At 45.7% G+C, this 72,089-nt stretch overlaps 3 protein-coding genes, 1 long non-coding RNA gene and 1 pseudogene across 8 annotated transcripts; 4 read left to right on the forward strand and 1 right to left on the reverse strand.

The window, feature by feature from the left end:
• The first annotated feature begins 18,748 nt into the window (after nt 1-18,748).
• On the forward strand, nt 18,749-21,112 carry LOC120685848. 5 transcript variants are annotated; one of them, XR_005679796.1, is made up of 6 exons: nt 18,913-19,225; nt 19,648-19,679; nt 19,781-19,919; nt 20,031-20,110; nt 20,491-20,653; nt 20,856-21,112. XR_005679796.1 is itself a non-coding variant. In XM_039967960.1 (4 exons), the coding sequence occupies exons 1-3, from the start codon at nt 18,868-18,870 to the stop codon at nt 19,802-19,804; spliced, it is 414 nt and encodes a 137-aa protein (XP_039823894.1). In that variant the 5' UTR covers nt 18,749-18,867; the 3' UTR covers nt 19,805-20,653; nt 20,856-21,112. The 5 variants fall into 5 exon arrangements, 2 of the variants coding, with proteins under 2 accessions (XP_039823894.1, XP_039823895.1); XR_005679795.1 differs by having other exon boundaries at nt 18,926-18,985; nt 19,206-19,225; nt 20,031-20,653; XR_005679794.1 differs by having other exon boundaries at nt 20,031-20,653.
• A 4,858-nt stretch (nt 21,113-25,970) lies between these two features.
• Nucleotides 25,971-26,525, forward strand: LOC120684858 (dirigent protein 22-like). Its single transcript, XM_039966722.1, has one exon. It carries the CDS (start codon nt 25,971-25,973, stop codon nt 26,511-26,513), a length of 543 nt encoding a protein of 180 aa, XP_039822656.1. The 3' UTR covers nt 26,514-26,525.
• Nucleotides 26,526-26,841: 316 nt separating this feature from the next.
• On the forward strand, nt 26,842-28,238 carry LOC120685849. The gene is made up of 2 exons (XR_005679797.1): nt 26,842-27,601; nt 28,003-28,238. It is a non-coding gene; the product is annotated as an uncharacterized LOC120685849 (long non-coding RNA).
• A 5,691-nt stretch (nt 28,239-33,929) lies between these two features.
• Nucleotides 33,930-34,376, forward strand: LOC120684859 (dirigent protein 21-like). The gene has a single exon (XM_039966723.1). The coding sequence runs from the start codon at nt 33,930-33,932 to the stop codon at nt 34,374-34,376; it is 447 nt and encodes a 148-aa protein (XP_039822657.1).
• Nucleotides 34,377-36,164: 1,788 nt separating this feature from the next.
• Nucleotides 36,165-38,506, reverse strand: LOC120685850 (annotated as a pseudogene).
• Nucleotides 38,507-72,089: the final 33,583 nt, after the last annotated feature.

Raw genomic sequence — 72,089 nt, forward strand, 5'->3', positions numbered from 1 at the left:
TTTAGAATTGCTCGGGCTAATTTAATTGAAAGAGCCAAAGAAGATAAGCAGGATAAAACTAATGCTAGTTCTGATACTGGTCTCCCCTATGAGGAGATAAAGTTTATTACCTGGAATTCTGATTCTTCAGATGAAGGGTTTAAAGTGGTGTCATCCAGAAAGTATAAAAGAAAGCAGAAAAGAAACAGCTCCTGTAAGAAAACTGGATGTGTAGAACCCCAACCTATTGATGGGGTAGCTGTATCTAAGGGAGATGTAACCAAGATTAGCTCTGGTTATAATCTCAGGGGAAGAAGGGATCTGAAAAAAAAACATCATGATTGGACTGATTTGGAATTGTAGAGGTGTGTCCAAAAAAGGCATGAGTAGGTGGATGATGGAGTTATTGAGGGATTATCAGGTTGATTTTGCTAGGTTCCGAGAAACCATAAAAAAAGTATGATGACACTTTTTTTAGGAAAATTGACCCAGGTAATCTCTTTTCTTGGCACTGGTTGCCTGCTACTAGACATTTAGGCGGTGTGCTTTGTGGGGTGAGACTAGAAAGATTTGATGTCATATCCTTCTCAGCTGGTCATTTCTCTCTTTCTGCTCATGTTTTGGATAAAAAAGAGAATAAAGAACTGATGCTAGTGACTGTCTATGGACCAGCTCAAGAGGATAAGAAAGATCAATTCCTGACTGAATTAGCTCAAATATGCAGCAACAAAAAGTTTCCTATGCTTCTTGGTGGTGATTTTAATATATTAAGATTCAGCTCTGAAAAAAATAAGTCTTTCCACAACAATAAACATTCTGACATTTTTAACTCTATCATTAACTCTTTTGAGCTGAGAGATCTTGATATTAGTGGAGGTAGGTTTACTTGGAGTAATAATCAAGAGAATCCTACTTTGGAGAAGCTGGACAGAATCTTGATTAATGAGGATTGGGAATCTAATTTTCCCCTACCACTTTAAGGAAAATACCAAGATTCATGTCAGATCACAATCCTCTGTTGTTGTGTTCTGGACAAGAACCTGAAAAGAAAAACCATCCATTTTGCTTTGAAATAGTTTGGCTGAGGCATGAGGAGTTCTTACCAAAGGTAGCTGAAATTTGGGGTGAAGAGGTGAGAGCCAAAGATGCTGCTGAAGTATGGATTATTAAGTTAAAAAGAGTGAAAAAATTTCTTAAAGGTTGGGGTATCAACCTAAAAGGACATGCTAAAAAAACAAGAGAATGCTGCAAGAGGAATTGTTGAATCTGGAATTAAAAGAAGAGAAGGGCCTACTTCCATCTCACTTAATGGAAAGGAAAACCTTTATCCAAACTGAGTTATTGAGATTGGTGGCTGAGGAAGAATTATACTGGCACAAGAGATCCATTTCGATATGGCTGTTGGAGGGGGACAATAACACAAGTTTTTTTCACAGAGTTGCAAAATGGTAAAAAAAAAGGAAAAATATGATCTTCAGTCTGGAAGGAGATAATGGTATTATCAAGGAACAAGACCAGTTACTTGACCATGCTACACAGTATTATAAATCCCTTTTTGGTCCTGTTGGAGACTCAAGAGTAGAATTGGATCCTGAGTGCTGGGGAATACATGAAAAGATCTCGGTGGCAGATAATAACCATTGAACTGCCCCTTTTACTGAAGAAGAGGTCAAAAGGGCCATATTTGACATGGAAAAAATACAGCACCAGGTCCTGACCATATACCTATTGAGTTTTATCAGCACTGTTGGGAGATAATCAAGGGTGAGATTATGGATATGTTTGCAGAATTTTATGATGGAAAATTGGACTTAAAAAGACTCAATTATGGAACTATCACCTTACTGCAGAAAACAAAAGAAGCCAACAAGATATAGCAATATAGACCTATTTGCCTCCTCAATGTGATCTACAAAATCTTCACAAAAGTCTTGATGATGAGATTAGAAACAATCATGAGGAAGATCATAAATAAGTCACAAAATGCCTTTATTAAGGGAAGGAATATCATGGATGGAATTATGTGTCTTCATGAGATATTGCATGACACCAAGTTAAGAAAAGAAAATGGGGTGGTGCTTAAATTGGATTTTGAGAAAGCCTACGATAAAATAAGTTGGAAGTTTCTTAAAAGGTGCTTTGAACAAAGAGGCTTTGATAAGAGGTGGTGTGACTGGATTTGGGCGGTGATGACTAGTGGGACCTTGAATGTTAAAGTAAATAACTCTTTGGGACCTTACTTCATGTGTGGGAAAGGGGTAAGACAGGGAGATCCACTCTCCCCCCTTCTGTTCAATATGACAGCTGATGTTCTGGCAAAAATGATAACTATAGCTCAGGAAAACAACCTCATAACTGGATTGGTAGTAGACTATGTTGAGCATGGAGTGGCTGTGCTGCAGTACGCCGATGACACAATCTTATGCCTTAAAGATGAAGTGGAAGTGGCCAGAAACACGAAATTGCTGCTATATCTTTTTGAGGAAATGTCTGGTCTTAAAATTAATTTCGACAAAAGTGAAGTAGTTATGGTGAAAGATGATGATCAAAAAAACCTATTCTATGGTGAAATGTTCAATTGTGCAACTGGAAAATGGCCACTGAAGTACCTAGGTGTTCGAGTCTCAGGGAATAAATTACATGTCGCAGATTGGAGAAAGTTGGATGAAAAACTAATGAAAAGATTGGATGGATGGAAAGGAAATACTTTATCTATAGGGGTAGACTCACATTAATAAACTCTTGTCTCAGTAGTATCCCTATTTACTGCATGTCTATGTATCTTTTACCAAAGACTGTGATCAAGAGCATGGATAAGATAAGAAAAAGATTTTTTTGGCAAGGTGGTGGGACAAAAAAGAAATATTATTTGGTAAAATGGAGTAAGATCTGTGTACCCAAGAATATGGGGGGCCTGGGAATAAAAGATCTAAGGAAGTTGAATATTAGTCTGCTAGCTAAATGGTGGTGGAAGTTAGAAAATGGTGAGGAGCTCTGGCAGGATATTGTCATGGCAAAATATGTGAAAAAACAATGTTTGCACAATCTGAAAAAGAAACCTAGTAATTCTCAAGGTGAAAGAGTTCTATCTGAAGGGTCGAATTATGATTGTGGGAAATGGCCAATCCACAGACTTCTGGCAAGATGCTTGGTGTGGCACCATGCCTCTGAAAGAAAAGTTTCCTGATCTCTTTGCTATTTGCAATACTAATGTGGTTTCAGTGGAAGGGATGGCTCGAAATGGGTGGAGATTGACGTTCAGAAGATGGTTAGATGTGGCAAAACAAATTCAATACAGACAATTGCGAGACATGATAACTCCCTTGGCTTTGTCTAATGAAAAAGACATACCTAAATGGTGCTGGGATGGGAGAGGAATTTTTTTTGTAAAATCTCTGTATGCTCACCTATGTGAATCAAGTCCCAGAATTTCTCATACCAATCTTTAGAGGGCTAAACTACCTCTGAAAATAAAAATCTTTATGTGGCTGGTTGAAAAGAACTCAATCCTAACCAGGGATAATCTGACCCGAAGAGGTTGGCATGGGGATAAGAGATGCAATTTCTGTCTTGAAAATGAATCAGTTAATCATTTGTTTTTCGATTGTTCCATGGCAAGATATGTTTGGAGTTTAGTTGCATATGTGGTGGGCACGAACTGTAGGCCGTGCTCATTCGATCAGTTTTGGTTATGGGCAAAGCAGTTCTTTCCTCTAAGTGAAAAATTTCTATATGTCGGGCTTGCAGCGATTTGCTGGGCGATTTGGAGAATGAGAAACAAAATTCATTTTGACAAAAAGGTTGTAAGATGTTCTACTGAGATCATATGCTTAGCTTCTTCTTTTATGTCTTTTTGGGCAGAATTGTAGTCGGAAGAAGACAAGTCGCAGTTGGAAGCTGGCGCTGAATATCTCAAGAAGGCTGCTCTATCATTTCACCCGCAAGAAGTTCAAGCAGAGGATGTCGGGGTGGTTCTACTCAACTGATGGAGACGTAGTCGTTGGTTCTGTTTAAATGTCTAGCTTGTGGGGTGGAGTTTTTTTGCTTTTGAGTCTTTGGTGGTGCAGTGAATTGTTAAAAACAGAGGCTGGGCTCTGTTGCCGGTTAAGTGCTGTATTGTGTTGTCGAGCAGCTTTTACTTGTGTTTGGTCACCAGGCTTTTGTGGTGTAGTTCTGCTAGGTTGTTTGTGGCTACTCAACTGAAAACTCTGTAATTTCGTTACTTTCAGGCAAGCCTGATATCGTGTCGGCTGAGGATAGGATTATGTGGACAGGCTATTGGAAAAGTCCTGGATGAGGTTCGAGACCCCAAGAGGACCCACTTCCGTCCCCACTACGATCATTGTGGGCAGGGATAATGGGATAGTTTACGCAAATGTCATATCCTCGCGAGGTGTCGTGTGATTATTTCTTGGAGCTGATGCTCTCTTAAATAGAATCTTATTCCAGGTCATTTGGTATCCTACGTATTCAGCTTGTCTGCTTTCGATTTAATTTGACTTATTCCGATTCTCTCTCACAGAAGATTATTGAAACAACCAAAATCAGTCAGCTTTTATACTACTACAAAAAAATATAAACTGAGGCATTTTGAAAAACTCTTTGAGATGGGCATAAAAAATTACCGCCTCTGTTAATGCCCAATATTAACAGACACGGTTAAAATATATTAACCGAAGCGATAAAAAAACCGTCTCACAAAATATCTTAACCGAGGCGGTCACGATTAAGACGACCACCTTGGTTAATAGTCCTATTTTTTGAGACGGTTATTTGTAACTAGCCCGCCTCAATTAAAAAGCCAAGCTCAGGAAACCCAACATTTCTACTTCCAACGCCTACACGTTGAGTCTCAGTTACTCGAGAAAGACTTATTCATAGCGGAGATAGTCAACCTCCACCAGCAAGCAGCACCGGAGTGAATCTTTTCGGTTTGAATTGAGTGCTAAACACCCTTATAGTAACTCCTGTTATATCCGATCCAGGGTATTTCTCCAAGAACTGGGCCAATATCTGCAATATTTCCTTATAAACAATCGCCTTTAGTAATAGTAAGGGCGTTTCCTCCCCATAAGGGTCATATGTTAATTTAACAGCGTTCGATAGTGCTGTAGTGACCGGACTCCCGTCAATGATGCAATCAACAATAGGGGTAAATTTCGTGAAGCCAGTTATTACTGGATATACTCTCTGTATCAACAGATCCATATAGGCCAGAGCTAACAAAAGGTCGTTACCAACAGGGGGAAATCCCGTAGTAAGCCTCAGGCAATGGCCTTTGATTCCCCGCCCTAAGTAGAGTACAAATGTCCGCTATTTCTTAGGATGTGAACCGTGCCCTCAGCTTGATCCAAGAGCTGATATCTGTATTTCATATAGAGCTTCAAATATATATACTGGGACTTAGGGTTTCATTCCCTCCCTCCCCTCCCCTCAGCACACTCCCTGCCCCCCTCGTGACCCTCCCCATCTCCTCCTCTCTCTCTCCCATGGCGTGGTGCAAGGCGGCCATGGCCGGTGGCGGTCGCGGGCGGGCGGGCGGCGGCGAGTCGCGGGATCTGGTAGCCGTGGGTGGTCGGCGGGCGTAGGCGCGGACGCGGCCGCGGTGGCTGCAGCTACGGGCAGGCGGCGTCGGCCTGCGGAATCCGGAGGCGGCGGGCGGTCGGCGAGTGGGCGGCCGCGCTGCGGACACGGCGGGCTCGGCGGGTCCGATGGTTTTTATTTTGTTTTTTCTATTCTATTAATAGAGGCCGGCAGGCAATCACCTCTAACAATGCGTCATTTTCAGTGATGTTTTCTCATTGGCGGTTGGCTCTGCCCGTCTCTGAAAATCAATTTCAACCACCTAAAATCAGCTGATCATACTTACTTAGCCTATTCAAAAGAAGACCACTTTATAACTCCCTCCATTTTCCGAATTATAGATAATGTTAGCCCCATGCTGATGATTCAATAATTTTATGTCTCCCTTCACACGCTGCCCTTGATTGCGGTTACCAACTGAATCTCATTCATTTATATATGCATCAGTAGACTGGAATGATCGATAATACTAATAAGAAACGAGGAAAATAAGCGATAGGAAGAGATGAGGATGACTGCCACTGCCAGCGGTTCTGCAGCGTCCGAGACCGCCCACTTTTCTCCTAAGCAGGATGCAGGAGGGAAGCCATGGCGTCGGCACTTTGTGATGACGGTGAAGCCCGTTCGGATGTGCCTGGGCTGGCTGGATTGGCTGGGCTGCTCAGCCCAGCCGAACGGCTGCTCAGGTACAGCCGAACGAGCCACAGCCAGCCAGCAGAGGAGAACCAGCCAACCAGTCGTCGTAACCAGCAGCTACATTCATTCCCAGCATCCAGCCAGCTCCCAGCCAACGATCCGAACAAGGCCATATCGTATTTTAAAATGTTCATAGCTTCAGAAGGAGCCGGCGGAGCGAGCAAAGGAACAGCATCGTGACTTCTGGAACTTGCCAAGGCATTACTACTCGTCAGTCCTGGATGAGGGAGGAAAGCCTTGTATACGTCCAGTTATGTTGTAGCCTTTTAGTGAAACCAGAAGGCCATGAAATGAATATACGTGGTGGCTATGCAAACCCATCCAAGATTCATGTGGTTTTCTGCAACACAAAAAACAAAACACATGTGGTTCGTAGACATTTGCTCATAAAGAAAATATATAAAATGACATGTTAGCGTTTAAGGGGACGCTTGTGGGCACTGTAAAAGTAGCACTTTGTGCAAAACTGAGATAATTAGATACATTATGTAGTATTTCAAAAAAAATATGAAATGGAATATTTTTTTAATAACATTATTTTAAAAAAATGCAGAAATAGGCTGTAAAAAAGAAAATCACAAATCTAAGTACCCTTTTGGACATTGAGCAGCTGACAAAAGCCTTCTCCAAAGGCCTACGAGGCCCTATCGTTTTTTTTTCAAATAAAAAGCAGGAGCACTGCCACATCATATAAGAAGAAGAAGCATTCGTACATAATATGCCGAAGCGAACACCACCATCACACAGACAACGCATGCAAATAACGCACCCAATAAAACACTACACCACCACAAACTGGGAGAGAAAGCGAAAGAAGCCGCCGCAAACTGTGCCGTCATCGCCAACGCCGTGCCACGCCAAGAACCGCAGCCCGCTGCAAGCCCGAACGGCTACCCAAACTCCTCCACCATGGGACTATAACCCTCAAGCCGCACAAACACGATCGTCGATCCCTCTGCTCCAGTGGTGCGTCAGCAAAATACTCTCGTCGCAGCACCAATGAACACCACTGATCCTGGCCACTCTGCGTGGAGGCCTCACCTCTCCCACGCCTCACACTCCTCTGCCAAGGACTTAGATATCTAAAGCCGCAAAGAGAGCACCACCTCCGCCCAGCCATCACCAACCTCACCACTGCACCTTGCCCACCAGCTCAAGTCCTCCAGCACCCATGGGCCCTCTGCACCTTCCTGCCAACACAGATCGTGCGCACCACCTGCAGCACACAGGCAAAACCACCAACCAAACCGCCACCACCACTACCACGAGCCGTTCCAGGTCTCCAGATGCGGAGCCTCCAACGAGGGCACAATGAAGTAGATCAAGTTAGTAATCTTACAGGATAGCTTAGTAATTAAGAAATCTTTCTGGAGTTAAACTTTCTACCCTCGTACCTCTTCTCCTTGGCGGGTGAAGCGTCCCCTCATAAGAGAAGACTTAAAAGTGATACAATATCAGTCCCAGGAGGCTGATAACACTTTTATTACATCAAATGGTACATCACCGTACAACTCTACACGGAAGTGGGCAGTAAAGCGCCACTATCGCGAGGATAACAACTAACACCCACACAACGATATTAACTATGAAGAGGGGGTCATCAGAGTCTTGCGCCATACGGAACTTCCTGCGGGTGACCCTATCCATAGGCAAGGTTGGGTGCAGGACGGAACCTCTACTCAACGTCTTCGGGAACGAAGTCTGGGTCTTCCTCTGTAAAAATTAAGAATGGGGTGAGTACAACGTACTCAGCAAGTCCAACCACACCCACAGAGGGGTTTAAACAGAATATAATGCACAGGATAAATTAAGGATAAGGCTAGGGTTTAATTTGCGGAAAGCTGATTTTTATGCAAGGGTTCATTTGAAAGAAAGGATTTTCAAAGCAAGTTTTTCGAGTAGCACAGGATCCAAGTTTTAAGTTGCCACCGGACTCATCCGCCGTAGCACACGGCACAACTGCTGGACACTTTCCCAAAACAACTCACGCCAACCCATCCAATCCCAGAAGAAATACTAGTTATGTGACCACACCGTAACTCGCCCAGTACGGTGGGCACGGCTATTCGAATAAATTTTAACTCTGCAGAGGTGTGCAACTTTACCCACAAGCGGGGTACTGCAACTTGATCACCTTAGTGTCGGCGCAGATCCCAACAAAGCCATTACCCACCTTAGCTTGACCTGACTAGCCATCACGGGATCCACCAAGGGGTCATTGACCTATCACAGAGGTTTTAACCGGGGCATAAGTCACACAGGGCTATTCCCTTCTCCTTGATCACCCGTTGCTCTCAGCTCTCCTGATGGCTATCAGACTAACTAGTGGGGTTTATGCTAAGCCGTTGCCCATTCAACGGTCGAGTGGTTTGCACGACAGTGGAGTTAGGTGAGATGACACACCAACTTGGTCCTTAATTGTGACAAGATGGATATCTCCCTTCCTTGCTCAACCACACAGGCACGAGCACACCATTTGGCAAATCACACAGAAGTGCCATCCATCATGTCTAAACTTATCTTTCGAAAATTCCACATTTTTTCCTTCCCACACACTCATGCATTTTCCTTTTATAAAACAAGTTGTATTGTGTTTAAGATCCCAAGCATTCTAGCAGCGATTAACGTCCAAACAAATCACATTCAGACATTAATCTAGGTGGTCAAGGAATGGTTATAACAAATCAAAGGGTGGCTATCCAACCATGTTTTCAGTAGGTAAAACATATGCAGTTTTTTAAAACAGGCCAATAGGTTATGTTCATAAAAAAAACTGGGACAAAACATGCATCAAAGGCCGGGATTGAACTTGACGTCTTCAAAGCCTTCCGGGAAGTCCTGATCGAGGTACTGTCCTTCGGGTTCGGGGTCGTGGAACTGGTCCTCGTTCGCTTGTTCGCAGTACTGCTCGTCGACGGGCTCTCCCTCGTTCACACCGTGATCTACGACGCATACAAACCAACACACAATCAAGAAAAAAAGAAATAAAAGCTTTATCGTTGAGCTCGAATCAGAAACAATTAAGATATGGAGATAGGAGTAATGTTTTTGGGAGATTTCTTAATGGCACAGCCAAAACTATGTTAGAAATGGCACGGTAAAGTTTCGGGTCGATCGGAGATCGTTTGGCGCATGAAATGATAGGTGAGGGGGCGGTGCAATGCTAGTGGCGCCTGGCCGGTGGCCCTGGGCCATGGTGGCGGCCACGAAGTAGGGGAAAATCTTACAGGGCCCGAGAGGGTTTGTTTCCCCCACTCGATTCGAGCGGAGATAGCCTATGGTGGCGTGGCCATGGTGGTCGGCAGAGATGGCCGGAGATGGACGCGAAGGCGGTGTTGTCGGCTCGGGGAAGGGACTCGAGGTGGGCGAAGGGGTCGTGGGTGTTGAGGAGGCTCTATCTTTGCCCTCACCTTGGGCGGAGACGACTTGGGAAGCCGGCTCGACGGAGGCGGGCGGCGGCCGGCCCTGGAGCTTGGAGTGGCGGTGCTACGTGGCTTGGGCGAAGGCTAGAGGCGGCGGTGGAGGTTGTGAGGATGCTGGGCCACGAGGTGGCCTATTTGTAGGCGCGGCGAGGTGGTGGAGGGGAGGGGCCGCGTTGGCGGCGGTCCGGCGAGCTCGGCGGGGCTCCTTAATGGCGTTTAGCCGCTACCGCGGTGTCGTGGAGCGGCAACACGGGCGGCGAGGCGGCCACAGGACGACGGAACTTCTCGGGCAGGCACGAGCGGCGCGACGAGCACCCGAGGTGCACAGGGATGCGCGTGGGCGGGGAGCAGAGCGCGCGCGGCGAGTCTCCCAGGCACGCAGAGCGCGTGCGCGCGTGCGCGCGTGGAGCAGGCACTGTGCGTGTTGTGCGGCTCGGCTGATGGTGTGGCGAGGCGGCCAGGCGACGAGACGAGTCGGCGAGCGGCGCATCAGAATGGTGCGCGTGGACGCGCGCGCGTGGAGCGTGTGACGCGCGCGGGCGATGCGTGAGCAGCTGGCCGGGCGTGGCGTCGTGCGCGGCTCGCTGCGCCGGGGCGCGGCGAGCGCGAGTACGCGCGGCAGTGCTCGCGCAGTGGGGCAGGGGAGGCAGCGGCGGTGCTTGGCGCGGCGGGGTGCGCGGGCCAGGGAGGGGGGCGTGCACGTGCGCGTGGGCGGCGCCGAGGCTGGTGCACGCGCGGGCGTGGCCGGGGTGGCGCGGCGAGCAGGCTGCCCTACAGCGCGCGGGGAAGGAGAGAGGGAAGGAAGGAGAGAGGGAGGGAGAAAAAGAAAAGAAAAAGGAAAAAGGTAAAAGAAAAGGGGAGGGACAAAGAAAAAGAGGAAAAGAGAGAGAGAAAAGAGAGATCGCTCGGCGGATTCCGTGGCGGTGACCGCGGCCGGTCGCCCACGCGCGCCAATCGGGCGTGGCGCACGGGACAAGGAGGAACAGCGAGACGGGATAGCGGCTGGATATCAGGACCAGGTTTTCGGGAGATCGGGCGGGGAATGATTTTGAATGGACTGAGCTCAACGATTGAAAAGAGATTTTGAAATTATTTAGCGCGTGATTTGATTTGGTAAATTTTCGGGATGTTACAGCGGGTCTGGCTGAATCGTTCTAGACCACTGATCGAAACTTATCGTTCCTTGGATTCGATATCTCAGGTATACTCCCTAGTGAAAGCTACAATCGGTCTCTGTACGCTTGCAGAGTAATTCGTTTAGACTAAATAGTGCCAATACTTGCGATTGGCAAAAACCATCGAGGAGCCGTGCTGCCACTAAACCATGGTTCTTGCACACCTTAGAAGAGTGAAACAGAGGGCTCGTGAACCGAAACGGCACTTGCGAAGCCGATCACGGCCGAGCTGCAGACGACCGACAAACAAGCAGCGAGCTCCTCAGCCCGGCGCGTGCGCCAATCAGGCCATCCATACCATACTCACTGCAAATCAAGCAAAGCACCAACATGATGAGTAACAACAGGTGACAAGCAATCTCGAGCGGCAGCAGGGTAGCATCCGCGCGCCTCACGCACTCTCTAGCACAAAGCGTCGAACACCACGCTCGCGTGCGGAGTGCCCGACCCTTGGCGTGGGAACTCTCTCGGCGGGTGGATGTAGAAAAAATGGCCTCTCATGCCATATTTTAATATAATGTTTTGGCGATTGATGACACACACAACACTTGGACTAATATATGTGTTAAGATGATCATTATCAGGCTTATAGGTCCAAGGGATGAAAAGATACAAAACCCCGAAGAAATCAGGTCGAAAAGACCAAGACAGAGGTAATTTGCTCTCACCGGTTAAACCGACGTGAGGCAAATTACATACACCAGTGCAATGAGTTCAGAGAAGACTCAGTCAGTAGAGTGCACCGGATGAACCGACGATGGGAAAAATGATGGCATTGGTGCAATGGACCCAGAAGCTGAGGCTAGGGTTTAGCGTCAGTTGAACCGACAAATGCCTGAAGACAAGCGTCGGTGCAGTTGTCCAGAGACTCCGTTTTTGGGGGTTTTCTGAGCTTACATACACCGGTTAAACCGACGATGAATTCAAGAGCGTCGGTGCAATTGATCAAGTAGCCGTTGGAGCAGTAACGGCTAGTTGCTGGGAAAATGCACTCACTGGTTAAACCGGCGATGACGATTTTCCTGAGCGTCGGATTAACCGGTGCTAAGGAAATCTGTCAGCTTTTCTTAACGGCTAGTTTTGGAGGGTTGGGCAATATATATATCCCACCCCACGCCTCATTTGGTGGATGCTGGAGTTACTGAAGAGATAGAAAAGTCCACTACACTTGAAGAACACATCCAACCACCATAGAACTTCATTGTACATCATATAAGCTTAAGCACTCTTGCGAGAGTAGGCTTAGTGCTTGTAAAATGGATTAGTTCTTGTGAGACCTCCCTTGAGAGAAATCTTGTTGAGGCAAGCAATCGTTGTAATCGTCGTGTGACCCTCCGACTTGGTGTGGAGCGGCAACGACACTTTGTGCGGGGAAGGAGACCCCTCTTGGTGAGAAGCTCCGATAGTGAAGACGGTGCCGTTGGTGACGCTTTGAGAGAGACGGTGGCGGTGGCCTTATCTTGGTGACTTGGCACCACTTAGCCTTTGCTTGCCGAAAGCCTTGGTGGCGAACGCAAGACGGTCATCTAGCGAATAGACTCGGCATCACACTTGTTCTTGTTGGACAAGTGGCCGTGGACGTAGGGAGGGACTTGGTGTCCTAACCGAACCACGTTAAATCGTGTGTCTTGGTGTCTTCATAGGAGTTTGCATATTCTCTCCCTTACCTCTTTACTTACCATATTACGTTTCCGCATTTACTCTATCTTGCGTGCCTTTACTTTCCTAATTAGTTTGATTAGGATTAGCTATAGGTTGCAAGTCTTTTGGGGTAAGTAGAGAGTAGCATAGATAAACCTTAGTCATAACTAGCATGTGTAGGACGTGTTAGGTTTATCTTATGCAAGTAGTTTGAGCCCTAGGTTAGAAAGCGATTAGCGACCCTATTCACCCCCTCCCCCTCTAGGGTCGGACACCCCGGTGATCCTTACAATTAGTATCAGAGCTTGGTCTCACACCTCTTATGAGGATTAGCCAATTCTATTGGTAAATTTGTGAGAAAGCTCTTAGGAGACCCGTCGACTTCACCATCTAGTTTGTATCATGTCCGGGGAAGGGATGAGTACTGATAGGGCTCCATTTTTTATGGCACGGGTTTTCCTCGATGGAAAGTGCTTATGCAAGCACATCTCCAAGCCCGTGGGCTTGATGTTTGGCGTGTCACCGAATTAGGCAAGAAAAATGAGACTAAGGCCGAGAGACAATATCATGCCATTGCTAAATCAATTCTATTGTCCTCGTTATGTGATAGTGTTTTTAATCGTGTTTTTGCTAATGAAAATGCTCATAAGCTATGGAAGCAAATTGTCGAGAATCATGAGGGCACAAAGGATGTTGCCAATCAAAAATATTATATTCTCGGCGAGGAGCTTAGTAACTTTAAGCAACTTCCCAATGAAAATACTCATGACATGTATTCACGATTAAATACACTTGTCAATGAAATCAATGCCTTAGGTCTCAATCAACTTAAAGATAAAGAAATCAACCACAAGATTCTCTGAAGCCTTCGCAAGCCTGACTACGACATCATCAACACACTCTTGCAAAAGGAAGACTTGGTCAAGCTTACACCCAACCAAGTCATCAATCAAATCATTGCTCATGAGTATAGTATGGGAATGACAAAGAAGGAGCAAGAGTCCACCACTTCTTCAAGCCGCAAAAGTCTTGCCGCCAAGCATTCATGCAAATATCAACCAAGGCGACAAGACTCATCAAGCTCAAGTGAAGAAGAAGAAGAGGATGAGAGTGATGACGAATCAAGTTCAAGCGATAAAGAATATCCAAGAGCCGTGCTATACCATCACCGCAAGATTGCCGAGCATGTACATGAGCTCTATGAGCTTGGGTACAAAACTCTCATTAGAGGGAGTGCGGTTGGGATGGAGAAGATGGCGAAGAAAAAGAACAAATCAAGATCTCAAGCTCTCTCCGCCATCTACAAGCCCAAGAAAAGTGGTGAAAGCTCAAGTCACAAGAAAAATTCCAAGAGCTCCACCACCCATCGCCCTCGGAGATCATCACCACCTCCCATGTGTCTCATGGTACAAGATAATAACGATGTAAGTGATGACTCCTCCTCCAATGATGAATCCGATGTTGAAACTGCTGAAATTAGTGAGATGATGACACTTCTCCATAATCAACAAGAACATCTCACTAAACAAAATAAAGAAATCAAAGCTCTCAAGGCTAAAGAAAAACTTCATGCCTCATTTGTCTCAAGATATGAGAACTTGCTAAACAAATACAATTTATTAGATAATGAGCATGAAGAGCTTAAAATGGAATATAAGAGTCTTGAATCTAAAAGTGAATCATCATCGGATAAATCATTCCCTTGCAATATTCCTTGTGATATTCCCATTGTCAAGGTAGATGCGTCTACCTCTTATGATCTAACCCCTTGCAATGAGGATGTGGTTGTAGAAACATGTGATGATCTCATTGCCAAGAAGAATGATGAGCTCAAGCAAGAGGTAGAAAGGCTATATACGGACTTGAGGCGGCTCAAAGGAAAGTACACTCAAAAGCAAGCCCAACCTTCTCAAGATAACACCTCTGCGGGCGTGAAGAAGCTTGAGAAGGGAGAAACTGTGACTTGCTTCAAGTGTTGCAAAGAAGGCCACAAGTCCTACCAATGCAAGGAGAAAGAGGGCAAAGCAAAGGGCAAAGAAAATGGCAAGCCCAAGAACTTGAACAAGAGCAAGAAGGGACACAAGAAGGCTAAGGAGATCAAAAAAATACATCTCCAAACTTGAAGGCGTCATACATGTACACCAAGCCCACCCACAAGAACAAGCAAAAGAGCAACCACTACAAACTTGAAAAGAAGAAGAATGGCAAGGTGGTTGCTCATGCCATGGGGTGGAGACATCAAGGATGGATCCGGTCTATTTGGGTGCCTAAGGAAGTAATCAATACCATGGATGGCTCCCAAAGGATTTGGGTTCCAAAGACTTAGAAGATGAGAGCGGTAATAGGGGAATTTGGAGGCTTGGCAAGGTTTGGTATACATCATGCAAAGTTGAATTAAAGCCAAGTTATGGATTAAAGATTAGTGACCCAAATTCCCCTCCCCTACATATGAGGTAATGAGCAAGGTAAAATGATGATCTCAATTCATTTGATATCCTTCATGCATCATTATAGCTCAATGCCTCTCTAGGATTGCATGATCTTATCTTTACTATTGGTATCTTTCATTTGATATGATTTCCTAGAAATTTCACATGGTAGGTTATTCATGCCTTATTCATATCTTGTTGTAACCTACATGAGCTTAATTGATTCTCTCACATGGCATATGTCTTTCTTAGCATATCTTGCAATTTGATATCTCTCATATTCGTGGTAAAAATTCTTTTGATATCAATTGCTTACTTATGGTGCCATGATTAGCAAGTTATAAAGTTAAATCCCCACTATGTGTAATACAAGTGCATACATTTATGAGTGATTCAAACACTAATGCACACATTTAGGGGGAGCTAACTCTATAACTTACGTTTGTGTGACTAATATGCTTTACAAGTGCTATTTGTTGTAGTCACCTAGAGCTATCTTCATGAGTTCAAATTTCTTTTGAACACTACCCCTACAAGTCACAATTGGCATCACAATTGGTGTTAAGATGAGAAGTGCCACAAACTTTGAAAAAGGGGGAGTTTGTTCAAACAAAGGGAGATATGCCAAATTTATTGGGTATAACACTCTATCACTAGTAAATTCCTTTTGCTACTAATGCTCCTTGCTGTTAGTGGTTATGAAGCTTTTAGGTATTTGATGACAAAAGAGGAGAAATGTACCCTAAAAGCAAGCAAATAGTTTGGAGTAAATGATGCCATTAGCAAGGGGGAGGAATGGAAAATGCAATGCAAAAGGATGCATGGTGATAGGGGGAGGTACTCAGTCAATATGGGGGAGAAGTGCAATTTGATGATCCCATGGACTAAGGTACAAAAATTTTCATTGCTCATATGGTTCAAACCACACAATTATTTTACATTGGCCACAAGCCATTGTTTCACAATTGCTATCAAACCGAAAGCATTTTCGTCCTATGGACTAATCAAATGCCGGTGGCTTTTAAAATGAGCATTGAAATGTCATCCGAGTAAGCTAAGCAGTTTCTAACTTTTCAATTTGGTACCAATTTCTTATTCTTGCAATTCATCTTACTTGTTTTGGTTGTGTTGTCCTCAATCACCAAAAAGGGGGAGATTGTAGCAAAAATGGACTCTCATGCCATATTTCAATATAATGTTTTGGCGATTGATGACACACACAACACTTGGACTAATATATGTGTTAAGATGATCATTATCAGGCTTATAGGTCCAAGGGATGAAAAGATACAAAACCCCGAAGAAATCAGGTCGAAAGGACCAAGACTGAGGTAATTTGCTCTCACCGGTTAAACCGACGTAAGGCAAATTACATACACCGGTGCAATGAGTTCAGAGAAGACTCAGTCAGCAGAGTGCACCGGATGAACCGACGATGGGAAAAATGATGGTGTCGGTGCAATGGACCCAGAAGCTGAGGCTAGGGTTTAGCGTCGGTTAAACCGACGATGCCTGAAGACATGCGTCGGTGCAGTTGTCCAGAGACTCCATTTTTGGGGGTTTTCTGAGCTTACATACACCGGTTAAACCGACGATTCAAGAGCGTCGGTGCAATTGATCAAGTAGCTGTTGGAGCAGTAATGGCTAGTTGCTGGGAAAATGCACTCACCGGTTAAACCGGCGATGACGATTTTCCTGAGCGTCGGATTAACCGGTGCTTAGGAAATCTGTCAGCTTTTCTTAATGGCTAGTTTTGGAGGGTTGGGCTATATATATCCCACCCCACGCCTCATTTGGTGGGTGCTGGAGTTGCTGAAGAGATAGAGAAGTCCCCTACACTTGAAGAACACCTCCAACCACCATAGAGCTTCATTGTACATCATATAAGCTTAAGCACTCTTGTGAGAGTAGGCTTAGTACTTGTAATAGGGATTAGTTCTTGTGAGAGCTCCCTTGAGAGAAGTCTTGCTGCGGCAAGCAATCGTTGTAATCGTCGTGTGACCCTCCGACTTGGTGTGGAGCGGCAACGACACTTTGTGCGGGGAAGGAGACCCCTCTTGGTGAGAAGCTCCGATAGTGAAGACGGTGCCGTTGGTGACTCTTTGAGAGAGACGGTGGTGGTGACCTTATCTTGGTGACTTGGCGCCACTTAGCCTTTGCTTGCCGAAAGCCTTGGTGGCGAACGCAAGACGGTGATCTAGCGAAGAGACTCGGCATTACACTTGTTCTTGTTGGACAAGTGGCCGTGGACGTAGGGAGGGACTTGGTGTCCTAACCGAAACATGTTAAATCGTGTGTCTTGGTGTCTTTACGGGAGTTTGCATATTCTCTCCCATACCTCTTTACTTATCATATTACGTTTCCGCATTTACTTTATCTTGCGTGCCTTTACTTTCCTAGTTAGTTTAATTAGGATTGGCTATAGGTTGCAAGTCTTTTGGGGTAAGTAGAGAGTAGCATAGATAAACCTTAGTCATAACTAGCATGTGTAGGATGTGTTAGGTTTATCTTATGCAAGTAGTTTGAGCCCTATGTTAGAAAGCGATTAGCGACCCTATTCACCCCCTCCCCCTCTAGAATCGGACACCCCGATGATCCTTACAGTGGACACTCCAGCTAAAAGAGATGATTCAGAGGGGGAGGGGGACGAAAAACAGATCGCGCGCGAGCTTACCTTGTGCCAGGGGCAGGGTTTTTTTCCCAACCGGACACCCCAAACCGGAGCACTCCGGTTCCGGTAAACCGGACCTGTTTCACCGGAAATCGGTAGAAACTGGTCAAATCCCAGTGCAAATTCAAATCGTCCGGCGCATTTGGGAACCGACCGGTTTAACCGGTATACCGGCCGGTTTGGCCGGTATACCGGTCGGTTTGACTGGTAACCGGTCAAATTCAATTTTTCTTCTTTTTTGGTTAAATTCAAAAGCCCGCAAAGTATACTAAATAAATATTTATATAACATATTTTAGTCTAAATGAACCCTCCAACTCTCTTTTGTACTACTTTTACATTGTATTTGTATATTTTTGTATGCATGTTTTTTTTGTTTAACTTTAAATCCCCGCAAACTATACTAAATGAACGAATTTTTGAGAAAATTTGACACCATTAGATTTGTCGCATCTTGAAGTATTTTTAGGAATTTTTTTAAAAAAATTTCATTTTTTGAATTTAAATTTAAATTTTGAATTTGGGCCGGTTTGGTACTGGCCCAAACCGGAACCGGGCCGGACCAGTTTGACCGGTATCCGGTCAAACCGGACCGGTTCCCACCGGTTATGTGAACCCTGGCCAGGGGAGGGACGAACGTGCGCTGCTGCCGCTCCCGCCCGTGGGAATCCCCGCGGCTGGTGGACCCTGTGCGATGAGTACACGAGCGACCCCAAGGGGGAGCCAGGGTCAACCTGGTAGTGGTCTGGGCTGAGCCCGGTTTTAGTGGTCTGGTTTTACTATTTAGGTTCAATTAGTTTGGTGTCAAGTGGGTCAACACATCTAGTGGGCTGGTCTGGTTTGATTTTTTCTTTTCACTAGTTTGGGCTCAATTGCTTTGGTTTGTTTCGGTGGAAACCTCGTCCGCTACTCCCATCACTTCTCCACCGCCGCCGGGGCCGCCCCTCCCGTCACTGCTCCCCCGGCGTCGGGGCCGCCGTCGTCGCCGCCGGGGGCTCGTGCGCGCCGCGTCCTTCCGCTCCGGCTGGTGGACAGGATCCTCGTCCTTATCACGCGGCTCTTCCTCGGCAACCTGGACAAGCTCGGCGTCCAGGTGACTCGCTGGAGCTCAAGAACACCAAGGGAAGGACCAGGGGCGGACCTGGTATTGATGCCCCTGTATTCCCAGGAATACCCTGCTGCCCGAAAAACAAATTAAATATATGTATATATGTATAGGTAATATGGTATGTATACTCAGTATGCTTGAACCAAAATACTTCATTTAGGCCAATGCAGCTGGCTATTTTTTTGGAGAATACCCTACTTAGAAATTCTAGATCCGCCACTAGGAAGGACGCCGGTGCTCGACATCGGCGCGTTCCACTGGATCCGCTCCGGCGACATCGAGGTGCGTCGGGGCCGCCGCCGTCGCCGCCGGGGGCTCGTGCGCGCCGCGTCTTTCCGCTCCGGCTGGTGGACAGGATCCTCGTCCTCATCACGCGGCTCTTCCTCGGCAACCTGGACAAGCTCGGCATCCAGGTGGCCCGCTGGAGCTCAAGAACACCAAGGGAAGGACGCCGGTTCTCGACATCGACGCACTCCACAGGATCTGCTCTAGCGACATCGAGGTTGTGCCGAGAATCAAGAGGTTCGTCCAACAACTATTACTAGATCTGATTTCTGGCTTCAAAGACACCATCTTATATTTTCTTGGCAATGGAAACTGCTACATGTTGTCATCGTCCATGCATTAGTGATCTTGCATAGCCAGAGGTGGAGTTAGGTGTGAAGAGCAAGTCAATTTTTTTTTGTAAAATTTATGTGTATTCGCTGATCATTCAGTTGTCAGTTGATATAGCCTCTTAGTTCTTTCCGTAGGAGTTGGGACTTCTGATCTAATAATGCGATGTCTGCATTGCTTCTCATTATCTGTATGTTGTTTGAATGTAAACCATCAAATCAATACTTGGATCCCTATTTTGTTGTATAGATCAACATTTTCGTTAGCTTTATATCTTGGTAGATGTCTCTGCTTACCTTATGGCTATCTTTATTCTCATTATTGTTCAGGAATCGTGCAAACAATCGGCAGAAGTCTGGAGGTACATTCCTCCGAACGCAGTTAGTTAAGTTTCTTTATGCTTTTCAGGCACTTGTTCTGAATAATGTTTGACTGATAATTTATGCTGTCCATCATTTGCAGGACATTAGGCAAAAACTTGAATAATCTCTCCCTTGAACTGGTGGTGGGGGGGGGACCACATGACCAGATGGTTGTCAAGATATTGTTCATTCTCCCATTTTGCCTGCTGGTATTTGGTTATTACCAATCATGTTTTGAGGTTATACTCTGTTCCTGCATCCTGATAGCTATTTTTTATTGAACATTAATCTAGGCACATGATTTTGAACAGTTCTTGTCTTTACATTTCATCACATCATGTTTTTGACAGACAAATACAAGTCTGAGGAACCATTACCATCTTATTCAGTGGTTGGTTCATCATCTGCATTTGGTATTTCAAACCAAAGGGTTAGTCCTCTACTCCATTTGCAAATCAGCATTTCAACTTGAAATTTGGATGCTGCTGGATGTTGCCTATTATAGCATTATGTCACCTTTAGTAACAATTATGAAATCCAAAGACACTTTGTTTCATTATCCCAAATGTCTGCTTCAGACCTTAATCTGATATGTTGACTATTGATTCTCCATCCTGCAAAAAGATAGAGTATATCTTACTCTATTTGAATTTTAAAACTGGTTCTTTTACATCATTGTATGATCTTCTTACTGTAACATATTGATTACATGATGTCCGCCTTATTTTGGGCCGATCGCAGTGCTAGTTTGCTTTATATCTGCTGGTTTCTCTTTTGCCTTTGCTAGCTTTTGCTATCATTCCACGGCAGGTTATGCCATGGGCAGGTTTGCTGCTGATGTTTGAGTTGACCTTTATGGCATTCTTATTATTATTTGGGAGTTATCTTCGCTTTGTCTATCAATGGGGAAGTATGAGTGCAAATCATGTGGGATTTAACAACTCGGATTCATCAGAGAATCATATTGGATCAGGTATGTTGAACTGAGCAACCTCTTGCAGAGTTCCTCATCCTTTGTTGTAAACAATTTGGCATCTTTTAACTTAAGTACAATATACCATGCACGCAAATCTTTTAATTCATGCCAAAAGTGTTCTGGGTTATATCTCGCATAGGCATCTTTGGTCTAACCTGCAAATATGTAATGAGTTCATGAATGTTCTTTCCTTTGGCAGGCTTGGATTAATGGTTGCTGGCGATGTTGTGCTGGCATGTTTTATGGCATACGCCGAAGAGCATCTTGCTATCTCAGCCTTCAACAAGGGTCAGAAAGACAGAAATGCGAGAACTAGAAGCTTTTTTTTAACGACAAGTAAATTTTGTACCTACACCATTGATCCATGTTGTATTGTAGTAGGTTTGTACACACAGAAAGAATGATGGTTCCTTTTTTTAACACATGGCTTCCTGCCCAGACCCCCTTTTTGTAGCACGTCACGTTGGGTCGTTGTCAACTAGTGGTAAATAGGTTCCCAGAAGTTGTTTATTTATGCGGCACGGTTGGCTCGCACAGTACATCTTGTCAATAGAGCATTCACTGAAGAGACTCCGGCGAGCGGCCGCCCGCTCGGAGATACGGGCGGTGGTAAGACGCGAGCGCAGTCCACTAACTGCTCGCGAGACGTGGGCCACCAGGAGAGCAAGGGACTGAGGAAAACCGGCCGTAGGAAAAAAAAAACAGCGTCGGGAGGCGGGTGCACGCGCGTCAGGAGATGGTTTGGCTCGGGAACTAAATAATATTCATATAATATTCAGTACCTATGTCCATTAGCTATATATATAGCTAATGGGCATAGGTACTGAATATTATATGAATATTATTTAGTTCCCGAACCAATATATATAGCTAATAGGCATGGGTACTGAATATTATATGAATATTATTTAGTTCCCGAGCCAAACCATCTCTTGACGCGCGTGCACCCGCCTCTCGACGCTGTTTTTTTCCCGGGTATTTGGACTCCGGGTTCCCAATGGTTATTTGGTATCCAGACCTATCCGACAGCAGCCCAGCCCAGCCTACACGACGGAGCTATGCACGCGCATGAGACGGTCTTCCCGAGCAGGTTTTTTCTTTTTTTCTTTTTCCATTCCAATTCACGTGGTCAGCTCCTTTTTCTTGCCTTTTTTAGGTGTGTTTTTTGTCACGTTCTTTTAGTTTGTTTTAGCCTAGTGTTTTTTGACGAGACGACGTCCCAGGAACCATGGTTTGAACACGTAGCTTTTTTATGCTTCGAAACCCAGATTTTATATTGTGACTAGTGAGGGGAAAAATTCTCAGACTGAACCTTAAAGATGTGACTTGTATTTGTGACGGATTTTCATTTAAAATGAATCAGTCAAAGCACATATTTCTAATCATCAACCTTTTTTCACCAAAGACATTTTTGAGATAAATGAATCATGGGAGAAGATTGCAATACACTTTGTAGTTTGAATATATAGTTTTGTGGCTCCGTCTGAGTTATTCCACAAAATCACATGCAATTTATAGCAGCTAAAACAACCTTCATGAGATAATATTACTTTTCTTTTATCAGAAATAATACAATCTGTGAGAAAAACAAAATCTAATGCATTCCTCTCCCTTCTGTCGCCCCTCTAATGGCCTCCAATTGCTTGACCTGTCAAAAGAGGCAGAAATTTCATGATTAATATTAATAATAACATAGTAAGCCATACGGATTTGTTGATCTTATAGAGGAAACAATAGCTGTAATTCGAAAATGAATATTTATGGTTACATATATAACTTTGTACACAAGAAATTATAGATCAAAACAAAGAAAATTAACTCTGATTGTAAAGAAGATGTTTTCGTTGCTTAGGGTAAATTTGGTTATAAGGACTAGGACTTGCATGGATGAAACACTAAAACAAAAGTTCCCTCAAAGTCCAAATTAATGAACAAACAAACTATACTGCTGGAGCTCGCAAAAGATCAATATTGGGACACAATTTTTTATGCAAATTAATCGACATTTCACCTAATGCTGGGTGTGGCGCGGCTGGTCATGCATTGATGTGAATAAAAAGGAATGGAAATTGATTTGAATTTGGGATTTTAAAAGAAGAACACACGTACTGGAAACAAGCAATAATTCACGGTGGGATACTACTCGCAGTGACGAAGTCAGGGGGGAATTCGGACACCAGGGGCTCGCCATACCCTACCAGGGAGCCAAGCGTCGTACCCTGCCAGTGCCAGGGAGCCAAGCATGCGGCAGAAAAGCGGTGCCCATGAGGCGAAACTGCCATGCCACCGAGCGACATGGCGACCACGCCCAGTGCCGCAGTGGCCCACGACGTCCGTGGCCCAGCCAGAGGCGAGGTTGGAGGCATACATATTAAACTCTGTTGGATCTGGACGGAGGTAGGAAGGGATTCGATCTAGGAAGGAGGAAAGGGCGCACCTTGTCGATCTGCTCGCTCCTCAAGTCCTCATCCCGCTCGAAGCTCGCAAGGGGGCGTGGTGCCAGCTGCCGACGGGATCTGAGGGGGTTCGGCCTCCTGCCTGCTGCCGGGCTGGCCACCTTGCCTGCTGCTGACCGGATCTGCGCAACCTACTTAGTTCGCTGCTCGAGGCCACAACAGCGCGTCGTGGATGAGATGCCGCCGGCGCTCCATAACGCCGACCCGATCTCCGACGATGGGAGAACCGCCGGCGCTGCCGCTAGCTCGACCGGCTGGGAGCCTGCAGCGCGGCCAAGCGAGGTGCTCGGAGCTGCCGCCATCGCCAGGGAGCAAGGGGCGGTGGCGACCTGAGGTCGTGCGGCGGCGAGCTGAGGCCGTGCAGCGGGGGCGGGTCGGCGGCGGGGGCGGGGTCGGCGGCAATCTGGGCTCGTGCGACGGAAACGAAGAGAATAAAGTAATAAACCGTCGTCTCCCAGACTCCCCCACGATCTATTTTTTTGTGAATATTTAAAACAAAAAAAATAATATACAAGAGTCGTGGATACTGGAGGAAAAACGGACGGACGGGTGCAGCGCGTGCACATGGGTTGGGCTCCAGGTACCGCCGGTGCGTTGGGTGGGCTCGGGGACTGAATAGCTATTTGGACCTCAGGTACCATATAGCAATACTATATATATATATTCTATTTAACCTCCAGGGTGATGAATAAGTTATTTAGCACGTTGACCAGTCTTTTGTGCCATTGAAACACGTTGATTCACGCACAGGCCCATCTAGCATCCATCCCGCAACCGAAAAATTAAGGTCATGTTTAGTTTCCAAAAAAATTCAAAATTCTCGGTCACATCGAATTTTTGGACATATATGGACTGTTAAATGTAGTTTAAGAAAATAATCAATTGCACAGTTTAGCTGTAAATGATGAGATAAATCTTTTGAGTATAATTAGTTCATGATTGGATACTAATTACAAAATAAAAACGAAAGTGCTACAGTAGCCCAATTCAAATAATTTTGCGAACTAAACACGACATAAGAGGCTCAAATCGGAAATAGGTCTACTTGACTGGAAAATTAAGCTTAGTCATGGCCATCCATCCTGCAACCGAAAAATTAAGATGTCCTAATCGGAAAATTAAGAGGTTCAAACCCGAAATCGATTCTTCTACCCATGTTATCAATTTAAATAACTTATCTAGCCTCAACGTGATCCCACATGCAACCGTGCTTGAGATATTCATAATTTTCTTGTTAGAAATTTTGATTTCCCTAACATAGCTAATACTCTTTCCGAGAGAAATGGATTTCTTATATAGTCCAATGTGCTTGATATATTCATAATTTTCTAGTTACAAATTTTGATTTTCCGGTTACAATAAACGTTTCCTGTTTCAGGATCTTTGTATTCCTGTTTCAGCATAGATAAAAAAAACAATTTTCCAGTTTCAGGAATATATTTTCTAGTTTCAGGAATACTTTTCCCGGTTTCGGAAATACCTTTTCCGGTTTCGGTTTTCTATCAAGCGTGATTTTCTGGTTAAAATAACAATTTTTCGGTTTCGGGAATACCTTTTTCGGTTTCGGTTTTCTATCAAGCGTGATTTTCCTGTTGAAATAACAATTTTTTGGTTTCGGGAATACCTTTTCCGTTTTCAGTTTTCTATCAAGCGTGATTTTCCAGTTGAAATAACAATTTTTCGGTTTCGGAAATACTTTTTCTGGTTTGGGTCTGTTCCTAGCTCTGGACGTGGGGGTGGTGGGGGCGGGGGGCTGAATACTAATTCAGAACCCTGCGTGCTAAATAGCGCCCCATATATATATATATATATATATATATATATATATATATATCTTATAAACACAAAAATCAGAAACATCCGGTCATCAATCCAACAACTCTAATTATAGTAACCATCGGATCTATTATCTTTCCTAATAAATTACCCACATTTATCATTATGAAAATAGACTAAAGTAACCCCTTAAACATATATCTAAATTACTCATCTCTGCCATTATTAAAAAAACTAAGGTAACCTCCTAATCTTTGTGTAAATTATCCACCTTATCTATTATAAAACTAATACAAATACCCCCTTAAATTTGCATATAAATTATCCAATTATATTATTATAATTACAAATTAAATTACTCCTAAATATGAATCTAAATTACATAATTATAATAAATATTAAAGTGCACCAATATAAAATTCTAAATTATTGTTTCTATCATTATTGATATATTACATATATATAATACTACGAACAATATAGGTCACCATGTATTCATGTATGATGGAAGAGACAAAAATACTAATTTACAAACAAATAGTTCAACTAAATATATATCGAAAACATATGGAGGGGTGATGCAAAATGAAATCTATTGTAACTAGATAATGATAAATATTTATTTAGAGTATGTGTTAGAATATTTAATTGATGAAAAAGGATATGAGATAGATAATTATAATTATTAATCTTATTCTTATATCAATTCTAATTAGCCCGTGCGGGAGAACGGGTCGATAGACTAGTATATGCTAATCAATATTTTTATATGATTTTTCGTAGTAACACACGGGCACATTAGCTAGTAATAAATTTTGTGTCCCGAAATATATGTGCCTTATCAAAAATAAATGGATGGAGTACCATTTGCACTAATCTCCAACTGGGAGTTTATTTGGAGCTGACAGTTAACTTCTGTAACCTATCGAGCAGTTATAATAAACTCCAAATAAACCTATATGCAGAACTGAGTTCCAAATAAACTGCCAGATCTGGAACCTATATCAAGTACGTTCTCCATTCACAAGTGAACCACCCCACCCCCCTCTCCCGGCTCTCTTCTGTAACCTATCGCGCGCCCCATGGCCAACATCAAGTGCTGTATCGTCCTGCTCCAACTACTGGCACTCATCTCCGTGGCACTCGCCGGTGCCGCCATCACCTCCACGCACCTCCAGCTCTACATGCACGAGACGGTGGCGGCGTCGCCTTGGAGCCCGGCGACGGTGGTGCCCGTGGCGAGGGGCACGACGCCGATGCCGGGCGACCCCAACACCCGCTTTGGCGACATGTACGTGATCGACAACCCGCTGACGGAAGGCCCTAGCGCGACGTCGCCGGCCGTGGGACGCGCGCAGGGGTTCTACCTCTTCGTGGCCCAGCACGAGTTGGCGGCGATGCACTACCTCAGCTTGGTGTTCACGGCGGGGAGGTACAACGGCAGCTACATCGTAATCCAGGGCAGGGACACCATCCCTGCCAAGGTCAGGGAGCTGCCGGTCGTCGGTGGGGTCGGCCGGTTCCGTGGCGCCACTGGGTATGGCTTGCTCAGGACGCACTCCTTCGACTCCACCACCAAAAACGCCGTGCTCAAGATCGACATGTACCTGAACAACATGAAGTAGTAGCCGTATGTTATTTAGGAGTTTCTTTCAGCAATAATAATAATAATAATAATAATAATAATAATATAACTGCCGTGCGAGTGTGCGAAAGTCGTGCTGCCGTGTACTAATTTCTAGTCTCCGTAATAGATTTGCATTGGTAATCTTGAATAAATATCGTCGCGATGATAGAGAAAGGCTCTATCTCTGTGTATCTTCAGAACTTCCAAGGTGAGAAATGTTCAGAGTCTCCGTTTTGCTTTAAATCAAAGCCCAGTAAGCCCGGCCCATTATTCATCTTTCTTCAAAACTGACGTGTTTGGTTTATAAATAGGGATGACAAATCTCTAAAAGACGAAACCTGACCCTGGATCAGGCCTCTCAATGGGCCACGTCGACTGTTTTTTTCTTGCCGTCTGATTTTGATCGAGCCATCCAAAAGCGAGCGTAGCATCCGGCGTTTCCATAGCCGTCCCGAGCGCTGTCTCCCTCAATCGGGCGGCTCGTTGCCCCTTCCCCGCCTCGCAGCCGCACCCCCACCGGCGGCGCTCGTCCAAGCAGCAGCTGTGGCACGGAGTCCCTAGAACTAGTATTCCTCCCGCCATCCACCGTGCGATCCGAGTACGGGGCTGGGCGCTCCGCGCCGAGAAAGATTGAGGCGGCCGGAGGTGCGCGGCTGAGGAACGAGGCGTGGCAGCCGCAGAGCACGAATCGCCTCCATCGCTAGGAAAGAGCGCACATATGGCCGGAGGAAGGGCAATTAGGCTCGTCGTTGCTGGATTTTCTCCTCCCTCCGGTCGTATTCGATGCTCCGGAAGAGCCGCAGCGTCTGCGCTGAGCTAAGAAAGCACATGCGACGAAGCAGGCAAGTAGGATCGCGGCTCCACCGCACCCCTACCTGTATGCCCTCCGCTTCGCAAAGCGCAGCCGGCCATTGCTCCGACAGGCCGAGCGGCCGTCAACACCGACGATGCCCAACAGTTGCTCGATGAAATGTCTTCAAGGAAAGCTGGCTGGACCACAGACGTCCCGCGGCCATGTCTTGCTCGCATTCGATGAAGCCTGCTGCTGCTGCAAGACGTACAAGCTCCAAGAGCTAATGAATAATGGTAAGTACAAACAAATTTTTACTTATTTCCTGCACCCTTTGAAACTGTTATAAAAAAAATCATACCAAGAATACTTTCTTTAAGCCTATATATTACTATAGAAAGATTGAAACTGATTCAGAGCTATATATTGCTGCTATAGCTTGTATTCAAATTATAATTTAAGCTACAGTATCCAAGAAAGAATTTATATTGCTGCTATCTAGAAATTCGTCTCTAGCCAGTTTATTCAACAAAGCCAAATAGTCAATGCAGGACACAATTTAATTTGGTTCAAGTATCACTAGATTCAGAGTTAAGTTATGTATATTTCTGTAATATGAGCATTGACAGTCCATCTCCGCCTCGCTCGTCTATTGTTTCATCTCTACTTTTTCACTAATGTCGCTGTTCACTTGCAGAGCTGTGCTATTCCTCAATGCACGGTGTCACAGACAGCAGGTCACAGAACACGGATGGCAAAGACAGGACCTCTTAAGCCCCAACACAATCTATGATAAATATGTATGTAAGCATGAAGACTGTGCTGCATCTAGGTATTCCACAGTACTGCTCTGTAAACAAATGTGACAACCTACAATTGATATTTTACTTATATACCATTACTTGACAAATAAAATGCGCCTTTGTTTTATCATCTTAATATTTGTTTAATTGCTGCTAATTCCAAAAAGGAAAACAAGCGCCGCTCATCATTGTCCTTTGATCATATCTTTACTATTTTCTGTGCATACCGGGTCAGTGTGTTGGATTCACATGAACAAAAGAAGCAAAATATATCTAAGCAGTTCTGAATACATATGCAAGATGAGATCTAGAATTTGGATAAGGTTTGCTGCAAATTCAATTCACTGAAAAGTGTTTAACTGGCCCAAGGTACAGCATGATGGCCCATCTATGAGATGTTTATAGCTATAACACCATTAAGGTGATGCATCATCCATTCCACAGTCGTCATGTGCAAATCTGTTCCATCTTGATCAAGAAAGTTGAAATAATTTTAGCTTTGGCCTTAGATCCATAAAGATAGGACTTATATAGGAACTAGAATCGATTAATAACTTGCTAGCTGACACCTCCAATGTACTTGCAATATAAGATCAAATTGATACAATTTTCTTTAATTTCTTGAATCCAGTAGTAACAATTCAAACCAATCAAAGCTTACGCTAACAGACATTAGAGCATCTCCAAGAGTTTGCCATATTTTACTTGGCATATCTTGCGTTTTGACAACTTCTAAAAAGATATGCCAAGTAAAAAAAGAGCTTATCTCCAACAGTTTGGCATAATTCACTTGCCAAATCCAGATCTAGCTTATATCAGGAACCCTGAGAGAGAAACAAAATTATATTTATACCCTTCCACCTCTTGAAAACTTAAATCAGGAACCCTTCTCTGTTATTTATTTCTTTTTTCACCCTCCCACCTGACTAGAAACCACGATGCCAACCGCGCGCCGCGCGCGTATATTTACGCGCTGGAGGCTGGTTTTTCCCAAGTTGCTAAAAATTGGCAAGTCTTTTGTCAAATTGTTGGAGGAGTATTTTTAATGTTTTTGCCAAAAATCAACGATGGCAACTCGATTTGCCAAACTGCTGGAGATGCTCTTAGCATCTGTATGAAATAGAGATTCTGCACTGTATGACTGCATTCACGTTGTGTGATTTTGGACATTTATAGCTGAATTAATAAGTGAGGACGTGTACAAGTGTGATTGGTCAATGGTTAGATCGGAAGGATTTTTTTAATAAATGATCTGAAATGGCTTTTACAGGCCGAACCTTATGCCTAGAGCTGCATACAGTCGATACTGCAGCTGTATACATTAACAAATCTCAACAAGCTACTGATCTCAAGCAGTACACTGAGAGATAGTTCACTGTTAGCGATGAATCTGGCGGGAAAGGCCTTGTCATACACAATGCCAGCAAGTGATATGAACAATGCATACTTTTGAGCCGAGAACGAAGTATAAAGAAAAACCCACCGGAGTAATCTCACTACTAAAAAATCACAAATAAACATTATAATGTCAAATAACGCTAAACAAGCCAACTATGTAACAAAAAAACTGGCATTTGCAGCAAAAATAAACGGAGGAATATAAATTTGAGGTATTGTCATAACGAAGATCTTCCTCGCCGCTCTTCTTTCACAAACTACCTACAAAATTTAAGAAATGACAATAAACAGAAAAGAAATAGGACAAAAAATAAGAAAGATGGTAACATACTCTTGGAAAGATATGGAAAGATTCACATACTCTGCAAGAAAATATTAGTAGTCCGCCTCGTGCCATCGTGCGCTGGCAGGCTCATGACCACTATTATAGAACACCATATCCATCCCGGGCATTTGTCTCGGCAATATTTAGGCCCAGGACTAGATTTTTAGTTACCAAAGTGTCACCATTCAATACCGTTTGGTGTTATTAATCGGAACTAAATAGTCCTCCACAGACAGCAACATATATGGTAATGCTGACAAACAGGCGTCTGAATTCCACAAAATATCGGACGCCTTGCTGGTTCTGGAACAACACGTGGCTCCTTCTCCTCCACATCCTAAAAACCACCGAAAAGCAATTACTGCACTGAGTACTTTCGACTGCTCATCTCTCTCCTGCTGCTGCCGACCATCCCCTCTTCGTCATCCTCCACAGCCAGACAGGGAGCATCCTGTATGTCGCGCTGGGCAGTGGGCAGCGAGCGTCAGCGAGCTCGCCGCGGGGCTCGAGCTCTCCGGGGCGTGCTTCCTGTGGGCGCTCTGGCCGCCGAGCGCCGCCGTGGCCTGAGCTGGCACGCCGCTGCTGCCGGACGGGTTCGCGCGGGATGGGTGCTGCAGGTGCGCGTGCTTGCCCACGCCATGGTGGGCGCATTCCTGACGCACTACACCTGGGGCTCTGCGATCGAGAGCCTCTGATTCAGCCTCCCGCTGGTGATGCTGCCACGCCGGAGCTCGAGCTTGCCCCAGGGGCGCGGCCCCGCGGCGAAGCTCTGGGGCGGAGGCTCACGAGCAGGGCGGAGCCAGGATTTGATTATTGGGGGTCAACTAGATTGAGGGCCAACAGTTTTGCCGCAAGTTGTTGCTAGGGTAAATTCCACTTTTGATAACGATGCTATAATAGTGCTACGGGATTATTAGGGGGCCAAGGCACCTGCCCGCCCCCTTGTCTCCGCCCCTGCTCACGAGGGCATCCACAGAAGCTCCGGGGCGGCGGCGGACCTCCCAGCGGCGAGCTTCCTCAACGGCGCGATCTCCCTGGCGGCGAGCTCTCCGGCTCGTCATCCTTTGTTTTTGCTAGGGTTTGTCGCAGGTTTTAAGCGCATATTTCGTATGTTTCAAATATTTTAGAATAATGTTGCAAGTGTTTCATACAAATGTTGCAAAAATAGATTTGAATATCGATGTTGCACATGTTTAACATGCATGTTGCAAGTGATTTATCCAGATGTATTTTTATCGAAAGATTTATAATGTTCCATACAACATGAAATAAATGTTGCGGTGGATTTTTTTCTCATCATTGATGCAACAAGATACAATTCAAACTCTAGTGAAGTAAATTACTCAAAGTAAATACAAGAACTAAAGATAGCAAAGAAAATAACCGAGCTTGACACAAGAAATTTTTCCCGTGGTGTCGATCACTTGCCGGTCACCTCTAATCCACATTGAGGTGGATTCAAAGAATCAACCGCTCCTCTATCAAGAAACCTCTTCAACTTGAGCCGGCTTGAATCAAAAAACCGCTCGAAACATCGATTCCACTAGAGTTGCTCTTCACCACTCCGGTGAGGTGAGCACAAGATCTCTCACAACCGATTCCGGGGCTCCTCAACAATCTCCTTGGAGGTGCTCCACGAAATCCACATCTCCAAGCCGTCTAGGGAGCGGCAACTCCTAAGAGTACCAAGTCGAGGATGCTTGGTTGAAGTTTCTCTAGTGCCACAAAGCTTAAACTCTTGATGCAATGCACTAGGATGCTCTCACACTCTCAAAAATGCAATCTCTAAGTAAGGAAGTGTAAGAGAGGGGAAGACCAGCTTTAATGTATCAAGTATTTAGTCCAAATGGCCAAGAGAGCCTCCACAAGGCCGGTCAAAAGGGTATATATAGAGATCCCCTGAAAAACTAGCCGTTACACTCTTTTCTGCGTAATCGCGGACCGTCTGCGGTTCAAAAAACGGATTGTCCGCCATTGTAAAATAGTGAGTCATAGTGCAATGATTATGTGTCAGAACTAGCCGTTACAGCCCTGGCGAACCGTCCGCGCCCTAGGGGCGGACCGTCCGCGGTTAAGAATTCTAACTCACTAGAGATAGAAATCATCACTCGACGTTTTCATAGCTGACCAGTGGACCGTTCGTGCCCCAGGGGCGGACCGTCCGCCGTTATCCCTTTCAGCCCAAACCAGAGAGACAACCTCTCTGGACGTTTTCTCTAAAACACTGGCGGACCGTCCGCGCCCCAGGGGTGGACCGTCTGCCGTTATCCCTTTCAGCTCAACCAGAGCAGCAACCTCTCTGGACAAAATTGAATAATACTGGCGGACTGTCCGCCCAACAGGGCCGGACCGACTGCCCGTCATTTCATTTTCCCACCAGAGCCAGCCTTGTCTCTGGTCGATTCTCACAAGTGTATGGCGGACCGTCCGCCCTTCTGGGCCGGACCGTCCGCCCTTGGCAGTCAGCACAAGTTTTTCAAACCTTGATTTCAAATCCTCTACGGAAGTTAGCCCTCATGCATGTACCAAGACATTTTGAGAAAGATGGCACTAGAGATTCGTCAAGCACGAGTGCAAAGACCCCTCTTGATAGTACAGTTATCTATCCAACAAATCCGGTCATATGTTTCATCCACTAAACACTTTATGACCGGTAAAATGCAAAAACCCTATATAATACCTTTGCCTTGAGCCCGAACTTTGCACATCAACTCCAAACGTTCCATGATCATCCTTTGAACTTCATTCATCCATGGACTATCCTATGCACATCATCTCAAATGCAATTGTTAGTCCATAACCATTGTCATTAATTACCAAAACTCGAATTAGGGGCCTAGATCTTCCCTTTTTTGGTAATTGATGACAACACTAATTTTAGAGTGATAAAAAGAGTTCAAGTCAACTTTATACCCAAGGCATAAGGTAGGTTTGGGATTGAATTTTGGAAAAACTTACTCATTTTTCTTGTAAATTTCAGAATATGATATGAATAAATTCACCAAAGTTCGATGAGTAGAGAGAACTCCCCCTTGATATGTGCATATAATTTTGAATGAAATCCAAGAGTACATATATATATATGATATAAAAAATTTGACGGAGTTTCTCCTACAAGTGGAAATCGAGGCATACAACATACAAGATATATATGATATGAATTTAAAGCGATTAGCACAACCTCAACACACCACAAGAGTAACCACAAGGATAATGAGTTCACAAACCAACAAAGTTCAACACGAATTACAATCCAAATCCACGAATCTAAAAGTTCATGCAATACGATATGATAAACGTGCAATGCAACAAAGTTCGATACAAATAGTTCAAGAGTAAAAGCGGAAGCTAAAATCAAATAAAATCTCCATGCGGGGTCCATGCGCGAGTAATGCAACAGAGTGTTCGACACATAGTTCAATTGTGTCAATATTGTGATTATTAATAGCATCCGTGTAATCTGTAGAAACATACGGGTATATTTTCTATCTATACGTATTTCTAAAGCGAGTAAGGTTTCCGTCTCAAATTTTAGTTTGGTCCGTCTTGTGTCATTGACATGTGGGTCTTAGTCCATCTCATATGCGAGTCCGACTAGCCTTTCATCAATCAAAATTCTAATTGGAACCCGAACAAATCAATCAGAGCTATAATCGAACTCGAATATATGCTAACCAATATATTTATACGATTTTTCATAGTAATGCATGGGCACATTAGCTAGTAATAAATTTTGTGTCCCGAAATACATGCGCCTTATCAAAAATAAAATGGATGGAGTACCATTTGCACTAATCTCCAACTGGGAGTTTATTTGGAACTGACAGTTAACTTCTGTAACCTATGTAGCAGTTATAAGAAACTCCAAAAAAAACCTATATGCAGAATTGAGTTCCAAATAAACTGCCACTTCTGCAACCTATATCAAGTACATTCTCCATTCATAAGTGAACCCCCCCCCCCCCCTCCCGGCTCTCTTCTGTAACCTATTGCGCGCCCCATGGCCAACATCAAGTGCTGTATCGTCCAGCTCCAGCTACTGGCACTCATCTCCGTGGCACTCGCCGGTGCCGCCATCACCTCCATGCACCTCCAGCTATGCACGAGACGGTGGCGGCGTCGCCTTGGAGCCCGGCGACGGTGGTGCCCGTGGCGAGGGGCACGACGTCGACGCCGCTGCCGGGCGACCCCAACACCCGCTTTGGCGACATGTACGTGATCGACGACCCGCTGACGGAAGGCCCTAGCGCGACGTCGCCGGCCGTGGGACGCGCGCAGGGGTTCTACCTCTTCCTGTCCCAGCACGAGTTGGCGGCGATGCACTACCTCAGCTTGGTGTTCACGGCGGGGAGGTACAACGGCAGCTACATCGTCATCCAGGGCAGGGACACCATCCCTGCCAAGGTCAGGGAGCTGCCGGTTGTCGGTGGGGTCGGCCGGTTCCGTGGCGCCACTGGGTATGGCTTGCTCAGGATGCACTCCTTCGATTCCACCACCAAAAACGCCGTGCTCAAGATCGACATGTACCTGAACAACATGAAGTAGTAGCCGTATGTTATTTAGGAGTTTCTAGCAGCAGCAGCAGCAACAACAACAACAATAATAATAATAATAATAATAATAATAATAATAATAATAATAATAATAATAATAATAATAATAATAATATACAACTGCCGTGCGAGTGAGCGAAAGTCGTGCTGCCGTGTACTAATTTCTAGTCCCCGTAATAGATTTGCATTGGTAATCTTGAATAAATCTCGTCGAGATGATAGAGAAAGGCTCTATCTCGGTGTGTCTTCAGAACTTCCATCACGTATCTTCAGAACTTCCAAGGTGAGAATGTTCACTTCTCCGTTTTGCTTTAAATCAAAGCCCAGTAAGCCCGGCCCATTCATCTTTCTTCAAGACTGGCGTGTTTGGTTTATGAATAGGGATGACAAATGGTGACTACTACAGAACACCCTGTCCCTCCCGGGCATTTGTCTCGGCAACATTTAGGCCCAGGACTAATCTCAGCATTTGACTAGAGTTACATATGCTGTATAGGTGGGATGGCAAGTAAGTTATGCGCAAGCTAAGAAGTCTCGGATTCGAGTCCCGTGGATCTGAGAATTGTTTTTGCATCAGTGATCCTTTAGTCCTACAACCAGGACTAAAGGGGGCTGTAAACCGAGACTAAAGCAGGTTTCTATAGTAGTGACATGTTAGTTTAAAAGGAAAACATCCTATGGAAAATCATGTTGTCTAGGTAGGGTGATAAGAAAGCCATGAGCGAGGCAAGAGGTCTTGTGTTTAAATCCGGTAGACCACACAGGGTTGTGAGGTGATTACTGCTTGCCAATTCAATTCATTTGTGTTCAAAGGCCGTATCTGTAGTAGAGGACAATGATGCCTGAAAACATTCACACATGAATGGATGCTCTTGAAAGTTGACGATGCAAAAAATTTCAAGTGTGGTATTAGATGGCCATTAGCCTCTTGAAAAAAAAAACACCAATACATATAAGCCATAAGCACAAATAGTTACTGAAAGGAGCCTTTTTACGGTCCTTTCAAGAATAACAAAATGGCAAGTGGCATTTTAGATTTGGGTACTGAAAAATTCTAATGTACTAGCCAATAGAACTCGACGAAGTAGAAATATGCTGCAATAATATTATGTTGTCCGCGACAAACTCCAGCAACATCAAAATAAAAAGATATGAAAAGTTGATTTGCATGTGTGCTCACATTAATTTGTGGTAGTACCAAGCCAACCGACTGTAGCTGAAATTACAATCTATCACCTATGAACAGGTTTCCAATTTCACGGAAGTATATTGTACCAAATTTTTGTGAGTTTCAATAGTCTTGGTTGTGAACAAAAGGAGAATCGAAACAAGCTATTAGACTTATGCTTGTGTGCTTTGTTGTAAAAATATTATTGATGTCTCATATTTATTAATATTAGTGTTACATATTCTTCAACCGATTAAGTTTATAGCCATAAATCAATAATCATTTGTTTAGATCCAAAATCATGATAAAATCATATATGTTGTTGAAAACTCTAAAAAAATTTGGCAAAATTTTGCTGAAACTTTGCAAAATTCGGTAAGTTTGTGGTGACCGACGTTCCTAGTGAACACTCCTCATCACTTTTTTTACTACTTCAGCTTTGATTCCATATAGAGACATGGGAAATCAGCACATCGCACTTTCCCTGCTTCCTCATGAGTTTTTTTAGGGCCCCCATCCTCATCACCTGTTACTCTGCTAGTGAATGTTTTTTTCCCTTTTTGTATCAACTTTATTTTCTACAATTTCACTACGTGCCCCTGCCCCCTAGCATTTTTTGTGGAAGGCATGTCTATGATCACTGCTGGCAGTTTATTCCGCTGAGCTGTCGACAACAGTTTTGTAAAGCAGACTAAGAGCATCTCCAGCAGTCTTCCAATAATCCTTTCCCAATAGCTGGTATTGGGAGATACCCCAATAGCAATTTTAGGATTATTAGAAGAGTTGTTTTTGCAGTCTCCCAATAATCTTCTCCCAATCCAACTACTTTATTGGGAGTGTCACAACTCCCCTTTATTTAGGAAGAGATGGGGTGAATTGTTGAGATGTCTCAATAATTATTAGGAAAATAGAAAGGTTTTGTGAGACTGCTGAAGCACTAATTTTTTTTCTACTCTCCCAATATATTAGTTGGATTAGGGATTGGGAGACTGCTGGAGATGCTAACAATGGTAGATATTCACAGGCTAGATGAGCCCTTTGCTTCTGAAGCAATCCACAGTGTCCCTGATGGTTATATCGAGTGGAGTGAAACGAATACCCAAGTCCATCAGTTTTTTGGAGGGGTCCTTTGCCCTCACCACCCAGCCCTGTTTGTCCTCCTTGATTCTATTGTGAAAGAAAAACAGAAGAAGAGATTAGCCAAGGCCCAAGTGAACACAGAGCATTGTTTCAACGATCTCATGGGTCAATGATTTGTGTTCGATGAAACGGTTTGACCTCTGGACTGGGAGCTCAGGGAAAAGATCAGCAACATGGTTGGTGAAATCAACCAGGCGTTCGACGGATTCCATGCACAAGTGGCGACCCTGTGCCGACGGGCTCTCGTGCAGCGCTATCAGAGAGCTTGGCACGTCTCTGACATCGACGCAGCCCATGTACAGGTCCAAGTCCATCCTCTGGCCTGGGTAGCTTGCACGATTAATTTTAGGAACTACATTGTTGGATATGTTCGATGCAGATAAACTCGCAACAATTCAACGAAAACTTAAGTTGTTCTACGCAGCTGCAAATGCTCTAAATAACCAAAGTTTTAAATCGTCGTCTACGATATTTAGCGGCAGAGCTGCCGTTACAATGTTTAGTAGACTATAGCTAGTATTTAGTGGACTATAGGTGGCTTTAGCCGACTAAATATCACAGCGATTGCTCTTCCTAGCCGTTGTAATGTTTATAGCGGCAGTTATAGCCGGCTATTTAAAATTCGTGAATAACTGACCTACCTTCCAGCAGCTGCAAAAAACAATGGAGGCTAGCATTGACTGATGGCGTCAGAAACGGGCCCAGCACCATTCCTGGATTGATCACGACCAGCTGCAACCCCTCCTTGGCGGCGAAATCCCAAGCAGCCTTCTCGGCCAGCGTTTTGGACACGTTGTACCAGAGCTTCACATCGACAGAAAACACAAAGTTAGAACCGTGTACATGTTTCGGCCGTAGCATCTGCAAGAATTCGATCAGTAGTTTCCTGGCAGGAAGACGACCAGATTAAGTCTGCACCTGACGCTTCCTGAGGAGCTCAACGTCGGCCCAGGAGTCGTCATCTATGACCTTATCGGCAGGCCAGTCAGGATTTGGGACCATGGCCGCCTTTGACGACATGAGAACAACACGACCGATACCAGAGTCTTACGCGGTGCGGAGAACGTTGAGCGTCCCCTTCACTGCAGGTTCCAGCAGCTCCTTCTGCGAGCAGCCAAGGCATGGAGATCCAATCATGGCGCAGAACCATGAGGGAACAGGATGATTCAGGATTAATAGTCTTACTAGAGGGGATTAGAAGGGATTTATTTTCCTACAAGTCTGTTGGAAAGTTGATCCCCCAATCCAATAGGGGGGATTAATCAAACAAAGGTCGATGGTGAAAGAATCGATTACCTCGGGGTCTTGTGGCAGCTGCAGCGTCACGGGGGAGGCCAGGTGGAAGACGCCACGGGCGCCCTCGACCGCCGCCCGGACGGAGGCAGGGTCGAGGAGGTCCATCTGGAGCAGCCGGAGACGCGAGGCCGCGGCGTCCAGGGCCTCCAAGTGCTTCGTCTCGCGCTCGTCCTCTGCAAGAACAATCCACCAGCAAGGAGATCAAAGATCTTATCTCGATTGACAGCGGCAGGGACATCAAATACATCGCGACTGAATTGGATTTGAACTGATACAGAGAGAGGGGGAGAGGAGGAAGCATGGCGCACGGATGTTCTTCACGGTGGCGCGGACGGCGTAGCCGCGGTCGAGGAGGAGGCGGACCAGCCACGAGCCGATGAAGCCGCTGCCGCCCGTCAAGCACACGAGGCCACCAGGGCAGTTCCCGGCGGACTCCATGTCATGTCGTCGCTCGAGCTAGCTGTGCCCTGCCTCGTCTACGGCGTTCTTAACGCACCACTGAAAGACAAATCTCACAGTGACCTCGCCAGTAGCCACTACAACTACCGATGATTTCTCTTGTTTAAAAAAAACACACTACAATGACCTCGTCTACGGCGCTCTTGACGCACCACTGAAAGACAAACCTCACAGTGACCTCGCCACTACAACTTCCGATGATTTCTTGCTTAAACAACACACAGCTTGGGAAACGATTGGGGATGGAAACGGGAACACCGTTATTCGAAATATCCCATATCAATATCCGCTACAACAACAATATAGATATCTGTACTCAAAATTAACACGATAGTAAAGTAGATATATTCGAATCTGATTTTCATTGATGTTCCATATCCAATTCCACATCTATATTCGATAATATCCGCCCTTATTCGTATCTGTATTCACTAAAACTATTTAAAAGTCATCTTCATTTACCAACACAACAACAACATAGCCTTTTTTCCCAAGCAAGTTGGGGTAGGCTAGAGATGAAACCCGAAAGAAATAAGTTCAAGGTTCAGGCACATTGATAGCTAGTCTCCAAGCGCTCATATCCAAAGCTATCTCTTTAGAGATGTTCCAATCCTTAAGATCTCTCTTAACCGACTCATCCCACGTCAGTTTAGGTCTACCTCTACCTCTCTTTACATTATCGATTAGCTCAAGGATCCCATTACGCACCGGCGCCTCAGGAGGCCTTCGTTGGACATGTCCAAACCATCTCAGCCGATGCTGAGTAAGTTTCTCCTCAATTGGTGCCACCCCGACCCTATCCCGAATAACTTCGTTCCGGACTCTATCCCTCCTTGTGTGCCCGCAAAACCACCGCAACATCCGCATCTCTGCTACACTCAATTGCTGCACATGTCGTTTTTTTGTAGGCCAACATTCAGCACCGTATAATATCGCCGGACGAATTGCTGTCCTATAGAATTTGCCTTTTAGCTTTTGTGGCACCCTCTTGTCACAAAGGATGCCAGAAGCTTGCCGCCATTTCAACCAGCCAGCTGAAATTCTATGCCTAACATCTTCATCAATGTCGCCATCCTTTTGTAACACCGATCCTAAATACCGAAACGTATCCTTCTGGACCACCACTTGCCCATCTAGACTAACGTCTCCCCCCTCATGCCTAGTCGCGCTGAAATCGCACATCATGTACTCGGTCTTGGTCCTACTAAGTCTGAACCCTTTCGACTCTAACGTGCGTCTCCACAGCTCTAACTTCCTATTAACCTCTGCCCTACTCTCGTCAACTAGCACCACATCATCAGCAAAGAGCATACACCAAGGGATCTCACCTTGTATATCCCTTGTGATCTCATCCATCACTAAAGCAAATAAAAATATGAGAAGATTAAGTTTATTTTAAAATTATTTTTATTTTTATGGGTGAAACTACTTTTATAATTTTCAAATATTTATTTATAAAATTATTTATATATTTTTAAAATATTTTTATTTCTATGTATACTTTTAGATATTTATTTAAATGTTATTTTTGACTAGCTATCTATGTTATATTGCTATACTTTAGTCCCTACTAGGTAAAGACCCGGGCGATGCTACAGGCAGTCATTGTGAGCCTTTCGAAAACGACTGGCACGATGCAATTATCATAAGGGATGGAACCATGGCTGCCTTCACGATCAAAAGGTTAAAATACAAGCGACCCTTAATCTCAGGCGTATGAGACAATTTAGATCGACACTGTTGCGCTGCGAGCTGCGTGAGATTCATCTTCAAAACAGAAATTTCACTTGGAGTAATGAGAGACGACAACCCACCCTGGTGAGACTAGACAGAGTTTTTTGCAATGAATCTTGGGACCTCGCCTTAGAGCAACATGGACTGCAGGCTTTAAGCACCTCAATTTCAGACCACTGCCCGCTACTTTTCTCAAATACGACCTCCCCGCGCCGGCCAAGACCGTTCCGTTTTGAGAATTTCTGGACCAAACTACCGGGTATTCTTGATGAGGTTCGTCGGGTGTGGTGCAAGCCGACGCCACACACCCAGCCCCTCCGCATCCTTCATCACAAGCTTGCTGAAACAGCTAGGCACCTGCGCAAATGGGGCCGGTCATTGATGTCAGAACACAAACTCAAAATGCATATGGCCTTGGAGGTGATCCATCGCTTTGATATAGCCCAAGAGAGCAGGCCCCTTACTGATGCTGAGCTGCTATTGATGAAAGGACTCAAACGTCGTGTTCTGGGCTACGCAGTTGTGGAGAGATCTAGGAAAAGACAGGCGTCAAAAATTACGAACATAAAAGAAGGCGATGCGAACACGAGATTTTTTAATTTGAAGGCTAATGCGCGGCGAAGGAAAAACCACATTCAACGTTTCTAGATCAATGGCGGTTGGGCCATCACACATGAGGAAAAGGTGATCGTGATAAATGATCACTTCACTGAGGTTATGTCAGCCCCACCAGAGGCGACGCTGGATTTCAATTGGGATTTGCTTAACATCCCACGCTATAACCTTAACCACTTGGAAGAAAGTTTTTGTGAGGAAGAAGTGAGGAGAGCCATTTTACAATTGCCTAGTGAAAAGGCTCCTGGTCCGGATGGCTTTACACGGATTTTCTTCAAACACTGTTGGGGGATCATCAAAGGCCTCCATGACCTAATATGTTCGAACTTGGACCTGCTCAACTCAGCTAACATCATCCTAATTCCCAAAAAAGAAGGAGCAGACAAGGTCACAGACTATAGGCCGATTAGCCTAATCCACAGTGTGGCAAAGCTGTTCTCAAAGATTCTTCCACTCAGATTGGTGCCGGCCATGCAAGAAATCATTTCCAAAAGCCAAAGTGCGTTTATCCGAGGCTGCAGTATACATGATAACTTTATGTTTGTGCATAACTTAACAAAGAAAATTTCATCGGAACAAAAGTCCCACACTACTCATCAAGCTTGATATCTCGAAAGCTTTCGACTTTGTGCGTTGGGACTACTTATTCGCTCTTCTGAGACACATGGGCTTTCCTTCATGTTGGAGGGATTGGCTTGCAACAATGTTCGCCTCCGCCTCGTTGCAAGTTCCGCTTAACGGTATTCCGGGCCCCCCAATCACCCATGGCTGCGGACTACGTCAGGGTGATCCTCTCTCACCCCTGCTTTTCATCCTCGCCATTGACCCGGTTCAGCGCTTGCTTCACCTGACCACCGAGGCTGGAATTCTTTCCAGGATTTCCAGGGATCGCACTAGGTTGCGTGTCTCCATGTATGAGGATGATGCTGTCATTTTCTCAAAGCCAATTAAAGATGAGGTCATGGCCCTAAATCACCTGCTTCAACTATTCGGGGAAGTAACAGAACTAAAAACTAAAGTGCAAAAATCGTCAGTTGCGCCAATACGGTGCGAGCGCCTCCCCCTGGATGACATTATGGCGGACTTCCCCGCGGTCCGGCCCGGTTCCCAATTAAGTACCTTGGCCTGCCATTGTCCGTTCGACACATTCGAAATGTGGACTTTCAGCCATTGGCTGATAAGGCGGCGGCCAAACTGTTAGGGTGGTGTGGACGCCATCTCACACAGGCTGGAAGGGTCTCCTTAACAAAGTCTGTCCTCTCCTCGCAACCGGTCTATCTGCTCACAGCGAGCACCACGAAGAAGGTGCTGCAGCCCGTAGACAAACTTAGGAAAAAATTCCTGTGGGCTGGAGGTGATGTCCTTACGGGGTGTTGGTGTGCTAGACTTGGAGAAGTTTGCAAGGGCCCTCAGACTGAGATGGTTGTGGCAGGAATGGGCGATGCCAGATAAGCCGTGGGTCGGGATGGGGACGCTGTGCAATGAGACCGATAAGCTCCTTTTTGCAGCTTCCACAACACTTGTGATTGGAGATGGAACGGAGATCTCTTTCTAGAACTCAGCTTGGGTGGGCGGCTGCTGACCACGAGATCTTGCGCTAGATGTTTTTGTCATTTCCAAGCCTAAGAACAGATGCTTAAAGGAGGCCCTGAATGGCCATAGGTGGATCAAAGACCTCAATTTGCAAGGACATGTGATGGTACGTCTCCTAGAACAATTTGTCACCGTCTGGGAATTCGCCCAAAATGTGCAGCTTGACGACGGCGCTCGAGATAAGATTGTTTGGAAGTGGACTGCAAATGGTGAGTACTCTACCTCATCGGCACACCGAGTGCAGTTCTTTGGCAGTGTGAAGTCAGAACTAAAACCATTAATTTGGAAACCCTGGGCACCTCAGAAGTGCAAATTCTTCGCCTGGTTGGTGATAAAGAACAGAGTGTGGACCTCTGATCGCTTAGCTGCTAGGGGATGGCCAAGAAATGAGGTTTGCCCACTCTGCAGAAGGGACCCTAAAACGGCCCATCACCTTTTGGCGGGCTGCAGATACACAAAGCATGTTTGGACACTCATTGCTGCATGGATTGCGTGGCCCCAGCTGAGCCCGGCTCAATGGCCTGCAACTGATTCGGCGGGGGACTGGTGGCGCCGAATGGCCACCTTGGATGGGGTCCCAAAAAAGGGTATACGGTCTCTGTTGCTGCTAGTTAATTGGGAAGTCTGGAAGGAGCGGAATGCAAGAACGTTTACAAGGAAAGAGATCCCGCCATTGGTTTTGCTTCAAAAGATTAAAGAGGAGGCACGCTCGTGGGGTTTAGCGGGAGCTAAGCACCTCGCAGCCCTCCTGGACCCTTTGTGATTCTCTTTTTGGTGTACAGTTCTTGATTTTTATTTTTTAGCCTGTTCCCCTGGGCTACAGGTAGGTATTTTTGGTGCACAGTCTGTGCATGTTTGTTCAGAAAAAAAATACAAGCGACCAGGGCTAGCATAGGAGAATGTTTTCAGAGGATCAAAAGAATGAAGTGGCTGCAGTTCAGCAGTGTCATGTGAAAGGTCACGCACTGAGCTGCTATCTTGAGGTTGCAATGTACATTCATGCATGTACATTGCTCACCTTGAAGTTACCATGGGAGTTAATAGTAAACTAGTAAACTATATGCTTTGATAGCTATTGCTCACCTTGAAGATGTCGGTGCGTCCCCCTCACCAGCTCACTCGCCTATATAAGAGGCTCCTCACCTCTCCTCACAACACACCTCTCAAACTCTTAAAGGCATTCTTGCTTAAGAAGCCTCTCTCTTCTCCCTCGCTATTCTGCTGCTATCGCTGCCTTAGCATTCCCCGCGCAAACTTTTGCCCGCAAAACAACTTGCTTGAGCAGGCCTTCGAAACCTCACTGTTTTGAGATCCGCAAGCGATAAGAATTTTGAGGAGCATACATCTACATGACTACTCGTTGTGAACTACTTCTAGGAGACCTTCATCCTCATGACTACCTCCGGATAGTCGTCCTCCTCGCACATGGACATAGCTATGTCCCCCAAGTGAACATCATCATCCCAACTACTCCCGACAGGAATCTGCACTGCATCGACCTAACTTGACTACATCGAACAGCTCGGGCCGACACAATATCCAATCCTAAGAACGGCGTAACCGGTGTCCCAGAACCGGTCCCACCTCGAGATACTCTCTAATATACTATGGTTTATCATTCTATTCATGTTAGTTAGTAGAATTAACATGAATACAAAGCACATATCATGACACTACTACAATAATCTTTTCTGAGGCGGTTGAAAAAAGATTTTCAAAGGCAAGCAACCACCATAGCCTCTAAGCAAACATCATCGTAAATGGAGCATTTTCACACGCGGTTGCCTGCCCACCTCAGTTAATCAAATAGAGAAAATAAAAATATAGAAAACCCATGGATAGGCCTGCCAAGCCCATCCACGAGGAAGACGCCGCTACCATGCCTCCGCTCGCTCCGCCACCGCATGCCGAGTGCCGAGCAGAGGCAGTGGTGTTCGAGGGCCGAGCGCCGCTGCCGCATGCCGAGAGCTGCCGCCACATGCCAAGCGTCACCGCCGAGTTCGCCCGCCGCTACATCAGCCCACAGCCGCCCGCTGCATCGGCCGCCGCCCACCCGCCGCGTCCGCCCGCTACATCTGCTGCCGTTGAATCCGCCACCTGCTCCATACGCCAAGGCCAGATCCGCCGCGCGCTGCCGGATACGCCTCACACCACGTCCGCCGCCGCCAGATCCATTTCAGCTAGGCCCCACCGCGCGCCACCGGGGACCGGGTGCCGGAGGTGGGGGCTGGCGTCAGGGAGGTGGGGGCTGGCGTCGGGGACCGGCGGCCGGCGTTGGGGGCCGGAGATGGGCGCGCGGTGGCGGTGAGCGTCAGGGGTCGGAGAGTGAGAGGAGAGGGCGGCTTGATCGGTAGTGGAGGGAGAGGTGCTGCTGGGAGAGGGAATGAAGGGAGAGATATTGCATCATCGGCTCATCCAATATATTTTGGACTTTTCGTGAAAGGACCACATCCCAGTACTTCTTCCTTCTCCACCACCTCCACCTCCACGTCCACACCCTCTTTGTGTAGCCACCTCATTTTTCTAGTCTCGACTCTCTTAGGATCCACTTACTCCGTAGAAATGGCTATTTTTCTCTAGCATCACTGCAAGGTTATAGTTAGGGGAATGGACTTCTCCGGTGAGGCTTTGACAAGTCACATGTGGAGATGGGAGACAGGGAGGGGAGGGGATGGGAGGGGCGGCCATAGGGGAGGGAGGGGATGGGAGGGAGAGAAGAGTGAGAGGGGGAGGAGGAAGAGGGAGAGTGAAAAAATTAGAAATAAAATGTTCATGTCATCGATGGGTCGTATTATGAACCGGTACCGGTGGTGATACCTATCAAACCTATCACCGCTAGTGATGATAGATTACCACCGCTAGTGTCAAAAAGAATCCATATTGATATATTACCACTGCCGAATTCGTTCAAACCGACGGTGATGAGGTATTTGGGATGTACCGTTCTGTAGTAGTGCATGGATTCATATTTTGAATGAGACATTATCTTACAAACTATCCAAGTATACATGTTCCACCGTGCGGCAATGGTATCGCAAACCTACCATGACCGCCACCGTGGCGGTGGGCACTACGCAGCAGCGAAGGGCCGTCGGCGGCGATCGATTCCGTACCTCCACGGCGGCCGGTCATGTGTGCATACGTCGGGCTTGCAGGTGAGCCATGCCTCCGCGCGGTGGTTGATTCCGCACCTCCGCGGCGGCAGACAGCGGCCACGTGTGCTCGCTTCGGGTCTACTCAACTATCGGGGGTGGGCGCGCGTGCACGCGTCGGGCTTGCAGACTAGGGGAGCTCATGATTTGGAAAGTGTATATTCCAAATTCCATATAGTGCAAAAAGAAATTTAACATCCCAAAGTACATATTAAATTACATGTCTTGCTGCTAATTTTTTCAGAAATCCGTAAGTAATCGCAAATTGCAATGGCATGTTTTAATGAAATACGAATAAATTTGTCAATATTTGTTCCTCTAATCACACTGGTTCACTGGAAGATTGGATACGCTAGCTACACTATGTAAGAAAGGCGAGACGCGGGTAAACACACATAGGAGACGCAGTTTTTTTGCGTCCCAGAATTTGCGTCTCCGATGTGAAGTCATAGGAGACGTGGCTGAAACACGTCTTCTATAACCCACAAGATAAGAGACGCGTGTAGACTGCGTCTCCAAAATGGTTTAACAAGAGTCTCTCATACACTAATTAAAGACGCGTTTAACCGCGTCTCCTATGTTGTCTAGAAAACATCTCCAGTGATTGGTAACAGAGACGCTGAAAATGACCCGCGTCTCGTATTGAACAAGTCATAGGAGACGTGTTTAATAAACACGCGTCTCCCATATTGTCTGGTATAGGAGACGCGTTTTGTAAACACGCATCTCCCATGTTGATAGTTATAGGAGACACGTTTTTTTAAACATGCGTCTCCTATATTGGTTGTTATAGGAGATGCTTTCTTTAAACACGTGTCTCCCATATTGGTTGTTATATGAGACGTGTTTTTTAGCACGCGTCTCCTTTGATTGTTGTCATAGGAGACACTGTTTTTGTCAACGTGTCTCCCTCTCAGGATGTTATAGGAGACGCTGATTGCTACCCTTCCGCGTCTCCTATGACCTTTGCCACACAAGCACATAAATTCAAGCTGACACATCACACGACACAGGCAGAAGATCTTCAACATTCAATATATACATCACATATAACTGATATAACTTCCAGTTCAACATTCAACATGACATAACATCCATCCAGTTCACAATTGCAGTTTAACATTGTTCCTCAAGAACAAAAATGACAGCAAGAACATCTAAATCAGATTAGGCCTTGGGTTCCTGTAGTGGAACTCTCCCTTTGCCGAGATCACCTGATCCAAGATGAAGTTGCAGAGCTTCTCTCGAATGGCTTGCAGATCATCGATGCTGAGGGCGTTTGTCATCACTTCGAACTCCTGATTTGGAAGAACAAAAAAAATCAGCAAGGAGAAATCCCAAAACTAAAATTCAGTTGTAAGGTGTGCAAGAAAGAGCCATCATATGTGTCTTAAATTGGGAGTTATACCTCTGGATCACCTTGTATACTTAGTAATTCCATTGCTTTCACCATGTGATGGATGACATAGAACCCACATGCATGGCCAGCAGGTTGCTGGTAGCACTGCAAAAAAAAAAAGAACAAAAATAGTAAAAGGAAAGAAACTATGCAGCGTCATGCCCATCTTTCATAGGAATTTACCATACCTGGAACTTTGTGACATGTTGCAAGCTCGTGCTGGCGTCCATCTTCTTCAATGTGCAGTATGAAAGAAAAGCCCTACATCAACACAGTCACATAGCCATGGAACATCTTTAGCTAGTTCATGAAATATGAAATATTTTGAGAATTAGTAGAAGGTCATGAAAGAACTCACTCATCAAGGGCCTGTTTCAATACACTGTGATCACATGCCTTGGACCTTTGAGAATCAAAGTACACGGCCTTTCTCCACTTTGGAATGATAACCACTAAAATCCAGTGGCCAACTATGTTATGAGGAAACATGATAAGTTTCTTCCCAGCCAATTTTTGCAAAGCCTTTGTCACATAATCCACCAAATAAGATCTCTCTTGATTCATGGTACTCAAGGACATCATTTGTGGATCAAGGAAGCCCACGGACACAGACTTTGCCTTTGTTTCCTTGATCATGGACCTAGTTAAGAATTAAAATAGCATCAAGACAACAAATGAACTAAATAAAGCACATTTATGAAGCTATATCCAACAAATGATTAGTGAGAAGATGATTAGAGGAACTTACAGTGTGAAGCTGCGGAGTAAAGACACATCCGGCACATCGAGATTGAAGAGGTCATATAAGTCATTGAAACACAAAAGGAAACACTCCTCTTCAGCTTCTCGCAGAAAATGGCCATGCTTGTATGAGGCCACTATATATTTTATTTTTTCTGCACAACATTGCATGTAGTAATTATGGAGTGAAGTGGTTGCAGGTCCGGCATTCTCAAGTTCAGCAGCTGTCAACAATGGTCGTCCATATCAATATTTTGGGTTCTCCTGAGTCCATGGTGATGCAGCACCGTTCTTCTTAGGCTGCTTCTTACTGGCAGCCTCCTTAGACCTTTTGATGGGCTCCTGCTTCTTTGAACCCTTCTGTGTCTGTAACACCCGGTTTATAAAAGGACATAAACCGAGCAATCATATACGTGCCAGGATCAAGTCACACGTATATACAACAGAATGAACAATATATCACAGCACATATCACGTAAAAAGATATAATAAAGCGAGTACGAATGTTATTTATTACAATAATGACAAAATGTCTGATACAGAGTATGCGGAAGCGTAAAACATATACAACAACTCTCGTCGGAAGCTGAGTAGGGCGCCACAGGGACGTCGACTGGGAGACGAACGCCTAGAAGTCCTCGTACTCCTGGTAGCTCCGGGTGAACTCCCTCGCATCGGTAGGAACTGAGCAGCAGTAGAGTATCCCTAAGAGGAAAAAGAGTAGAGTAGGCAAGAGTGAGCACACAACTTGTACTCAACAAGTATAACACAAACTATGAGGCTCTAAGGTTGGCTGACTCAACTGCATTAGCTTTTAATCTTGGCAAAATTTTATCAAAGCTATTTACTACAAGTTCATGAATTACCATAAACCCAGTTACATAGTAATTAATCAAAATTAATCATGAACTACTGAGAACCAAACCAAACCAACCACCCGGGGAAACCCTCCTAACCAAAGGAAGATAACCCCACTAATCAAAAGGAGGATCTGGGCCGTTCATGACCGTGAGCACGGCTAGTATACCAGTTTTACACTCTGCAGAGGTTGCACATCTTTACCCACAAGTCGTGAGCTACGCTAGTTGTTCATCATTCTTCCTTAGGTGAGATGGCTAGCAAACTCACTACGAGGCCTTTACAAAGAATCTCGTTGGTAAGGAGTAACCGCGAGGGTTGGATCGGCGACTATGGAGTAGGTATAGTGGGCGTCAAGAATACCACAGACGAGGCCACTCAGTACGAGGGCCATAGAAGCTTACCACCCTTGCCCCGTCGGTAAGTTACTAGAAACCAAAAAGAACTAATTATTACGCCAAGACCGTCCCATTCCAGTCTTGTGGTAACGCTGTTGTCCCAGGTTGTCGCTCTATGAACCGGTCCTTATGGAGAGTGGCCAACCCAGCAGTAAGCACCGTGCTGGCCCCCTAAATCATGTTTCTAACAAAACCATTTTATAACGAGACGTGAGCCACTCAAACGGGCCACTCCCAGAATTAAGTTGCATATACCATTAATCAAATTAATTAAAAAGGACCATTATGTGTTATAGAGCAGCACCTAGCACAACTAACCAAAATGCAACCCAAGGGATATATATAAAGGATATAAAGTGGCTAGGAAAGTCCTTATAGGCATATAGTATTAAAATGTAGTATGAAATTGTATTTAAAAGTGATAGGTGTTGTTCATGTTATACTTGCCTTCCTCAAACTATTCCTGCTGCTCAAACTGCTCAGAAGATGGCTTCTGGTACTGGTACTGGGGCTCCTCCGGTAGCTCAATGTCTACTCACGATCGCAATGCCAAAACAAGTCCAGCACATACATATACATGCAAATAAAGGCAAACACTAACAAACACTACAACAATACACAAAAACAGCAAACAACACTAAGCTAGAACTATTCTACGTGTTACAACGATCGCGTGGTCATAAAGAACGCCTAAAACGGAGCTAGAACGTGAAATCTAGAGCTAAAATAAGGTTCAGGGACCTATCTGCGAGAAAAACTGGGCTACAAAGGGTTTCTGGGCAAAAACCGAGGGCCTAAATGTAATTAAACTATAGATCTGGGGTCTGACATGCAAAACCGACGGCTCTGGACTGCGGGTTCTATTTCCAGAAAGCTCGGGGGCTAAAACGCTAAAAACAGGACCTAACCGGAATTACTTTTGAACTGGACGGACTGCGGGTTGATTTCAAAGAAAGGCGAGGGCTCTTTAGCAAAAGTGCCAGTCCGAAGGGGTATGGGTGGATCTCAGCCGTTGGATCATAATCCGGTGGCTCAGATCTGATCTGGACGCGATCTAATCTCGTCCGTGTGCTGAGGATCGGGCGGTCAGGGTTTCACGTGGGCGCCGGCAGCGGCGGGACTCGCCGGAGCAGAGGTTTCCGCGGCGGCGCTTCACCGGAGTAGGCCGAACTCAGCCTTCCCGGGGTCAAATCGACCCGGGCTTGGGTCTGGGAAGATGAGCATCGCATGCATGATCCACCTGGACACTAGGCTGGGCTTGAGGAGGGTCGAAGCGGCGCGCGCTACGGCGCCGGCGGGTCTGCGTGGCGAAGCTCGCCGGCGCAGGGCATTCCGAGCCGTGCCAGTGTCGTGCTGTGGGCGCAAAAGGGGCAGGGAGCACGCGCAAGGTGTGGCACACCCTCTGGTGTACTCTGCAGGGCTAGACGTGCAGTGCAGTGGGAGCTTGCCATGGCGCGGCGGCTCTGCACGACAGCGGCACACCGGCGTCGGTGTCCTCGCTGCAGGGGTGACCTACGGGCTACAGGAGCTAGCGCAGAAGGGAGAGAAGGTGCTACTGGTGCTCACCGAGGCTCGAATTTGAGCTGCGTGGCTGTGCAGGGGCGTCGGCGTCAATGGCGAGAGGCGGCGCACGGACGGAGATTTGAGGAGGAGGCGATGCAGAGGGAGTCCGGGCGCCTGGACTCCTCGAAACAACGCGCGGTGCTCCTGCGAAGCCGATGTGAGGGTCAGAGGGACCGTAGGGCTGACAGTGGCGAGAAAACGGGGTGGCGGAAGTAACTCACCCGCGGCGGAGCAAAGCGAAATTTCGGCGATGTACGGGCTGGGGTCGAGGATGGTGGCCGCGGGGAGCTTCCTGGTGCACGGGCGAAGCCGTGGCGGTGGTTTGCAGGAGTCCCCGTGCGGCGAGAGCACGACGGCGCAGAGCCTCTGCGCCGCGGAACAAAGCGGCGCGGCTGCTAGGGTTCGGGCGTGGTGCTGCGGGGTGAGGATGGGGGAAGCGGGGTCGCAGGGGGGGCGTTTAAAGGGGGCGCCGGGGATCTCAGGGCGCAGCTGAGGAAGGGGATGCCCGGCAGTTTCGCCGGTGATCTCGGGCGCGAGCTGGTGCGGGGAAGAAGGGGGACGTGGATGACAAGTGGGGTCATGGCGTCAGCGAGACGGGCACCGAGTGGGGCGCGGGCGCCTGCGGACGCAGGGTGCTGGGCTGGCTGACGGTTGGGGCCCATGTGTCAGGCACAGAGCGGGGGAGGAGACGGGTGGGCGGCCGAGCGCGAGCAGCTGGCGTGCGGGCCCGATGTGGCAGAGGAAGAGCGAAGCGAGGCACGGCACTATGCGGGGAGTGGAGACACTGACGTGCGGGCCACCCTTGTCAGCGTCACGGATGACGACGTGCGGGTGACGCGGGGTGCGGGCTGGCGTGGGGGAGGAGGTTGGGCGCGTGTATGCGGGAGTGCGGGCCCAAGCCGGTCGGGTGTGGGGGCGGGTCGCTGCAGGCTGAGGCGCTGGGCTGCGGGGAAGGAAACGGGCCGGCGTAGGAAAGGGAGAACTGGGCCGGGGTTTTGGGACTGGGCTGGGATGCTGGGTTTTGCTATGGGTTTTCTTTTTTTTCTATTTCCTATTTCCTATTTCAAACACTACTCAAACCTAATTGAATTCAAATTCAAATTTAAATTCAACCCTAGCACTCAAACAAATAAAAGAGATGCTCCAGCATGAATGCACAAACATTTTAACCCTATGATAAATTTTAATTACTTGAGGATCAAAATTAGATTAAATGCAAGTCTAAACACAATAAACCTTAGAAATTTAATTTAAGCCAATTAAATTTATTATTAAATAGGAAAATTAAATTAGGGTGTTACAGTGTCCCACTGTTGGCAGCAACAATCTTGTCTGCTCTAGCTGCAACTTTTTCAACACTCTTGGGTGCACTCTTGGGTGCAGCAGTGATGGGAGCATCATTGGATGCAGCAGCGGTGATAGTAACACTCTTGGTTGCAGCGGTGATTGGAGCACTCTTGGGAGCACCAGCAGATTCAGATTCCTTTGTAGGGAGCTTGGATGCATCTGATGCACTCTTTGTTATTGCCTTGGCCACAGTTTGTGGAGAAACTTGATTTGACCTAACAACAATATCAATCCTCGGCCACTGTATCCTTTGCAAGATAGCCTGTCCAAGTTTTGAGATCTCATCATTCGGAGGGACTGGAAGCACAAGTTCAGGCCACTCAGCTACAAGTTCCACTTTAACCACTGCACATTCTGGTTGAATGGGAACTGTATGTAGCTCAAATTGCCTTGGATAAACTGTACCCCATGCAACCTCAGCTCGGTGACCACCGAGACTGTGAATGTGGGCACATGGTGTGGGCTCACTCAAGCCACTTATAGTATCCTGATCCTCATCCGGACCCATCTGCTTTGGATCTTCATCTTCATCTTCACTGTATAATAAGGGATCATCATTGTGCCCTTTAGATGCCTCAAAGGCGGACCCACAACTGCTCCTCCATCCAGGTGCAAGGCTTGTGTTCCTAGAAAGGGGAACAATCTGCAATCCCTGTGATGCAAGCATTGATAGGATGTCCTGGGTCACCTCAGCTCTTAGTTCGTCCTTTATTGTCTACAAGTCTACTAAGCTGATTTTTCTCCTCTTCCTGTACATACCCAAGTGCCCAGGCCATGCTTCCTTCCAGCCATTGTAGCTGGAGACACCCCGCACGCGACTGGGTTGCTCGGGGCCCAAGCATTGAGTTAGAACATCATTCTCACTGGTCCAAGTGATACCGAAAGATTCTGCATGTGCTTGCTTTTCTTGATTTCTTTTGAAAACCTCTCAGTGGCCTTTGTCTTCCACTTAATATAAGCAACACCTTCTGATATCACCAGCTTACTCCTTGCTCGCAGCCAACTCCTTGTCCGGCCTTGAGGGAATTCTTCATATGGATTGGCAATCCCTAGAGAAGCCAACTTACTGTCCTCTTCATCCCATTGTGCTTGAATCCCTTCATAACCGGTTGGACCCATGCAGTGCTCATGCTTATACTGTTCTCGAAGCAGCTTGTATCTTTCACTCACTATTATGGCTTCTTCAGATTCACACATCTGCACAAACTCTTTCCAATTTTCCGGTTCGATATAGGGGTGCTTCCCAAATGGAGTCAGTCCTTTCTTGATATAATTTGCCTTAAGCTTGCTTTTATGGGTTATCTATGCATTGGCTGTTGTCTTCATGACCTGCCTAAACCCAAATGGCTTCATCTCTAGCGGGAACTCCAAAAAAGACTGCACATATGTATCAAACAATGACCACTTTTGTTGGACACTTAGGGATTTGAATCCTGGCATAACTAGAGATAGCTTCTGTCTTGCAATGAGACCAGCTAGTGCTCGTAACCTCAACTTCTGCCTCCATTCTGTTGGCAGCCCCCCTTGATCAATCTCAGTTACTATAATCATGTCCTTTGGCCATTTTGTTGATGTCCTAGGTGTCTTCTGTCGACCCTCAGTCCCATCCTGCTGGAACTCTTCTTGATTGGAGTAGTCATCACCAGATTCTTCCTCTGATTCAGAACCGTCTTCACCAGAATGTGTCCATTCATCGGATGAGGCCTATTAATTAACATTATAGAAATGTGCAGACCAGCAATATAAGAAACTCCAGTAATATTGCTATGTGATCTTACCATTTTAACTGGTTGAGGTTTGCAGGTTTGGACGTCAATGCAAAAGCTATTCAATTTCAACAACAACGAAGTACATATAATCTGTACATGCAACAAGAGAAAAAGTTATCAGTGCCACAACAAAAATTAGTGTAGGAACAAACTAAAATCTGAATGTATACAACAATAGTAGAGTACATAATTTAGAGTAGCTCAATTGTTAATGCAGTCAGCCATTCAGAGTAGGTACCAGGCAACCAAAAATTCAGAGTAGCTACCAGGCAACATTGAAATAAATATAGAAATGACAACTTGTCTTTTTTCAGTATTAATTTAGTTAAGTTATTTGAATACTGAAATTATATATATGTGCCAGCAAATTACTATAAGTTACTTGAAATATAGAAATTAAGTAGAGCACGGTTCCTTGAATGACATCATTGAAATTGAAGTTGAAATAGTTGAATGACAAAATGACTTGAAAAATTAAATTGAAATTTTAGCTAGCAACTACAACTATAGCAACACGCATTATACAAATTACGGATAAGCAACAGAAATTGAAATTAAGGATATGCTTAAGCAGAGAGAGAAGGGACGGTGCCACTGACCTAGGGCGAAGCAATGCTCTAATTTTCGAAGCTCAAGCACCAGAGATGAGCAGATAAGTACAAAATACCTAGAAAAGGTACTATCAATCACGAAAACTAAACCCTAGAAAAGGCAAAAACAATGGTAGGTGCTATGCTTGCATGCATCAAGGGGGCCACCACACCGGGAATTACAGGGTATATACCACAATACCACAAGCCGCTACATTGGATTTTTGTCAGCCCCAAATAAAAACTTATGCAGCCTAGCACCCACCACATAACTAAAGAAGAACAACTATGCTTAGCTAACCAAAGTAGGTTCAATAGTGATTGTGACATACCTGGTAATCTAGAGTTGATGAATCTTTAAAGGATAACATGAGATATTCTTGTAAATGATTATGCATCAAACATCTTGTAAATGATTTAAATATTGCTCTACTCAATCATCAACTAAAGAGATAAGTAACATATAAGCACAAATGAAATTCAGATTTCAAGGGAGAGTGACAAAATTGTCCAGAGTGCATATCACTAATTAATCAATTACTATTTTCTTAAGCCACAAGACATCTATGCAAAAAGTGTAGTGTGTAAATAGCAAAAAAGTTACTGATCAAGAACATGAAGAAAAACAACTTTCTTATGCCAATTAAATACTACAAGCATCTTGTCAGACCCGGGGCAACAGGACTTCTTATAGGCATAGAATGTTCTAGAGTAAGGGATAGCTTATGGATGTACCTTACCTCTTTTGTAACTACCCGAATAGGCGTAGAATTAGCTGCAGTACAAAAGAAACTACCCGATTGTGTTGTAGTAGGACTCCAACTGTACTCGGCTAGGACTTTCCATGTAATCTTGTCCCCCCATATATATAAGGGCGGGCAGGGATCCCCTCAAAAGAGATCATCACCTAAGGTAATACAAACCACCACACAGGACGTAGGGTATTACGCAACTCGCGGCCCGAACCTGTCTAAATCTTTGTGTCCCTTGCACCATCGAGTTCCAGAGCAGTCGATCCCTACCTACAAACCTTTCTGCTAGGGGTATCCCTGAGAAGCTTGGCGGTAAACACCGACAGCTGGCGCGCCAGGTAGGGGACTCGGCGAGTTCGATGACCACTTTCGCTTTCAGTACCATGGTGCCTCCTCAAGGCATCACCTTCATCTTCAGCTCATGGGTCTGCATCACCGATGGTTCGGACGGCTTTGACAGCCACCTAACCAACCCCCCCCCCCCCCCACGCCGAAGGCAACGTCATTGGAAAGTTTCAGCAAGCTCACTGGATCAAATGATCATAGCGTCATATGGCTTCCTGACCTCGCCAAGGAGATCGAGATGAAACTCGAAGACAACTCGGGTTCTACTCGGACTCAGATTGATCTCGAACCGAATTCCACTCGGATTGGGACTCCTCTTGCCCGACCCATCTACGGGTTGCACAACGCAACATCTACTTACAAACAGATGATCAGATCCATCTATGAAAATAGCTTGGATCGTCTCCTCTACTTCGAGAACCACTCAGTCACAGCTAGCCGGGAGGCACCCGTTTTCGACGTACATCCAAATCTAGTCGAGTCATCTCAAGACAGTCTGGATTTCATCACCAATGTGCTGGCAAAAATCCAACTCAAGTTCTGCCAAAGTCATACTCTCGCAGAACTACTCAATAACCTTTGAGAAGTTGCCAGCATTGATGATCTCCCATTTCAACATGGTACTCCCCTAGCAGCCGAGAGGGAGACAAATTCTGGGGAAACTGTCCTAGCTGATTGTGAATTAAATCTAGAAAGCTTCTTCCCCGAACGTTTGGTTCCGGTGATCATCCAACAAGCCAGAGGTGCTCCAAGTCAGCACGACCCCAACGAAGCTTTGGATCAGATTTCAGAAGACAATCTGACCCAAGACGCTCCACAAGATGAGGACGAAGCTACTCGCACAGCTCACAGGGCAAGAAATCAACACAAAGGAGAATGCAGGGTTCGAGCTGCTAAGTGAGCCTGCCTTCCCCCGCGCAATCTCAACAACAAATTCAATAGCGTCACGGATCCAGTCTTCAGAACCCCAATCGCCGCGATAACAGAAGCAACCCTGCGGCTCATGCAGATGGCTCAAAACCCGGAGATGGAACGTGTCATACACCTTACCAAAAATGTTTTTGAACAAGTCGAGAGACAAAACCCGTTGTCCTCGCTTCACGGCACTCGGTCGAGGGCCACCGCAACAGTCATACCTTAAGAAAGCCGTACTCCTGGAGGCCATCATCGTCAACAACAGCTAGAGCAGCAAAATCAAAGGAACCAGGAGGACCAAGAAGTCGCAAGCTTTCCCAGGGGTGGCCAGTCACCGGTAAACCAAGCCCCTGGGCCTCAACCAAGTCGCAACAACAACCGCGGGCACAACAGGAAAGCAGTAGCCGATTCCATAATGGACGCACGGGACATCATCAACGCAAGATGCAAATCGCAGCTTGTAGAATTCTGATCACTTCCAAGCCCTCAGAAGAGTCTTCGACAACATCGAGTACCCAAAGGATTTCATGCCAACGAACATCCAGAAGTACGACGGTAAGCAAGACCCTGCTCAATTTTATGTTTATACTCGACCGCTGTTAGTGTTGCAGGAGGAGACACCAACACTAAGGTCCTCTACTTCCCGATGGCCCTAGAGCCCGTGCCCCTCACGTGGCTTGAGAGCTTGGAACGCGAGTCCATACACTCATGGGATGATCTCAAGAAGGCCTTCATCGACAACTTCCAGGGGTCGCTACATCGAGTAGCTACTCGACATGCCTTGTCGATGTGCAAGCAGGAGCAAGGCGAATCGATCAGATCCTACGTCAAGCGCTTCTTCGACACAAGAGACACCATCCCCAACGTCACCGACGACGACGCCATCGACTACTTCCAGCGCAGCATTGTTGTCCAGTCTCTATACCGTGATTTTGGGCGCAACCGCCCCAAAATGGTAGTGGAGTTACGCGATATGATGCAGCGTTGGGCAGACAAAGAGGAGAAAGAACGAAGCTGCTTCCCACGCCGTAACAACGACAATAATGGGAAGCACCACAACGACCGTGGAGGCCCCAACAACCAGCGGGATCCCGCGCGTAAACACAAACCCGACAATATTGTCGGCGCTATGGATCGCACCCCGCGTGGTAAGAAGAATAATAAGCCGCTGGACCAGTTCGACAAGATCCTTCACAACAAAAGGTGCCCAATCCACCCTAAGAGCAACCACTCGATGTGGGAGTGCATGATCCTGCGCAAATCCTTCCAGTCGGCACCTCTAGATGCCCTTAAGAAAAAGTAGAACAAGGATGACGAAGACGACAAGAAAGACCCCGACGGGTTCCAACAGCCGCAAAACATCGTCAACGTCATATTTGGAGGAGATCCCAGCTTCTCTAAGCGAGCCCAGAAGCTTTTACTCAGAGAAATCCTTTCAGTTGAGCCAGTAATTTAGAGGCCACTAAAATACAGCGAGGTCCCCATCACCTTCTCTAGGGAGGACCAATGGACCAGCTTCTCTGAACCTAGAAAGTATCCTCTAGTACTTGACCCAGTTGTCCAAGGATCCAAGCTCACTCGAGTACTCATCCATGGTGGCAGCAGACTCAATTTGATCTTCACGAGTACATTGGCTAAGATGGGTCTCAACTATATGAGCTTACTCACTCCAAGCAAGGCCCCATTCTACGGCATCATTCCCGGAAATTCTTCTACACCGATTGGCTTGGTCACCCTTCCAGTCACATTCGGTACAGAACAAAACTTCCGGACGTAGTACATCAAGTTCGAAGTAGCAGACTTCGAATCTTCCTACCATGCCATTCTGGGAAGACCTGCGCTCGCCAAATTCATGGCAGTGCCACATTATGTATACTTGCTCCTCAAGATGCCGGGCAATACAGGAGTACTTTCTCTTCATGGAGACCTCCTCAAGTCCTTCAAGTGCGACAAGGAAATGATAGATCATGCTGCCACAATCCGAGTTCCTAGCTCTGTCAGTGAAATACTTGCTGCTGCTTAGGAACTCACACTCAAGGAATCAATGCCCTCTAAGAAGCCAAACCAGTCGTCGGTTCAGCCAACTGGGGACGTGGGCACCAAGGCTATTTAGCTACAAGAAGGAGATGACTCCAAAACTGCTATCATCGGGGCTGGCTTGGGCGACAAATAGGAACTCAAGCTCGTCAACTTCGTTAGGGCCAACCGAGATGTATTCACGTGGAAACCAGTGGATATGCCAGGGGTGCCCAAGGAGTTGATCGAGCATGCCCTAAAAGTCGATTCCAAAGCCACACCAAAGAAGCAACGGCTACGATGTTTCTCCCCAAACAAGCGAGAAGCCATCAAGAGAGAGCTGGCGAAACTACTCGCAGCAGGGTTTATCAAAGAGGTCTATCATCCCGAATGGTTGGCTAACCCTGTACTCGTCCAGAAGAAGAACAACAACAAGTGGAGGATGTGCGTCGACTACACCGATCTAAAGAAGCATTGCCCAAAGGATCCTTTCGGGCTACCACGCATTGATCATGTAATCGACTCCACAGCAGGATGTGTCCTATTATCCATCCTCGACTGCTATTCAGGCTATCATCAGATTGCCTTGCAAGAAGAAGACCAAATCAAGACGGCATTCATCACCCCTTATGGGGCATACGCCTACAAGACCATGTCCTTTGGGTTGAAGAACGCTGGTGCCACATACCAGCGCGCAATATAGCTCTGTTTTTTTGATTAGCTAAATCGCAATGTTGAAGCCTATGTTGACGATGTCGTCGTCAAAACCAAGACCTAGGATCAATTCATCGCTGACCTGGAAGAGACCTTCAACAGCCTCCGAAAGTTTCGCTGGAAACTCAACCCAACCAAGTGTGTCTTCGGTGTACCCTCTGGAAAACTACTTGGATTCATCGTCAGCAATCGAGGAATCGAGGCTAATCCAGAAAATATCAATGCCATTATGGCCATGGATGCTCCAGCTACTATCAAGGACGTCCAGAAGCTTACAGGCTGCATGGCAGCCTTGAATCAGTTCTTGTCCGGGCTTGGCGAACGGGGTCTACCCTTCTTCAACCTCCTCAAGCGACAAGACAAATTTGAGTGGACTACAGAAGCTGCAGAAGCACTCGAGAACATTAAGCATCATCTCCAGTCACCGCCAATTCTTACAGCTCCACTACCAGGCGAGGAACTACTCCTCTACATCATTGCGACTACTCATGTAGTCAGTACGGTGATAGTAGTCGAACGTCCGGAGGAAGGCCACGCTTACGGCGTCCAGAGACCTATCTACTTCATCAGCGAAGTACTCTCTGAATCAAAATGGGCAGTTGAACTGGGAGGCTTGGAAATCAATTTCAAGCCAAGGACAGCAATCAAGTCACAAGCACTAGTTGACTTCTTAGCTGAATGGCGGGAAAATCAAATCCCAGCACCTCATAACGTCCCTGAGCATTGGGTAATGTACTTTGATGGCTCACTCAAGCTCGACGAAGGCGGCGCGGGAGTTTTGTTCATCTCCCCCAAGGGAGAACAGTTGAAGTACGTGTTCCAAATCCTGTTTAAAATCTCCAACAATGAAGCAGAATATGAGGCACTATTACACGGCCTTCGCCTTGCAGTTTCTCTCGACATCAAGCGACTACTTGTTTACGGCAATTCTCAACTCGTCGTTCAGCAAGTAAATAAAGAATAGTACATCAACAAGGATACAATGGACGCATACATTGAAGAAATCAGAAAGCTCGAGAACAAGTTTGTAGGATTGGAAATCCACCACGTGGACCGTGACAATAATGTGGGAGCACATGTCCTTTCCAAACTTGGATCTACTCGAGCAGCCATTCCACCTGGCGTCTTTGTTCATGAACTTCATCATCCATCAGTCAATGTACAAAGCCAACAAGCTACTGACGCGGAGGCCCTCGCCACAGTCAGAGAAGTACTGATGATTCAAGAAGACTAGCGGATTCAGTTCATCGACTTCATCAAGGAGTTCAAACTTCCGCCACTATAAGGATCACCGGGGTGTCCGACCCTAGAGGGCGAGGGGTTGAATAGGGTCGCTAATTCGCTTTCTAACATAGGGCTCAATCTACTTGCATAAGATAAACCTAACACGTCCTACAAATGCTAGTTATAACTAAGGTTTATCTATGCTACTCTCTACTTACCCCAAAAGACTTACAACCTATAGCCAATCCTAATCAAACTAACTAGGAAAGTAAAGGCACGCAAGATAGAGTAAGTGCGGAAACATAATGCGGTAAGTAAAGAGGTAAGTGCAAGAGGGATGCAAACTCTCGAGTAGACACGGTCATGTAACGTGGTTCGGCTCAAACGCCTACGTCCACGGGGCACCGAGGCTCTTCCGATCACCGTCTTGCACTAGGCCACCAAGGCGCACCGGCAAGCAAAGGCAACTGCCCACAAGACACCGAGTCTCGTGCACCGCCACCGTCTCTCTCGGTCACCCGGCCGAAATCCACTACGGAGCTTCTCCACCAAGGAGGGGGTCTCCTCTTCCCCCGTACAAAGTGTCGGCACTGCTCCACACCAAGTCGGAGGGTCGTCGACGGGAATGCTTTGCTTGCCTCGGCAAGACATCTCTTAAGCTAGCTCTCTCAAGAACTAAGCCTATACAAGTGCGCAAAGCACTCTCTCAAAGCTTCTCACAAGCTAGATATGACACTAAGCACTTCTAGGATGGTTGGTGATGGATCTTTGCTTAGGAAGCACTTTCTTCAGCTCTTGAGGCTTCCAACCATGTGTGACAACCGGCCATGGGGGTATATATACGCAGCACAAGCAAATATAGCCGTTGGAGAAAAGCTGCCTAAAAAGCCCCTAACGCCGGTTAATCTGACGCTCCTCCAATAGCCATCGTCGGTTCAACCGGTGATACTAAACTGCCCACCTCAAAAACTAGTCGTTACGTGTACGAGCAATCAACCGATGCTGCGTCGGTTTAACTGGTGAGTGTAGTTGTCCTGTGAACTCTGAAAAACCAACTCTCTGGGCAACTGCACCGACGTTCACCAAGATCCAATCATCGGTTCATCCGGTGTATAGACCTTGCCTTAGCTTCTGGATCCATTGCACCGACGTATTCAACTTTCTTCAGCGTCGGTTCAACCGGTGCACTCTGCTAACTGAGTCTTCTCTGAGCCCATTGCACCGGTGAGTGTAATTTGCCTCATGCCGGTTTAACCGATGAGTACAAATTACCTCTATCTTGGTCCTTTCGACCTGATTTCTTCGGGGTTTTCTATCTTTTCATCCCTTGGACCTATAAGCCTGATAATGATCATCTTAACACATATATTAGTCCAAGTGTTGTGTGTGTCATCAATCGCCAAAACATTATATTGAAATATGGCATGAGAGGCCATTTTCGCTACAGCCACACATTGATGCCAAGAGCGCTGAAGCTGCTCGCATCATCAGGCGAAGCAAGAGTTTTGTTCTTATCGGTGACAACCTCTACAAATGCTCTGCCTCCGGTATCCTCATGAAGTGCGTTACCCTTGAAGAAGGCAAAGACTTCCTTAGGGAGATACACGAAGGAGTTTGCGGCAACCACGCCACATCAAGGACACTAGTCGGCAAGGCATACAGGTCAGGGTTTTTCTGGCCAACAGCTATTTCAAACGTAGAAGACCTTGTCAGACGAAGCCCTGGCTACCAATTCATCAGCAAAAAGACTCACATTCCAGCACATAATCTGATAACAATCCCTCCATCATGGCCGTTTGCCTGTTGGAGTCTGGACATGATCGGACCTCTAACCGTAGCTCCAGGAGGATTTAATCATGTGCTGGTAGCAGTCGACAAATTTACCAAGTGGATCGAGTACAAGCCCATTGTCAAGATCTCTTCAGATAGAGCAGTGGATTTCATCTCAGATATCATCCACCAGTTTGGATTTCATCATACCATCATCACAGATCTTGGCTCTAACTTCACATCACAGTCTTTCTGGGATTTCTGTGATAATTCTTGCATTGAGGTCAAGTATGCTTCAGTGGCTCACCCTCGAGCAAATGGTCAAGTAGAGGTATCAATGGCTTGGTACTCAATGGCTTGAAGAAAAGACTCTACGACGCCAATTCTAAGAAAGGTGGCAAGTGGATTCAAGAACTACCCCACGTAGTCTGGGGGCTGCGAACGCAACCTAGCAAAGCAACTGGACAAACTCCTTTCTTCCTCACCTATGGGTCAGAGGATATATTACCTACAGATATCATGTGGAAATCTCCAAGAGTAGAAGCCTATCAAGAAGGCGAGGCAGATGAAGCTCGACAACTTGAGTTAGATTCAGTCGAAGAGGTCAGGATCAATGCTTTGATCCAATCGGCTAGATATCTTCAAGGAGTCAGGCGCTATCACGATCGCAATGTCCAGCAAAGATCTTTCAACATTGGAGATCTAGTTTTACGAAGGATTCAAGATGAGACAGTCCTGCACAAGTTAAACTCTAGATGGGAAGGACCTTTCATCATATCTAAGGTCACAAGACCCGGATCATACAGAATTACTAATGCAGATGGCAATGAGGTACCCAATTCCTGGAATATTGAACACTTGCGCAGGTTTTATCCTTGATCCAAGCAACATGGTGATGTCAGTTGATCTCTTTAATAAAGCAAGGGTTTTCATCAACTTTTCGACTACATTAAATGCAGTTTTCAATCTAGCACCATCATCTCCGACTATTCTCCAAAAGGTTCATTCAACCAGGATAATCTCCACAGATTCATACCGACTTGGATAACCTGTTCAGGATAGCTTACACAGTCTTCTGTCGAATAACTATACAAGCCACATTCTTGTCCTCGACATAAGGACACAACCTACTCGCTAGCTCGAGAAGGAATATGGATACCTTTACTAGTTTGTCCATCTTGGGTAACTCAACGACATTCATCCTAACAGGTCAAACTATAAGGAACTCCAGCCTTGCTTTAAAGGCAAAACTACTCGCTTGCACGAGTATGTTATGGATGCTACTAAATTTTGTCCTTCTGGGGTAACCCGACGGGGTTCATCCTAACCGGTCAATCTTGGTAAGTTACTCCAGTCTACAAGTTAGACGCCCTATCCGCTAGCTCGAATAGGTAGTGGATATTTCTAAGATGGTTTCGTCTTGGATAACTCGACGGGGTTCATCCTAACAGATCTATCTTAAAAATTCCTCCAGTCTGTGGTTAGGACAACCTACTCGCTTGCTCGAGTAGTTTATGGATATCTTTTACAGTTTTTTCTATCTGGGTAGTCCGACGGGATTCATCCTAATTGATCAACTATACAGATTACTCCATGCGAACATTCTACTCGACTACTCGAGTAGTTTGTGTTTATCCTATGGTATCAGACCAAGTTTCTGAAAACACACCAACAGGATAAAAACAATACATACATCGAGAAGATCTTACAGAAGAAGACAAGATCTATTACAAGCAGATCGCTCTACCAAGTTCTTCAAAATCTCCTCAGCAATTACCTCTGACTCTTTACAATAGCTTTGGAATTTCTCATCAGAACAGTCAGGAGCTATTCCTTTAGCTATGGGAGCTAAATTATGCTGAGGCCAGTAAGACTTGACAATTCCAATCATATGGGTCAGATAATTCTTGGAGGTGGCCATCATGACATCGAAGAATTTCTTGGGAGCCTCTTCGAGACGTTCTACGAAAGACTTACTACTCGACGACTCCTCTTCAGAATCTACCATATCTACAATAACCTGAGCTGCTGTTACAAGTCGATTATGGTCGCTTGGAGAGCCTGATGAAAGCATATTTTAGTAATTATTCAAATCATCGGTGAAACAATGTCAAGACAAGGGTCAAAATACTTACAAGCTTGAGCAGTCTGTAGTTGTTCTTGGAGTTTGGCTTTCTCTTCTCGAAGGCTCTTGATCTGCTGCCTCATATCACAAAGCTCTAGATGATGCTTTCGGTTTGCTTCGTAAAGCTTATTCCATGCAGTAAGAGACTCATCAAGGCGTTTGGCAATTAGAGCATTCTGCTGGTCCAAGATCTTCCGATTGTCAACAGTCTTATACAAAGCATGTGACTTCAAGAAGGACCGATTTGCAACTTCAAACAAAATACAAAGCAAGATTGGTCAGACACCACCAACTACTCGACATAAGCAAGTAGCAGCAGCAGAAGGTTTACCTTGGTATACTTAAAGCACCATTGCATGGAATCTGCGAGCTTCTTTACATTGTCTACAAACAGCAATGGATCATCAAAAAGCTCTTTTTCCAATTCCTCCTGTGTAGATTGTGGCATGGACTGGAAGGGTACTACTCGAACAACAGGATCTCTCGATCCTTCAGCTATACCACTGTTAGTTCTAGTAGAACTTGAGGTACCTTCAGTCGCCGTAGGAGTAATCTTTGGTGCTTCAGGATTTGGCTTATTCGATGTTCCCGGCGTGTCTGTACTTGGTAAGTTGACAGTTGAGTTCTCAAACCCAATTACTGGTGACTCGGGGGCTGATCGAGTAGTTGTTTCTGAACCACTCTGCACCCAATTACGGAAATCCTAGATCTGATCCTTTTCATGCGCTGGGAGATGTTGGATCCTAGCCAAGCAAGATTCGAAATAAGAAAGCTGAGGCAAACAGGATCTAATCAAAGAATGTCAGATTCTTACTGGCCACTGTCGGGACGGTGAATTTTCCTCTGTAATAAAGCTCTAGGAGCTACTTTCTATTTCCTGCTGTCATCAAAAGGAGCAGCATCTTCTGAGGTTGGAGGCATGCAGTACCATGTATTATAATTTTTCTGCAAAAGAAAGCAAAGGATTTGTTAGAAGATCAAACCCTTGTCTACAAGTACTCGACAACGTGACTCAAAACTTACCTAGGTATTCTCGGGAGGATTAACTGCCGAAAAGAGTGTGGGTAGTTTCAGATATTTGTCCAAGTTATCGAGTAATTTACAACATCTCTTGATTGCTTCGGAATAAGTCATTGCTTCTGCCGAGAGCCTAGTGGGATCCTTTCTACCTTCATATCTGAAGGCAGGATGTTTTCGATGTTGGAGAGGTTGAATCCGACGAGTCACAAAGGACAAGACCACATGATCACTAGTGACTCCTTTGTTCTTGAAATTGGAAATAGCATGAAGAATGCACTCGACTTGTTTGCCACCAGGTCCCGCACTTGACCAGTTTGCTTGGACTTGGGGGGGCACCAGCAACTCTTTCTGGAAGAGGAGATTCAAAGTTCCCGACATGAAACCAGAAACTTTTCACTCTGCTCCTTTACCCGCTGGATCATAAGCCAAGTACTCATCTCGGGTCTCATGACGAAGCACTAGTTCACATCCACCGACGACGGCGGGTTTGGCGGCATTCGGAACAGGTACAAGGGTGAAGAAATGTTGGAACAAATGGAAGTGGGGAAGGATTCCAAGGAATGCTTCACATAAATGAGTAAAAATTAAAAGGTGCAAGATGGATTGGGGAGTCAGATGATGCAATTGGATTTCCCAAAATTGCATAAGAGCATGGAAGAATTCAAAAACAGGAGCGGCAAGGCCACGTTCCACAAAATCACGGAATATAACGGTTTCAAGGGTACCTTCGAAGGGATATTCTTCTCCTTCGCCTGCGCGCCATTGGATCACAGCTTGACTTTGGGGAAGACCCATATTCTCCAGTTCTTGCACTGCTGCTTGAGACATTTTGCTCTTATGCCAGCCTGTTGAAAGATTTGCAACTGCTTCATCTTCAACCTTGGACTTGTTTTTCTTGGGAGCCATTTCAATGTCACGAGTTTCGGCTCGGGGGCTACGAAGGGGCTAATGGATGTCACAGGCAGTAAGGAAGTGTAAATCTGAATTTGACGGCGGCTAGGAGCCAAGAGGATAAAAACTCTAGGAGTTACCGAACGGGTTTATATGGTCTCTGATGGCAATTTTGTGAAAACCTGGAAGATCAACAGATTGTTTCTTTCACAGGAAAGTTTTGTCACAAATTTTGTCACGAGTTTTTTATTCTTAAATATAAATTGAGAGATTTAAATTCAAGACTCGGGGGCTGCGGGATATGTGCATCAGAGATTTATTTTTCAATTTTTTGGAAAATAATGAAGGAAAAAGGCTGAAGTGACCCTCAGCCTGATTCTGTGATTCAACCTAAGGCTCGGAGGCTACTCCATATGGAGCGCGAGTACTTTGCGCACCATATATGATCAAGATTTCGGGCTTGAGCACCTCATAGCCTCGGAGCAATCGGAAGTACTTGAGGACTACTCGACATATCTGAAGGAAGGCTCAGAAGTAACCAGAAGGATGTTCTGACTACTTGAAGTACTCGAACACGCCCAGCCAAGTACTTGACGCCTGCAGGGCTCAAAGAATGATGGTGGGAAGTATGCTTCGAGGAGAACAATTGTCTCGAACAGTCTCTTCTCTAGCTCATCAAGTGACTCCTCATCAATCACCTTCTGAGATATTGCATTGAAAAAGAAACACAAGCTCATGATAGCCATCCGTACTTTTTCCGGCAGTATGTTCCTGATACCAAAAGGAAGCATTGAGGTTAGCATGATATCACAGTCATGAGCTTTCATGGGAAGAAATTTCTGCTCCTTAGCATGAACAAGTTTTTGGATGTTTGATGAATAGTCAGAAGGAACTTTCACGCTCCGAAGAAAAAGCTATGGCAGATGGTGGAAGCTTGCTACCCATGTCGTCGCGACGAAGCTCAGGTCTTATGCCCAACTCTTCTAGATCTTTTCTAGCATTTTCATGATCTTTGGTTTTATGTTTGTCGTTCATGAGTGTACCAAGTAAGCTGCCGCAAATATTCTTTTTCACATGCATGGCGTCGATACTGTGGTGGACGGCTAAGTATTTCCAGTAAGGTAGCTCCTAAAGAATTGACTTCTTTTTTCCACCTTTCCTTCGGCTCATCTTTTTTTTCCTTGCGTTTTCGCTTACCAAGGGTGGCGGGGAGATTCTTTCCTTTCTTCCCATGGGCGGCGGGGACATCCTTGACCTGGTTGTAGACATGTTCACCATTGAGATGCCTTGGAGCATCTCATGTCTCCCTTGTGCCGTCAAATTGACGTTTCATGTTTCTATAAGCATGGGACTTGGGCAAAAAACGCAGATGACGCACATACACCCGTTTCCTTGAATTGTTCAACCAAATTGTCTCCGTGTCATCAAGGCAATGAGTGCAATCCTTTTCCCCTTTACACTGTCTGGACACGGAACAGCCACCCGGTAGATTAGTAATCGTGCAAAACAACAAGCCATGTAGTGTGAAGGGTTGTCTCTTGTACTCGTCGTAAGCATCAATACTATCATTCCAGAGTGTTTTGAGATCATCCACAAGAGATCTTAGATACACATCAATGTCAATCCCTGGCTGATGTGGACCTGAGATGAGAATCGACATCATCATGTATTTCCTCTTGTTACACAGCCAAGGTGGAAGATTGTAGATCGATAACAACACTGGCCAAACACTATGCGAGCTGCTCATCTGACCAAACGGATTCATCCCATCGGTGCTTAGTGCAAACCGAAGACTCATCGGGTCATCTGAAAACTTTTTATACTTCCAATCAATAAGGAGCCACTGTGTTGAATCCGCCGGGTGGCGTATATAATTATCTATCTTGCGGCCTTCCATGTGCCAACGCATGAGCTTTGCATCCTTGCTTGATGCAAACAAACGCCTCAGATGAGGAATTAATGGAAAATACCATGTCACCTTCTGAGGAGCTCCGTGCACCCTTTTCTCATCACCCCCATCATTCCATCGTTTGTATCGAGGGGCACCACACTCTGGGCACTTAGTGAGATCTGCATGCTCACCACTGAACAGGATGCAATCATTCTTACAAGCATGGATTTTTTTCTACTTCCATCCCCAAAGGGTAAATAGTCTGCTTTGCCTCATAAGTGGTCATGGGTATCTCATTCTCCTCCGGCAGCATGTCCCTTAGCAAATCTAACAATGCCTTCAAGCCACGATCAGTCCAGTGATGGGTGGCTTTTAGCTGTAGAAGCTTAAGTGATGGGAAGAGTTTTGTCTACTTTTCCTTGCAGCCTGGATATAATGGGGTCTTCATATCTTTCACCATCTTTTAAAGTTTCTCAAACCCCCCAAGAGTGTACCCATCATACGATATTGCATCATGCACCATCTCCTCCATTTTGTCAGCTATGTTAGCATAATTGTCACCAATATCAGCAAGCTCTTTCTCATGTAGGAATATGGGGTAGCAAAAACAAAAATTTCTACCGCATAAACCAGGATTACTGCAGTTATAGATCACGGGATTACCACTAGATGCACAGTTGCGGAACTTCTGTAGCGCGTCAGTGTAGTGTAGATGGAAGCCGACAGTGCAGTTGCGTGAACCACCTCACGAACGGCTCGTCCTTGTGCAGCAAGCGCAGCACCTCCACGAAGTTCACACATACGGAAATAAGCGTCGTACTCTGGATTGCTAGATCCACGAGAACAACTAAGGTTCGATGCACAGGGGGAGGAGCAGGAAGGAGAGAAGGGGGCGCCAACTGCTGAGAGGGCGGCCAGGGTTTTCCGGATGGGGCGCCCCCTCCCCCCTCCTCCCCTCCTTTAATAGTCTTGGTGGGCGCCCCTAGATGGGCCCTAGTGGGCCCCACCTTGGGCGCCCTAGGTGGGCTGTCCTTGCCCCCACCAAGGGTCCAACCCTATGGGCCTCTCGAAGCCCATTAGTGCATCAAAACCTTGTCTAATTTGGATCTCATCCTCATTAGGCTTCTGGCCCTTAAGTGTGTGACCCTATGGGCTCACATGTGAATAGACATGGCCGAGTACTCCTACTCGTCAATAGTTGATAGCGATCTCTAGCAAGACGTGTCAACTCCTATGCATGCACGAATCATATCTGTCGAGCCGTCAAAATCTTATACATGTTGTTCCCTTTGCCTCATGATATTTGGTCTAGCTTGAAGCCGACCACTCTTTCTCGATCCTGTGATTCGAAATCCTTGGTTAACTCTTAACCCCAGCATGGCCATGCATTTCCTGATCCAAATCACTCAAGGGGCCCAGAGATATCTCTCTCTTGTAGAGAGGGGCAAATCCCATATTGACCGACTATGTCTCACAGCATGCTTCTTGACAGACCTGAAAGCCACCTTTATGACTACTCTGTTATGGTGTAGCGTTTGATAGCTCCTAAGTGAGTCGGTTCACATCTTGAGTACATACGACAATCTCAGGTCTTATGACACAACGTACATATTGTGTAATGAGAAGTCATCATCTCGTGTTGGGTCAGTTCAGTCTCATGTCTCACATGAGCCCACATTATTAGTTTGATATCCCCATGTCCATGACTTGTGAAACGTAGTCAATCAACTAATACATGTGCTAGTCTAATATTCATGTGTGTCCTCACATGAACTCCGACTAGGAATATTTTAGAACATCTGTACAAGTAAAGAGTTTCACAAATAATTCACACAAGCATTAATCAATACAAGTTGTCATCCATGGATATTCAAGGAACACTTTATTAATCATGAATACAAGGAAATATGATTGCCTCTAGGGCATATTTCCAACAGTCTCCCACTTGCACTAGAGTCAATCTAGAATGTATCTAATACCCAATGCTCTTGTGTGCCTCTCATGCTTAAGTTGTGGAAGGGGTTTTGTCAACGGATCTGAAATGTTCAGGTCCGTGTGTATTTTGCATATTTTGATCTCACCACGATCGATGAACTCTCGGATGAGATGAAATCGCCGCATAATGTGTTTGCTCTTCTGGTGATTCCTTGGCTCCTTGGCTTGCGCATAAGCTCCACTGTTATCACAGTAGAGATCCAGTGGGCTAGAGGCATTAGGGAACACACCAAGCTCAATAAGGAACTTTCTTATCCAAACACCTTCCTTCGCAGCTTCAGAAATTGCGATGTACTCGGCTTCTGTTGTAGAATCGGCCACCATCTCCTGCTTGGAACTCTTCCAGCTAACCGCACCACCATTTACTTTGAACACAAAATCGGACTGGGACTTTAAATCTTCTTTGTCGGTTTGGAAGCTAGCATCGGTGTAACTAGTTACAACGAGCTCCTCCTCACCTCCATAGACTAGGAACACATCCTTAGTTCTTCTCACGTACTTGAGGATGTTTTTCACAGCTGTCCAGTGACTCTCACCTGGATCTGACTGGTACCAGCTCGTAACACTTAGAGCATAAGAAACATCTGGGCGTGTACTTATCATCGCATACATGATAGATCCAATTGCCGAGGCATATGGAACTTTGCTCATGCGCTCTCACTCATCAGTCGTTGTAGGACACTGAGTCTTGCTAAGATGTATGCCATGTGACATAGGCAAGAACCCTTTCTTTGCCTCTTCCACGTTGAACCTCTTCAACACTTTGTCAATATAAATATCTTGGCTTAATCCTATAAGCCTCTTTGATCGATCTCTATAGATATTGATGCCCAGTATGTATGATGGTTCTCCTAAATTCTTCATTGAAAAACTATTTTTCAGTGAAGTCTTTACAGACTAAAGAATAGGAATATCATTTCCAATCAGCAGTATGTCATCTACATACAGGATTAGAAATGCAACAGAGCTCCCACTTTCCTTCTTGTAAACACAAGCTTCTTCTTCGTTCTTAATGAAGCCAAACCCTTTGACTACTTCATCAAAACGAATATTCCAACTCCGAGATGCTTGCTTTAATCCATAAATGGATTTTTGAAGCTTGCATATCTTTCCAGCATTGGTCGGATCGACAAAACCCTCAGGCTGCATCATATACACGTCTTCGGTCAGATTTCCATTAAGGAAAGCTATTTTGACATCCATCTGCCATATTTCATAATCGAAATATGCAGCAATAGCTAGAATAATCCGAACAGATTTAAGCATCGCTATGGATGACAAGGTCTCGTCGTAGTCAACTCCTTGAACTTGTCGAAAACCTATTGTGACAAGTCGAGTTTTATAAATATGAACATTTCCATCCACAACTTTCTTCTTCTTATAGATCCATTTGCACTCTATGGTTCTCACACCATCAGGTGGGTCCATCAAGTTCCAAACTAGATTTTTCTTCATGGACTCTATTTCGGATTTCATGGCATCTTGCCATCTCTCGGAGTCAGGGTCTGCCATCGCCTCTGCATATGTCGTAGGCTCATCATTGTCTAATAATAATAATTCCCGCACTACGCGGAGCCTTGCTGACTGTCAGACCCGGGGCAGCGGGACTGCTTATAGGCATAGAATGTTCTAGAATAAGGGATAGCTTATGGATGTACCTTATCTCTCTTGTAACTACCCGAATAGGTGTAGAACTAGCTGTTGTACAAAGGAAACTACCCGATTGTGTTGTAGTAGGACTCCGATTGTACTCGGTTAGGACTTTCTATGTAACCCTGTCCCCCCGGATATATAAGGGCGGGCAGGGACCCCCTCCAAAAAAACATCAACACCTAAGGCAATACAAACCACCACACAGGACGTAGGGTATTACACAACTCGTGGCCCGAACCTGTCTAAATCTTTGTGTTCCTTGCACCATCGACTTCCAGAGCAGTCGATCCCTACCTACAAACCTTACTGCTAAGGGTATACCTGAGCAGGCTTGGCGGCAAACATCGACAGCTAGCGCACCAGGTAGGGGACTCGGCGAGTTCATCAGCGAATTCGATGGCCAGATCAAGCAATGCCGACAACATGCCCAAGGGCACAACCCTTGTTTTCGATTCCTGGGTATGCACAGCCAACGGATTGGGCGGCTTCTCCAGCCACCTTGTCACGCCTAACTCGCCTAAACCGAAAACCATCTCCCAACTCGCCGACCTCCGCGAGTCTGCGGATCTCGA

Source organism: Panicum virgatum, chromosome 8N (assembly GCF_016808335.1).
Source record: "Panicum virgatum strain AP13 chromosome 8N, P.virgatum_v5, whole genome shotgun sequence".
NCBI lineage: Eukaryota > Viridiplantae > Streptophyta > Magnoliopsida > Poales > Poaceae > Panicum > Panicum virgatum.

Bases quoted from the DNA above. Each gene is read 5' to 3' on its own strand.
- LOC120684859 (XM_039966723.1), top strand. From the start codon at position 33,930: ATGCACGAGACGGTGGCGGCGTCGCCTTGGAGCCCGGCGACGGTGGTG.
- LOC120684858 (XM_039966722.1), top strand. From the start codon at position 25,971: ATGGCCAACATCAAGTGCTGTATCGTCCTGCTCCAACTACTGGCACTC.
- LOC120685848 (XM_039967960.1), top strand. From the start codon at position 18,868: ATGCAGCTGGCTATTTTTTTGGAGAATACCCTACTTAGAAATTCTAGA. The intron at 19,226-19,647 runs GTTCGTCCAACA...ATTATTGTTCAG, and splicing joins GTTGTGCCGAGAATCAAGAG to GAATCGTGCAAACAATCGGC. The intron at 19,680-19,780 runs GTACATTCCTCC...CATCATTTGCAG, and splicing joins CAATCGGCAGAAGTCTGGAG to GACATTAGGCAAAAACTTGA.